We start from the raw sequence: 66097 nt of genomic DNA on the forward strand, positions 1-66097 counted from the left end.
CGCGCAGCTTTGAAACGATCGGGATCGATATGCATGCATCGGCGGACTTGGGTACGCGTTAGAAAATGTGCGCTGCACATTTCGTTGCAGAAGCTGACTCTTGGAATTTTGCAGAGTGCGCCACGCAAGTGATCGTTGCTACAACCACGCATCCATATTCCAACGGCTGGCCTACCCCGAGGCGCATAAATGTTCAACCGTGGACGTATCAATGATCGAAGAGAGGACAGATTTTCACAATATTGGGCGTGAAATCGATAGCTACCAGTGCTAGAGAAATTCTGCCTTGATCATGCGCAATTCAGTGTTTCAGGTGTGGTCAGTAGCTGTAAGTTTGAACAGTTCGCCTGTCAAGTCAGCTGCGCCAGCGATGGACCGGCGGAGCGATTTTCCACGCTACACCGCTGTCTTGCTAGAAAGCCTACCTAGGCGGCGTTTGACATTCAGCTGCTTTTTGTGGGCCCCGTAATTGAAAGCAACGCCTTCAGAAACGCGTTAAATGTTAAAAAATGTATTCTCTTCAACAGTTTCACTCCAGGCTGTCAAAGCAGGCGGACGTTGATAAAACAGTTGAGCACTCCAGTCTTTAGAAATCTGTAGAATCGTCTTCAGTTTGTAGAATTATTGGAATAGGTCACTTTCCGATCGCTGGGACATAGACCCTCATGACAGCGCTGTCACGTGAATAAGGACCACACCAGACCGAAAGCTTGTCTCATATAACATAGCTAATCAAGGTATACCTTACAGCATTGTATTGATTTTTATGGTGCATAAGCAACTAATGCTGCCATGCACCAAGAACAAGGTGTAATGTATTTATTTTGTGTGTAATGACTAAAATGTTCTTTAGGATGTAGCTTGTTTAGGAACATTTTAGGAAACCAAAAATGCAGGAAATTTTCACGTCTCTCCTAGAATCATGCTGGTATGGAAAAGGATCTGTTGCAAAATTGTACAAAATGTTTCCTCTTATTTTCTCGACTCTGGCGCACGTGTAAGATATGGTTTATTGTTAGTTCATCTTCACACTCCTTGCATATTGGTTTGTCCTCTTTCATAAGTATGAAGCTGTGTGTGTGAGTGTGGATATGCGTTTTGTGAAGATGACCTAAAATGGCCTCTATGTTGTGTTTTTGATTACTGCATGATTTCCATTCCTTAATGACAGGTTTGACAAGTATAGTTTGTAGTTTATTTCATTGTTTCAAAAATCCTGCCATTTCACTCTCACTTTTCTTTGTACAAGCTTCTTGGTATCTTCATGCAGCATAGTCACCCTCTGTAATTTAGCATTGCGTCAAGGTAACCTAGTTATTTCTTTTCATCACCTTTCAAGACAACTGTCCCGATTTCATAAAGTGTAGAGTTTCTGACGACAGGAACTCCTTGGAAGTCGTAGAAATAAATGAGATCCACAATCATGAGCTATCTAGGGTGTGCATATACATGTCCATCGCTCAGTGGAATGGTGTCAGTACGCTGCTAGAATAGGTCTTGTGGTAACAACAACCATTGTCTGAGGTGGTCCTTTAATGGGCATTGAAATGCTATGTAACTACAGGTACTGATAGAACTCTTGATCATGTTATGTGATGGTGCGATCCTTGCATGCATATTAGGTATACATTTCAGAATCTGCAGTGCACCACTTGACCATTTGCCACCAGTTTGTGTGAAAATGTATTTGTCATGCATGTTAACCAGTATTTAACAGATGACCCCTGTGCACAAGCCAAAAGTGCCACGAGCCAAATGTCACGAGGCCACACGACATGGCAGGAGCTGTAAAGTCAAGCTTACAAAGTTATATTTGAAATATGTTCTGCGACGTTTCAGCTCCAATTAAGAAAGGTTGAGGCTTACAGAGGTCTATGCCAGGTTGTCTATCACCTAACAGGGCAGCCTACGACCGTATGCTAATGAGTATATCTGAGATAACAGAGACATGAATTAAGGAATTAGTAATTATGTTTGTAGCAAAGGGCATGTAAATTAACGGGAATCCACAGTGGGATCTGCAGACAAGAACCATTAATGCTGGCACACCATACCTTTAAAGGTGGAGATTAGGAGTCTCCCTAATTTTTTTTCTGCTCAACGCTTGTCATTTCCTTCGTTCTTCCAGATGAGGAAGATGTGAAAATGATAGCATCGAAAATTCCAGAGACCATCGTTAACAAGGATGCTGATCCCAACAGCGTAAAAAAGGAATTTCAGAAAAGATGGGTAACTAGTAATGCTGGCAACAGTTGAAGCTAAGTGGAAAGGCATGAAATTGAAATGTAACATATGCAGAGATATGTTGCGAGACGACCAGTCTGTGGTGTGCGACATCTGTCTCCGTTAGTTTCATCAAGTGATTGGCCAAAGCAGATGGGGCTTGTGGTTTTGTGATAAGTGCAGTGTAGTAGCATAGATGCAACCTTGCCCATTAATAATTGGAGTGGAGTAAGTGCATTGTTTTGTTTTTGTAAGATGTTCATGGTTTCCATGCAAACATTATGAGAAATTTTTTCCTAGAGAATGTTTGCTGAAATGTGAATATAATGTGCAATAAAACTAATGTTTTATTGCTATTTACTTTTTCTTGTATACATTAGTTCTGTGAAGAAAACCACAGGCTAGAAGGAAATGTAATGGCATGCATTTTGATACTTGGCCCCCGTTGTGCTGGCTCAGTAGTTAGAGTGCTTGGCTGCTGAACCCAAAGATGCAGATTTGGTTCCAGCCACAGCAGAGGCATTTCAATAGAGGCGAAACAATAGGCTGTCATGCACCGTGCGGTGTCAGTGCATGTAAAAGAACCCCAGGTGGTCGAAATTATACCGGAGCCCTCAACTATTGTGTTCCTCATAGCCGTAGTTATTTTGGGATGCTAAACCAGATATATATCACATCATACTCTGAGTAAGATGCTATTCATGGTCAGTTAATCATACACTAAATGATCAATTTTTTTCTGCATGGTACAGCAGCTGTTGTACAATTTTACTTTAGCCTTCATGAAGAATATCACACTGGCTCCACATGGCTTTCTGTTGACCCTTGATATGCGTCACAATCACACACCCGAGTATGTATTTGTCTAAAGGCACCTATGCATGCAAGGAGGGGACCATTACTTTCCACTTGTCAGAACTGAAATGCATGATCCACATCATTTCTGTAATTCAACTGCTTGCTATTTGAACTGTCCAGCATTGATGCAAGTTTCAAAGAACTGCAATTAGAAAATTAATCTAAGCAGCAAACCATGCCAAGAACTGCTTCAGTTTCATCTTTAGCAACTGTTTGGGAACTAAAATTAGCCAAATGTTGCAAAACATAGATGAGAGGTTACAAAATCTAAAAAACAATGCAGCCTACCTGTGGCATGTAGGGTTTCACATCCTGAAGTGACATATGTAGCTATGAAGAATACCGTAGTGGAGAGCTCCAGACTAATTTGACTGCCCAGGCTTTGTACTTTGCATTGACATCTTGCAGAAAACAGAAGCATTTGCATTTCACCTGCACCAAAGTGCGACTGCCATCACTGGTATTAAACATCACGACCTTGGGGCAAGTAGCCGAACGTGCCACTAAGATGTCGCAGCGTGTACGTACATGCTATACATGTCAACCTTTCTAGCATTAAAGCTGTCACATGCATGGCAGATATTCATGTTCAGCTTTGGACTGACAAGTTTAAAAGTGTACTATTTGTGTTTTTCTAGCATGAAAAACAAAGGAAATTAAGGAAAAGCGAAAAAAAATGAACATAATATGTTGAAAAAACACTAGTCATTAACACATAAAGCATATTCGTTCCTTTATTAATGATAAAGTGGCCTTCAACAATAGTACAAAGCCTGAAAATTTCGAAAGGTGCTGTGCCAGGCAGCTATTTTACAGAAACCTGAACCATTTCACCTGTAGGAATGCGCATTCCGGCGGTGTGGGCTGGGCACTTATTTTTCGGTCCACTCCAACATGCGAAAACTGCATCATGTGCATTCCCATTTTCCGAGTTTTGAGCTCTGTAGTACAGGCTAACAAATTGTCGATGACTTATTTTCGTCTGAGTGTTGCAGAGCGCGTGTAAATAAATTACTACTGCACCTAATAAACACTGACATGCATGTGCAACATCGCCGATCATAAACGGACACACTGATGTCCGTCCGGGCATCGGCGCACTCATCACAGCACTCTTCGTAGTCTCACACAGCACTCTAGTAGGACGTAATCCGTAATCACAGCATCTCACGGTAAGCACAAACCACACCTCCAGTTGTACAACAAACACGAATGACGCGATGCTTGGGCTAGAGACACGCCGGCGGTGCCCAGCTTTTTCAGCGCCGCTTGTACTACGTAGAACTTGCAGCACCAAACCTCAATGCGAGCAGAAAGCGATGCGTTACGTGACGCATCTCATCACATATGGAAGTGAGGAAACTTTGAAGAATCAAAACTACATAATTACATAACGACCGTCGTAGACGTTAATACACATGATAACGAGGACCAAATGAGCGGGCGTGCGGGCCGCGGGCTGGCCGTCAACACCGCGATTACATGCGCTTGCGCTCTGGTCGTGCTTGCCACCCTGCCGCGGTCCAACTCACTTAAACCTATCATCATGCCATCACGTAGTATATCACCCATTCTAGGCACTATTCTTGCCACTGTACTATTCTTTGTAATTTCACATTTCACGCATGCAGTATGTATACATACTTCTTGCACCTCGTACGTATGTACACCATGCGTACACCTCATACCAACTTCGATTTGGCTACATATGGCTACCATGTTGTTGCTACAACCACATCTGGGGATCTCGGATCCGTCCGGCTTTCCCGACGGATCCCAAGGCCCATATCGGAGAAAAATGCGTTGGGTCCGTCGGAAGAACCCTACCGATCGGGTCCGTCCGCCGTACCTCTGAAAAATATTTCCCGGATCCGTCCGACGGATCCCGAAGAAAAACGCACCGGGTCCGTCGGACGTACCTTTAAGACCACTGATCGGGTCCGTCGGACGTACCTTTAGCCACAGCCTATTGGAAATCGTCATGCCGGAGCAGAGCAGTACCAAAGTCAGGAAACATACGTGGATCGATTGGTCTGCTTTCAGAGATAACAGAAATCAGGAAGCGGAAGAGACCGAAATCGACGACATCGACGCGTGGACCAACAAGATCCTCCAAGATGTTCGAAACTCAACCAAAGACATAGTAACAGACTTCGAAACGAACAGAATGGATAGCCGACTGGCCCACCTTATCGAGGCCAAGCAGTCCATTCTCAACAGATGGAAACAACAACGCCTTAATCGTAGGCTACGAAAGAAAGTCGCAGAACTCAACAGAGCAATCGAGGACCACTGTCGAACGCTATGTGCGCAACAGTGGAACGAGATATGCAACGCTGCCGACGGCCAGATGCACAACGGGAAAACATGGAACTTGCTGAAGCATCTGCTCGATGCAACCAAGACTCGCTGTCACACGGGCATTTCGAAGGCCCTCGAAGAGACTGCCTATCGACTCGAAGGCCTTCGAAAGTTGCCACACGGGCGTTTTCAATGACCATTGAGTCGATAGTCTATCGAGTCAGCGGAGCAGCCCAGAACTCTATCCAGGGGGGGAATTCTGTAACGCTCTCAATTTCGCTCTCAAGTTGTAGAGCGTGACGTCAAATTGACGCGGCTTTCACGTGACCTTAAGACGTCAATCGTGACGGTTTACGGAATCGACCAATTGCCAGCGACTCGTAGCATGACTCCGCCCATGAGGTCCCCGTTCCGCGGTCGTGGCTACTGCTACATATTTGTCGCAACGCTAGCCGAGGCCGACGAGGGACCGTCTCCTAAGTTTTTATGAAACGGCGCAGTTAATACGCAGTAAATAAAATTAATAAATATTTATTCTGCTGAGGAACTGTATTTACAACTAACTAACATGAAGCATAAGGAGATACGTTTTAGGCTTCGCAATTAAATTTGCTCTTCAGTAACTTTTTGTCTCCGCGAGGGCACGCTGACGGTGTCAAAGAGTGCACATGGCGGCTTGCTAGAAAACAGCTGATTCCTCGGCTAGTTGCTATTTTTCGTGCGTCGCCTGAAATCGAGGTCCTGTGCGGATGTCGTGAGCAGCTGGAAAAATCCGATTGAAAACAATGAAGGCTACGAACCTGCAGTGATCAGCGTGGTGAAAGCGTTGGGCATGAAAATCGACTAAGCCATCAGCTTACTGAAGAGTGTCAGCGTTGTCAAAGTGTTTACTATCGATGGCAAGAGCGACGAGTGGGAGGTATGTGGTCTGCTGTTCTGTTTGTTTAAAAGAAAATACAAGAAGATCATGAAGGCTACATTACTGTGTTTGCCGACAGAGGAACGTTTGCACTTGCAGTAAGGCAGGTGGCAGCTACTATGCAAGAGTTAGCAATTGCAGTGCGGGAAACGAGATCCGACACACGACCCTCCACCACGGACTCCTCATGCAAGCCACGGTGACAGTCACTCCTGTGCTTCGCAGCCAGTTGACTTCGGCCGCATCGGGCTCCGTTCCCGATATTCCGTTGATGTTTTGATGATTGTTTAGTCTCGGTACACAAACTGTGATGTTAATGCTTCCTTTGGTGTGTTCAGAGAAAGAAAATACTTTATTCAGAAATTTGCTATAGTGACCGAGGAGAGGACGAGCTTGTTCAGCCAGTTCTGGACAGGGATGTGTAGTATTCATGTTGAACGGTATGCCCCCCCCCCCCCCCCCCCGTCCTTTTTTTTTTTTTTTTGACGGGAAAGGCAAACACATGACGCAAGCTTGGTGCGCGATGCCGGAGGCGAGCTGGTGAATCTGCTTAATTTCCCTAGTCTTACTATAAACAAGGGGCCCACCAGTGAGGTGTGCAGATTACCTTGAAGGCGAAGAATGTGTGCTAGTTTTGAAGTGCCATCATGGAGTCTGTGTAGTGTTTCAAAAAGATGTTCATTTTACACACATTCCTCATTCTATTACCTTTCCATGTTGTGTGCATTATGTACAAACCATTTTAATTGAAAGGCCAGTTTGCACAAAAGATGCTTTTTCTGATTATTTGTTGAAAATGACTTGGAAAATAAATTCCAAGGTCAAAAGTAGGTGACAATTATGTAAAGGGGTGCTTATCACATGTTTATGGTGCATGAAAGAGCGCTGAACAAGGGTTGAGGGGAGCCTCAGTTTGCAAGCCGAGCCCACATTTAGATTTTGGCTAGCAAACCAAGGTTCCTCCTCAACCCTTGTTTAGTGCTGTTTTGTATTGAGTAGCCATCTTATTTCTCTCGTTCTACCATGTTTATGGTGTAAAATATTTTTGAATGCTCATGTTTTAGCTGCCTCTACTGTCTTCAAGCTGCTCAGCAGTCCCCTTGCAGTTTTACACGTTTTATTAGTGTACTTACATAACATCTGCTCACACATTGCCTTAACAATGTATGTGTGATGCTTATTTTATTTTCACTACAATTTTGTAATCATTCAGCAATCATTGTGGGCACTGCAGCCTAGTATTTGTACACCATTCTCCTAACAGCTGTTACAGCATTTAGCACTGCGAGCAAGATCTCTAGTAGTATACCATCCAGCTGGCATTTTTACCTCTGATATGTAAGCGTTTTGCACACTGCACCATGCATACAGTACCTATTTGTATAGGTAGCTTCAATATGTTGAAAGGGAGCGGCTTCTTTGAGCCCAATAATTATTCTGCAATATACATGTCAATGTTGTATGGTCATTGTACATCAAGGTACCTAAGTGTGTTGGTATATATGATGTCTCTTTCTCAATAAAAACACTCGAGTGAAATACAGCGGCCAAGAAATAAGTGCTTCTACTGGGATATATGTGGCAGTAAAACATCTTGGTGCCATTTTCTGATTCCAATAAGTGTCATGGTTATTTATTACCTTGCTGTAACGCTACGCTTTTCGGTTTAAGCATGTTTACCACACAGCTAGTGACCGCAGCCAACTGTGCCAGGCTGCAAGGTGATAGCAGAGAAGGGACAGCAAGTTGGGTCTGGGATGACTTGGCATTGGTGTAAGCAGCCATGACTCCAGTGGTTAGTCACTGTCTCCTGCATAACCAAACAATGACATCCACTTAAGTCCGCCTTTTGCATGTTCTAGTATACAATCAAAGATCCATACCAACTAGCCCATAGTGAGGTGGTAAACATTCACAGGAATGTTGGCAACATATCACAGGGCTGTCCAAGCAAGCATCATTGTAAGGATAGCCTTGTAGCTTGACAGTGATATAAACAAAAATGTGTTAAGATTACCTGCACAACACAAGCGCTACGGTTTCTTAGGCAGTAAAGAGATTTCAAACATTGAATATTTGGTTGCTGGTGTCATAACACTAAATTTGTACATTAACAAGCATTCGTATGCATAACTAGTCCGTCTTATGCATGCAGCTTCAGCGAATTCAGACAATCGATCACTCGCCGAAATACAAGTCAGCTTCTCTGTAAGGCTCGTAATCCAACCAAAAGGTCTCGTTATCACACAACACTCTTCTAGTTCTTGCTGAAACGAAAAGAAGCAGGCGCTTTTTGCAGCGTACTCACACTTTCGAGTAGCGAACGTGTCGTAGGGAGGGAGCGTAACGAATGGGGGCAAGGCACTACAATCCCTAGTCCCTTCGTCCTGTATTTTGAGGTATATACAGGTATTGAACTTTCGTCAGGTGTCGCTGGGTAATCTCGAAGACAACAGCTGGAAAGAAAAGAGATCTTTCCTCTGTTCGTTTTTTAACATTGCGAGGGGGAACGAGTCCTTTCGGTTAGAAAACAAGACTTGCAGAGAAGCCAACTTACAGCAAGGGGTCGATTGCACATATTAATGCATATAATCAATATCGTTCGATAACCGACGCGGGTTTTTTACAGCTTACCCAAGAAAAAGTCGCAGGCGTTTAGCAGGCCTTCGTTCACCTTTCGGCGTGCAGGAGTACCGCTAGACGAACGCGTTGTTTGGAGTCCTTGGTCCCACGGGGCAACGAGGGTGAAAAGTGCGTATGTTCGCGTCGCAGATCTGTAATAAAATAGGCACAATACAAGTTTACAATGATGTTTCGAACTCGTAGCCAAGCACACACAGTCAAAACCAAAATTTACTCGCTACTGTGATGTTCACAACGTAGAACCCCTTGCCTAGCGACTTCTTTCCATATCGCACCACGGCGCCTTGACGACAATCAGCGTTCCGCCCGATGGCTTCCGCTATCAGCGTATGCACCTGCTGGTCGATGCCTATGCGATGCAAACGATGTTACGTTCCCGACGCAAGCTGGTAGCCCCCGATAGCAAAAAAACGCGGTGCGCATGCAGCCGCAGTGGCTGCGCATCACTCTAAAAACAGAAGGAGTACTAGAACTCCATTTGGAGGAGTTTTCGCTTGTCCCATATACGACTCCTTTTTCCAGAGTAAAAGAACTCTCTCTAGCCATAGAGTAATCGGACTCCACTGATGGAGTACTGCGCTACTCCTGTGAATAGAGTAAAGGTACTCCTCCGAAAGGAGTAAAACTACACACTGTAGTAGCGTCCTACAACTCTTCCAGGAGGAGTTCAAGGACTCCACTGATAGGAGTGCCTGTACTCCTTCAAGGAGAGTTTTATTTTACTCCTCCTGATTGAATTTCATGGCCTGTTTTACATATCCTACCATTTTTTAAACCAGGGGGGGAATTCTATAACGCTCTCAATTTCGCTCTCAAGTTGTAGAGCGTGACGTCAAATTGACGCGGCTTTCACGTGACCTTAAGACGTCGATCGTGACGGATTACGGAATCGACCAATTGCCAGTGACTCGTAGCATGACTCCGCCCCTGAGATCTCCGTTCCGCGGTCGTGCCTACTGCTACACATTTGTCGCAACGCTAGCCGAGGCCGACGAGGGACCGTCTCCTAAGTTTTTATGAAACGGCGCAGTTAATACGCAGTAAATAAAATTAATAAATATTTATTCTGCTGAGGAACTGTATTTACAACTAAATAACATGAAGCATAAGGAGATACGTTTTATGCTTCGCAATTAAATTTGCTCTTTAGTAACTTTTTGTCTCCGCGAGGGCACGCTGACGGTGTCAAAGAGTGCACATGGCGGCTTGCCAGAAAACAGCTGATTCCTCGGCTAGTTGCTATTTTCCGTGCGTCGCCTGAAATCGAGGTCCTGTGCGGATGTCGTGAGCAGCTGGAAAAATCCGATTGAATACAATGAAGGCTACGAACCTGCAGTGATCAGCGTGGTGAAAGCGTTGGGCATGAAAATCGACTAAGTCATCAGCTTACTGAAGAGTGTCAGCGTTGTCAAACAGTGTTTACTATCGATGTCAAGAGCGACGAGTGGGAGGTATGTGGTCTGCTGTTCTGTTTGTTTAAAAGAAAATACAAGAAGATCATGAAGGCTACATTACTGTGTTTGCCGACAGAGGAACGTTTGCACTTGCAGTAAGGCAGGTGGCAGCTAGATCCGACACACGACCCTCCACCACGGACTCCTCATGCAAGCCACGGTGACAGTCACTCCTGTGCTTCGCAGCCAGTTGACTTCGGCCACATCGGGCTCCGTTCCCGATATTCCGTTGATGCTTTGATGTTGATTGTTTAGTCTCTATAAGGTACACAAACTGTGATGTTAATGCTTCCTATGGTGTGTTCAGAGAAAGAAAATACTTTATTCAGAAATTTGATATAGTGACCGAGGAGAGGACGAGCTTGTTCAGCCAGGTCTGGACAGGGATGTGCAGTATGTTGTATTTCGCGCAGCAGGCTGTGTTTGTTAGTGGCACATTGTTGAAACGTTGTCAGTGTCTGTTCATGTTGAACGGTATCCCCCCCCCTTTCGACGGGAAAGGCAAACACATCACGCAAACTTGGTGCGCGATGCCGGAGGCGAGCTGGTGAATCTGCTAAATTTCCCTAGCCTTATAAACAAGGGGCCCACCAGTGAGGTGTGCAGATTACCTCGAAGGCAAAGAATGTGTGCTAGTTTTGAAGTGTCATCATGGAGTCTGTGCAGTGTTTCAAAAAGATGTTCATTTTACACATATTCCTCATTCTATTACCTTTCCATGTTTGCATTATGTACAAACCATTTCAATTGAAAAGCCAGTTTGCACAAAAGATGCTTTTTTTGATTATTTGGTGAAAACAACTTTGAAAATAAATTCCAAGGTCAAAAGTAGGTGACAATTAAGTAAAGAGGTGCTTATCACATGGTTATGGTGTATGAAAGAGCGCTGAACACGGGTTGAGGGGAGCCTCAGTTTGAAAGCCGAGCCCACATTTCGATTTTGTTTGCTTGGTTGGTTGGTTTGTGGGGTTTAACGTCCCAAAGCAACTCAGGCTATGAGAGACGCCGTAGTGAGGACTCCGGAAATTTCGACCACCTGGGGTTCTTTAACGTGCACTGACATCGCACAGCACACGGGCGTCTTGCTTTTCGCCTCCATCGAAAATCTGCCGCCGAGGCATTTTGGCTAGCAAACCAAGGTTCCTCCTCAACCCTTGTTTAGTGCTGTTTTGTATTGAGTAGCCATCTTATTTCCCTCGTTCTACCATGTTTATGGTGTAAAATATTTTTGAACGCTCATGTCTTAGCTGCCTCTACTGTCTTAAAGCTGCTCAGCAGTCCCCTTGCAGTTTTACACGTTTTATTAGTGTACATAACATCTGCTCACACATTGCCTTAACGATGTATGTGTGATGCTTATTTTATTTTCACCAGAATTTTGTAATCATTCAGCAATCATTGTGGGCACTACAGCCTAGTATTTGTACACCATTCTCCTAACAGCTGTTACAGCATTTAGCACTGCGAGCAAGATCTCTAGTAGTATACCATCCAGCTGGCATTTTTACCTCTGATATGTAAGCGTTGTGCACACTGCACCATGCATACAGTACCTATTTGTATAGGTAGCTTCAATATGTTGAAAGGGAGCGGCTTCTTTGAGCCCGATAATTATTCTGCAATATACATGTCAATGTTGTATGGTCATTGTACATCAAGGTAAGTGTGCTGGTATGTATGATGTCTCTTTCTCAATAAAAACACTCGAGTGAAATACAGCGGCCAAGAAATAAGTGCTTCTACTGAGTATATGTGGCAGTAAAAAATCTTTGGTGCCATTTTCTGATTCCAATAAGCGTCATGGATATTTATTACCTTGCTGTAACGCTACGCTTTTCGGTTTAAGCATGTTTACCACACAGCTAGTGACCACAGCCAACTGTGCCAGGCTGCAAGGTGATAGCAGAGAAGGGACAGCAAGTTGGGTCTGGGATGACTTGGCATTGGTGTAAGCAGCCATGACTCCAGCGGGTAGTCACAGTCTCCTGCATAACCAAACAATGACATCCACTTAAGTCTGCCTTTTGCATGTTCTAGTATACAATCAAAGATCCATACCAACTAGCCCACAGTGAGGTGGTAAACATTCACAGGAATGTTGGCAACGTGTCACAGGGCTGTCCAAGCAAGCATCATTGTAAGGATAGCCTTGTAGCTTCACAGTGATATAAACAAAAATGTGTTAAGGTTACCTGCACAACACAAGCGCTACGATTTCTTAGGCAGTAAAGAGATTTCAAACATTGAATATTTGGTTCCTGGTGCCATAACACTAAATTTGTACATTAACAAGCATTCATATGCATAACTAGTCCGTCTTATGCATGCAGCTTCAGCGAATTCAGACAATCGATCACTCGCCGAAATACAAGTCAGCTTCTCTGTAAGGCTCGTAATCCAACCAAAAGGTCTCGTTATCACACAACACTCTTCTAGTTCTTGCTGAAACGAAAAGAAGCAGGCGCTTTTTGCAGCGTACTCACACTTTCGAGTAGCGAACGTGTCGTAGGGAGGGAGCGTAACGAATGGGGGCAAGGCACTACAATCCCTAGTCCCTTCGTCCTGTATTTTGAGGTATATACAGGTACTGAACTTTCGTCAGGTGTCGCTGGGTAATCTCGAAGACAACAGCTGGAAAGAAAAGAGATCTTTCCTCTGTTCGTTTTTTAACAATGCGAGGGGAAACGAGTCCTTTTGGTTAGAAAACAAGACTTGCAGAGAAGCCAACTTACAGCAAGTGGTCGATTGCACATATTAATGAATATAGTTCGATAACCGACGCGGGTTTTTTACAGCTTACCCAAGAAAAAGTCGCAGGCGTTTAGCAGGCCTTCGTTCACCTTTCGGCGTGCAGGAGTACCGCTAGACGAACGCGTTGTTTGGAGTCCTTGGTCCCACGGGGCAACGAGGGTCAAAAGTGCGTATGTTCGCGTCGCAGATCTGTAATAAAATAGGCACAATACAAGTTTACAATGACGCTTCGAAGTCGTAGCCAAACACACACAGTCAAAACCAACACTTACTCACTACTGTGATGTTCACAACGTAGAACCCCTTGCCTAGCGACTGCTTTCCATATCGCACCGCGGCGCCTTGACGACAATCAGCGTTCCGCCCGATGGCTTCCGCTATCAGTGCACGCACCTGCTGATCGATGCCTATGCGATGCAAACGATGTTACGTTCCCGACGCAAGCTGGTAGCCCCCGATAGCAAAAAAACGCGGTGCGCATGCAGCCGCAGTGGCTGCGCACTCGTCCGTGAGCTGCGTGAGCCCCCGTTCATCGATGTTCGTCGGCAATCGCCGCACAGTCACTCCACTTTCTGCTGGTTTCCGAGTTGAACAGAGTCGGAACAACTAGACCGGTACGTCAAACGCGTCTTCGTCCTCCCTTCTACGCCGTGGATCGCGCCGACACAACTGTCACACAGCCAGCGCAACGCTATAGCAACGCAAGGAACACAGCCGCCATTTTCGCTCTACTCAGTTGACTGGTTTTGGGGTTACCTCGTTTCGCTCACAATTTCAGTCAATATTCAGCTCATGGGCAACGTCACCACTTTAGTCTTGTTGATGACGTAAGCGCAGTCACCGGTGAGATCAGTGATGACGCAAAATTTCAGTATGGCCGCCGACCAATAGGAGCAGGGCAAGTTGAGCGGTTTGAGACTGGTTTTGTATTGAGAGCGTTACAGAATTCCCCCCCAGTTCCAGCCATATGTTTTGTAGGACTCACTTTGGCCATACCTTCCTCTGCAAAACGGTGCATAGTATTTCCACTACACACTGTTCAATGGTGAATGTACAAATTTTTTCCACACTTCTTGCACCATGCACACAACAGTCTGTGATGTGAAATCGGTGCTTCAATAAATAGGGATGCAAAAGCACGCTGATGACAGCTTTTATTTTCTCACAATTGCTGTGCATGCCAGCAATACATTTGGGATGTGCTCTGTGAGGTCTAGGCCCATCAGTGTTTTCGACACCACAGTCTAATTGGCATTAGATGCCCAGAACACTGCTACAAGCCAAGTGATCCTGTGAGCAAAGTTTTAACCAAGTGATCCTGCCGCTCGACCACATCGCAGCTTGCCGAGCCGAGTGAAGCCGCTCAAGATATCCTTGCATTTTCGAGGTGCCTGCATATAGAATAAAAACAATGCAAGGGAGGTTAAAGCAAACCATTATAAGCAACTAAACATACTCCTAATCTCAAGTTTTCATTTTAACCTACAGCTAATGCAACAAAACAAAACTTGGTGTGAACGCCTGGGGTCGCCACCTAGGTATGCCCTAGCAGTGGCACATCATGACCAAGTGTAGACTTTTCATTCCAAATCATTAAACAAAGCTAGTGATCTAGAAATCCACATACTTCGTTTATTCTGACTGCCAATTTGCTATACCTCAAGTGGGAATACCACTATGCTAGTCCCTCAGAGGCTAAACACAAGCCTGGCCGGCACTGGACTGTTTGTTGCTCGAGAATTGGCTTTGGATGTAGAACACATGCAGCTGTACTGGCGAACCTCCACTCCCTCTGGAGTTTACTGAGGCCGCTTCTGCAGAGTGGCATCCATCTACAACTAAAAACAGCGCTGCAGAATCTGAATTGGAGTAATGCAAAAGCACGGAATCTGCTGTTGGTTGCTTAATTCACTTATTGTTTACCCATTTTCTTTGGTACTTTCAAATTGTGCACCAATCCCTTCCTATGCCCTTCTTCAGCTAGACTTCCGGTTGGTAGTGCGACGTCACAGCCTCTAGCTCACATTATCCACTTCTTGTTTATTCATTTTAGTCTTTGGTACTTTCAAATTGCACAATCCCTTCCTATGCCCTTTTTCAGCTCTATTTCCAGTTGTGTGACGTCACACCTTTGACGCCACTCTAATTGACTGCCTTAACTACTTTAGTCTTTGGTACTTTGAAATTGCATGCTAATCCCTTCATATGTCCTTTTTTAGCTCGACTTCAGGTTGTGTAATGTCACATACTTGAAGTCACCTTAATTCACTGGTTTAATTATTTTAGTATTTGATACATTCAAATGTGGCACCAAGCCATTAGCTAATGAGACCATTTTTGCCTTTACTGTTTCATTTTTTGCCTCTTATTAATTACCTAATTACCTTAATGGCCTAATTCTTTGCACACATTACATCACCCTCTATCAATTAACACCACTCATTAACCTCTACGATTTCTCAATCACTCACAACTGCTACGGACATGATTTTGCATGTTTTGCCTCTAATTAATTACCTAATTACCTTATTGGCCTAATTATTATTTCGCACACAACACTACGTCACCCTCTATCAATTGGACTCATTAACCTCTACCACTTCTGAATTACTCACAACTGCTGCAGAGAACTTTTACATTTTTTGCCTGTAATTAATTACCTAACTAGCTTACTGGCCTATTTTTCGGCAGCAACGTTATGTCGGCCTCTGTCGATTGACACCACTCATTAACCTCTCACGTTTCTTAATTACTCGCAACTGCTGCGGACACGATTTTGCGGGTGCGGTCTACGGACAGAAATCTGTGAACATAGCGAAGTAACGCTTTCGTGTTAATAACTTGAATGAATCCTTGAGTTTAGTTATATTTAGAATCCAGGAGAAGAAGGCTTATGTGTCAAATATCAAGAAGGTCATAAAGGCACGTTCGGTGTGATGACTGCTCCTGAACCAGGCTAGCTTCAGCGATATAGTGAATAAAATCATGAAGCAGATATTGCAGTTTCTTGTTTTTCATGCCTTCCATGACCTATACTGATTTCTGACACAGCCATTGCTATGGCATTGAAATTGAAACAGATGATGGGAGAGATTGTATTATTTAGCAGCCATAAACAAATACTATGTGGTAATCCATGTATAGTCATGCACACTGTTACAAAGACAACACGCAAAAAAATCGGGGGTCCTTTAAACTCTACCTTAAGTGTATGATGGAGCACATTGGGGCTTCCGTGTGGATTCTCATTCATGTACAGACACTTCACTACAGGGTAACTGAGTAACCCCACAATTTATTCTATTATGTTGTGCATACTCATTAACGCAGTTGTAAGCCATCACATTATGTTAGACCGCATAAAGATATAGAGACCTGCTTTAACCAAGAGATCTGAACCTACCTGAGTCACCTGGGGATGCCTGGTTGACTGGATCCAAAGAACCTTGGATCCAGACAAAGACATGCTACCCCTAGGTCACTCGGGCACATTTAATGGCTTGGTTAAAGCCAGAATTCCTATCTGCCAACTTAAGGTCTATTCACACTTGCGACTACCAGTCGCGCGACCAGAGGAGAGGAGCTCGCCACTACCAATGTTCACACTTGCGACAGTCGCCTTCTCGTTCTGTTCTCGTTCCGAACGAGTTGGGAGTAGGAGAGCTGCTGGGCGATGACAGTGAACGTCGGTAGCTGCCGCCTGCCAGACACTTCAGCTTTTTCAGGCGAGCCGGTACGCATGCCGCGCTCTCGTGTTTCCAGGAAAACGCCGACGACGAATAGACAATGTCAATCACCGTGGTGTCAATATAAAATGTTGCACCTGCGTGAAAAATCCATTTCTTAAAAGTTCATGGTATTTACCAGATAGTCCAAATATCTTTCCAATCTCCTCCCAGGCCATATCCTATCTCCCTGCCTTTGAATTCCGGGTGCCGTTTGTTGAAAAGGTAGGGGTATTCTTTAATTGCATTGAGAAGGTGCTCGATCAAGTACTCCGGGACCTCGCTGATTGGTGAAATGGTTTGCGACTAGTAGTCGCGCGACTGAAAATTCGAGCAGTGCCCGATCGGCCCGCGGCAGTCGCTTTTCGACCGATGCGACCATTTGCGACTGTCGCTTTTCGACCAAAACGGTCACGCGACCGCTGCTAGTCGCAAGTGTGAACGGGCCTTTAGCCGTGTCATGTAGACTCGTGACATGCACAACCACTGAGCAGTGTCCAGCCATGTCACTAGCCAACCACCACATGCTAGAGATATGCCCATGATTTTTGCTCAAAATGCCTATATCAGACTATATCCAGAATAAAGCCATGAATGCTGTGGCATTATTATGGTGTCTATACAATTTTAAGTTAATACTGCCACTCAGGCAAGACCATGACAATGTAAATTTTGAAGTGACGCTGCTTTTGTAGTAATGAAATCTATCAAATGACAAATTACATAGGGAAGCTAGCAGCCAGCGAAACTAGAGAAAGCACAAGCAACGCTTTCAATTTTTATTCATATTTGTCTTGTTTGTACCTACTGGCAGCCAGACATGGCAGGATTATTTTATGCTCGCTGCAGCCCTCCAACTAGCAGACAATGGAGAGGTGATATAGAAGTGAGAAATTTATGCACTATTTTTAAACTGACTAGAAGGACAGGAGTATCATGCGACATTTCTTTTATCCGAGGGCATCATAGGTGCTCTTAGCTGATCCATGGTGCCCACCTATGGTATCTTTTTCTTTGTCAGCTGTCGCTGCTTATATACGTATAATATGCATGCGGCCCTCTTTCCCACCAGGCAACTGACAATTGCAGATTTCTATTTCATAATGAACTCACTGAACTCGGATTCTCTATATATCTTTCATCTGTCAAGTGCATAGCCTCAGCTTATTTTATGGTATCATTTAATGACCTTCTCGAGTGTGACATCAGATCATAGCCCTCAGTACATGCTCAGGCATGCGCATTCATGCAAGCATATCGCCAGTGTGTGAAACACAATCTGGGTGCATGGTATTTTATTTTTCAATGCAGTGGAAATGAGGACATGCTCTGGTAATAGCTCAGATATATTTGAGATGTACCACATGCATGCACTATCGTGTTTCACTTCAGCCATCAAAAAGCAATGTTTCTCAAATGGGAGTCACGATTTTAGGAGTCCAAAAACATATGATAAAAAAAAATTGAAAGGTCATGCAATAGCTTTGACCCAGCTAGACACAGCTTTAAATGGCTAAAAGGGCACAGGTTTAAAGCTAATTTTAGTTTCTCAAAACTCAACATAAAGGAGTGCGGAAACAGGGAGCATGAGAGAGAGAGCATCAATGGGATTTGTCGATGCCAGCATCGGTGACGCTCGAACTTTGGCTCCATTGCTGGATGGGAATGCAGTGCAGTCTTAGGAATCTATCAGGGGAAAAGAGGACACTATGTGGTAGAGCTGACACGACAGTGTGTCTGTTGCATGCCGTCATCCATGCATAACGTCGATAAGAATGTTTTTAATATGCAAGCGCCTCTACCATAAATAAAAATTAAGCTGCACACCGCAGGTTTGAATTCTTTATGCAATTGGGGCTGGTACAAAAGCAGCCAATGGTGTGTGCTGTGCCGTCACTGTGGAGAAACCGCTAGCATGACCAACGTGACACTCCTTGCATGTTGGTGTCCATGCATGATGCATGACGCGGAAGATTGGGAACGAATAAAGTGATAGATAGTGCATGCATTGGTCATTTCTCACATATTTGAGTGTTTTCCAAAACACGTCCTTTTTCCACTTCGCAGAAAAATGAAATGAAGATGTGAAAAATGAGTGCACTCATGATACTGATGTACAGGGTCCTTCAAAATATGTGCGAACACGGCGAAGCGTTCGCACATATTCGCATATTCGCACATATTCGAAGCGTTCGCATGCGCACATAGCGTGCGCATGCGCCACATTGTTTCGATGCGCGACCGCGCCGGATGCGCTGACGCTCACGGAGCGCGGGCACGCTTCGCCGTGTTCGCACATATTTTGAAGGTCCCTGTACATGTACGAATTAATGTGCCTTCCTGACTAAGCACAGGGAGCTGCAATCCGCGCTAATGCCCGAGAAAGCCCTCAAATAGCAAGCCATGTAAAGTAAACCGAGTATGGACTTGAGATGAAATGCATTTTACAGATCAATCGGCTTAATGCGCATAGTATGACGCAAACATCTGCACTTTTAAATGGTGAGAAGAGATATGTTGCCCCACATACACAAAATAAGTAAACAATGGCAATGGAAAGACACACATGATGTCCATCACGAGTGGCAGAAATAAGCACTATCCTTGAGATTGTACGATATGTCGTGTTCAATGAAGTACCGCACATGCTCACCACTTCCATATCACCTCTGTTGTCTGCTAGCTACCCAAGCGCAGCCCGCACTAAATCATCCTTGTGAAAGTCTGGCATCCAGCAGCATATCGTCGAGAAAAAATGAACGCATTCTGGAGCAACCAAAAGTAGCCCCCCTCCCCCCTACACACAGAAAAATGCAAGAGCTGGCTCCACGCTCGGGCGCCCCGTAGGCTAATGAGATAACTTAAGTGCACTCAAAAGGCAGCACGTATGCAGAAACTAAAATAAAAAAGAAGAGTAAGTGTGACAAATGTCTCAAACGTAATTTATATTCATTATTTTACCTGTTTTTGCTGTGCTTTTGGTCATTTATTTTTAATGTGACAGTATTGAAGGCCCCATTCTCCCCAAAATCTTGCATTATTGTTGACAATGTCTTGAGCAAATAGTCATAAGCAGGGTTCTAGCATTTGGTAATAAGCAGGTGACATTTTTGTGAGTCAGGCATTGAGTTTTGGTGTTAGTTTGTGTGGCATCATGAGGCCGCATGAGATGCCGAATTGCTAGGAGCTCCTTGTGATTGAAGAGTGAGATGGCAATCAAGCCCCTCCGAGTTGCACTTTTATACAATTGTTAAAGCAAGTATATATATGTCAGGTTGTCTTTCAGATAATGTGGTAGCTTATCACTGTATGTTAATAAATGTTTGAAATAAATGGATCAGTGACGAAGCAACTAGCAGCATACCCTTAAAGGCAGACTTTAGGTATCCCTGCAGGTTTTAAAGTTAGGTTTAATTTATTTTTCCGAGATTTTTAACACCTGCTTTCCTTCCGGACTTGGTTTCCATTTGTAGCACCGCGTCGATTTAAGGTGGTCTCTGTTCCTGCAAGGGTGGAAAAATGAGCTAGCTGGTAGTTCATCTCTGGGAAAAAAAAACAGCACTCTCTTGAGACAAGGACAAAGCGCTGTGTTGTCATCTCTTTCTTTTTCAATGTCTTAGGAGTGCGGTTTATTTTTTTCCCAAGCTCTCTATTCTTACTGAGTTTTTTCATTCCACCCCAGATGCATTACCTACAGCAATGAAGAAGATGAATTTGTTTACGCATTATCGCCTACTGTTGTTTTTATTTTTTTTAACCTAATTTAACAGCTGCCACATGTGTGTGTATTCGATATGTCAGACTAAAGAGAAAATCCTCGACAGCTTGGTACCAGTGAGTACTTATGGAACTTGTTGGTACTGGTTTCACTACTTTTTTCTAGCTCTGAAGTAGAGCCCACCTATATTGGCCTCAGCTATCACAAATGCTTATTGTGAACGAGGGTGGAGCTACTGTCAAAATAACAGGTTCCTTCCAAATAACAGGTTCCAAATTTACAAGGAGTGGCTCATACATAAATGTAGCCCTTAGTCGAGTGTAAAAGGCACTCTATATTTCCTTGGTATGGATGATCAGGTCGTTTAGGCTTTTTGAGAAAATGTATTGCATAAAAGGGTTGCCCTTTCTCAGTATTATTTACACTTGGCAAAGTGCTAGACTGCATTATGCAAAGATAGTCTGCAGTCTACCTCTCCCTTCTTGCCACCCTGCTGAAAGATATCTGTTGTATGTCTGTAGCAATGCATCCGTCTGTTGTTTCAGGCTACTAGGAAAAGTGACACTATGCACAGGCAACCGTAATAAGCATACTTATTGCGTCCCCACTAGCAACGTAAAGCAATTTGCCTTTACAGTGGTCTTGTTTATGCTCTTTCAGCTAATTGCTTGCCTTTTCATGATGCTATTTCCTTACACCTTCAGTTAAGATCACTGCAAAATTGCCATATATGTGCCCTGGGGGTGAAACCGCAGCCATCTGCTGGGAAATAAATCACATGACTGCATTAATTTTGTAAGAACTGAATCTGCAGTTTTTACCACACATTAACGGTGCATTAGAAAGACACCAGTATCAGTTCTGAATGAAAAATGTAACCCTTACTAAATTTTATGGACATAAACACGTGAAAAAGTGCTGGCCTTTACACATTCTTTAAACTGACCACTGAAAGTCAGCAACAGAGCTATCTATAGATACATACACCTTCACATTGTCTTTTTGTTTACTGTTAAATACAAATAAAGTCAGATATCCAAGCATTCAGGCACCTGATGCAGTCATTGGTTGTGGGTGTGCTGCTTTAGGAATGCAATAATAAAGCAGTTGAGGTGTTCACAACAGCTGGTGGTAGGTAGGCTGGCATTCTTGTCATCGATCCTGAATAGTCAAAGATACTGTGGCAATGCTACCAAGCACATGTGCATGCAGAACATACATTATACATGTAATATTTGTGTAATGCACTCCACCAGCCCAACAACCTTTAAGAAAGGTAATATCGGATCGCTGTTGCTTGGACCACAAAGCAACCTTTCCGCTCAATTACGTCTGCACAGACTAATAACACACTGCTACCTACACTCTGCAGTAGTGGAGAAGGCAGAGATCCAACTAAGAAGGTGATGCATTGCAATGTGACCAGTTGGACCAACACAGCATACTGCGTGACAAGTATTCAAACTAATTAAAACCCTGTCAGTGGTTCATTTCCTGGCAGTGTAGAGAAGCTGCTGCTACCCTAATTCTGCTAACACATCAGCCCTTACACACATACACACTGAGTGGCTGGCCTCGTAGCCTGTGGGCATGTGGTCAGGCGGCAGTTAACTTCACTAGCAATGCCTACCGCCTTAGTGTTTCTGCATACTAGTCACTTTCTTTGAGAGTGATAACGGAAGGTAGGATATGCTCCGATGTTCATGCATGTTTTGACAGCGGGATGACTTTATGGTGCATTGTTGTTCAATATAACAAAGCAGGGCAACCTCGGTCGTTCTTTTTATCTAAAACACAGGGCTATAGACATAAGAAAAAAAATATAATACTACAACATTAAGTGATAAGGCATAAACAAAGAGGCATGTCCTTCTTCATTACTGTAGGTCATGCATCTGAGGTGAAATGAAAAAGCTCAGTAAGAACAGAGAGCTTGAGAAAAAATAACAGCGCATTTTTGAGACATGAACAAAAAATGACAACACAGCACTTTGTCGAGTGTGCAATCATTTTTTCCTTTCCTAATATGAACCAGCAACTAGCCCGTTCTTCCACCCTTGCGAGAAATGAGACTACCTTAAATTCACACAATTATAAATGAAAACCAAATCCGGAAGGAAAACAGGTGCTAAAAACAGCCCTCGGATAAATAAATTAAAATTAAGACCTGGAGGGATACTTAAAGTTTGCCTTTAAGGGTATAATGTGGTAGTTTGACTGTCTTCAGTCTGCATTTCTACAAAGTGACCCACCTTTTCGTACTTGCATACTGCTATTCGCTTCGTCACTGATCCATTTATCTCAAACATTCATTAGCATACAGTGATAAGCTACCACATTATCTGAAAGACAACCTGACATAGATATATATATACCTGCTTTAGCAACATTGCACAAAAGTGCGACTCGGAAGGGCCCATCTCACCCTTCATTCGTAAGGAGCTCCAGGCAATTCGGCATCTCATGCGGCCTCATGATGCCACACAAACTAACACCAAAAATCAATGCCTGACTCACAAAAATGTCACCTGCTTATTACCAAATGCTAGAACCCTGCTCATGACTTTTTTGCTCACGACGTTGCCACCAACAATGCAAGATTTTGGGGAAACGGGGCCTCCAATACTGTCACATTAAAAATAAATGACCAAAAACACAGCAAACACAGGTAAAATAATGAACATAAATTACATTTAAGAGACATTTGTCATGCTTACTCTTTTTTATCGTTAGTTTCCGCATACGTGCCACCTTGTCACTGGGCTTAAGTTATTAGCCTAAGGGGCGCCCGAGCGTGGAGCCAGCTCTTACATTTTTCTGTGTGTATGGGGGGGGGGTCATTTTTTCTCTGATGATATGCCACTGAATGCCACACTCTCACAAGGATGATTTAGTGTGGGTTGCGCTTGGGCGGCTAGCAGACAACAGAGGTTATATGGAAGCGGTGAGCATGTGCGGTACTTTAGTGAACAAGACATTTCGTACAATCTCAAGGATAGCGCTTATTTCTGCCAGTCGTGGTGGACATCTTGTGTGTCTTTCCATTGCCATTGCTTACTTATTTTGTGTATGTGGGGCAACATATCTCTTCTCACCATTTACAAGTGCAGATGTTTGCATCATACTATGCTCATTAAATCGATTTATTTGCAAAATACGTTTCATCTCTCAAGTCCGTACTCAGCTTATTTTACTTGACTTGCTGTTTGAGGACCTTCTCGAGCATTGCCGTGGGTTGCAGCTCCCAGTACGTACTCGAGAAGGCACATTAATAAGTGCATGTACCGTCTTTGCCAAAAGTAACCAGGCTGCATGTTTTGCTTCTTGCTTGTATTCTGAAGCTAACATGGATCCCCTGAGGATCATAACTTTTTGGCAAGTGAAGACAGGAGCTCTCATTTATGTTGCACCAATTTACAGCATCAGAAGTTTTATGAATTCTCTGCTAACCGACTGAGAAGCGGAACACGCAGCCTGGTTACTTCTGGCAAAGACAGTACATCAGTATCATGAGTGCATTAATTTTTCACGTCTTCATTTCATTTTTCTGCACAGTGAAAAAAGAATGTGTTTTCGGAAGCACTCAGAAATATTTGAGAAATGCCAAATGCATGCACTATCTATCGCCTTATTTTTTCCCAATCTTCCCCGTGTGAGCCATCATGCATGAAAAACAACATGCAAGGCCGTACTGCCACGCTGGTCATGCTAGCAGTTGTTCCCCACAGTGAAGGCACAGCACACACCATTGGCTGCTTTTGTACCAGCCCCAATTGCATAATGAATTCAAATCAGAGGTGTGCTGCTAAAGTTTTATTAAAGTAGAGGCGCTTTCATATTAAAAACATTCTTATCACTGCGGACAGGAGACTATGCACGGTGGAGCGTCGTCTGAAATGCAGGCTGCAATATCAAAGGACACTTTTTTTTTCTTTGCAGGGAGGGGGGAGGGAGTTGATTGACTCAGTGGCCGACCCTCAGACGAAAGCGCTTGATGAAGATGCTACTGCACAAAAGCAATATAGAATAAGGCATGTTTCCTTCAGCATAAGGCACGGTCAGTCAGCTTATCAGCTTTAGCTTATCGACGCATGATTTTTCGCATTACACTGGCGACGACGCCAGCACGACCAGCACCTATCACCGTAGTGTGAGGTTTTCGGCCCCGCGACACCGACGGAACTGATCAATGGAAGGTCGTCAAGAGGTACTGCTTTGTTTAAAAGTTTTGTCTGCTCCTTTAATGTTGCAAGGTATGCTCTCGCCTCAAGGTAATGCTTGCTTACTCTTAGTTTTTGGACCGAAAGAGCAACGGCAATACCTCAGCAATCAGGAACATAATGCTAACCCCTCCCCACTTTCGTGGCGCGGGTACACGGCGGGAAGAAACGGACAAGTACCTTTTTATATGCGTGAGTGCTTGTTGCTAAAACAAGCTAAATCTCATAGTGTAAGAATAAGATGCTTCTGATTGTATGCTGAATTATACAGCATGAGCCCATCCATTTCAGCCTCCTCGGCAATCTCTAGACGAAGCCCAAAACAAGTCCGAGGATCACTAAAGTCGCATATTATAGTAAAGGCTTTTCAAGGAAAAGAGAATATGCGAATAAAATATTTTTGCTGAAAAAAAAAAATCTGTGACCACCATCCAAGCATGAATGCAAAAGTGCAGCCTACATAGACTACATCGCGAATAGCAGACGACATGGGAATGATATCTCATGACGTCAGCGGCCAATGGTTGCCAGACCAGAAAGCCAATTTCAATAATAACAAAAATTATTTTTAAAACTATCTGCTGCACCGAATGAGCTCAAATTTCGAGGATTTATAATTTAACGTGTGAGGAGTGAAATGCAATAACTAGTTTATGCTCAGTTGTTAGCTGTCGTGACCACCTTAATGAATCAAGTGAAACGTGATAGTGCATGCATGCGTTACATCTTAAAATATTTCTGAGCAATTACCAAAGTATGTCCTTTCCACTGCGCTACAAAAGTAAATACCGAACACTCGGACCGTGTATCGCATGCTGACGATATACTTGCATGAATGTGCATGCCTGAGTGCACAGGGAATTGAGGTCTGCTCTCACGCTCGAGAAGGTTCTCGAACAATGCTGTAAAATAAGTTGATGCTAGAACTTGACAGATGAAATATAATTTGCAAATCCGAACTCATTAAGCTCAATATGGAACGAACATCTGATCTTGTAAATTATGTGATGGTAGACAATGTCACACACATACAAAATATGTATGCGGCGACAGTTAAAGATGTAATAAATGAGCACTGCAGATCAGCTGAAATTAGCACCTGCCTGCACATTATTAAAGACACCCTAAAAACAAAAGATAATTTCACCCGAAGCTCTGCGGTCCTAGTCAATAAAAACAGCCGCAGACATTCCTCACCTCCCCATCACCTCTCCGTTGTTTGCTAGTTGGATGCGAGTAGCCAACATAAAATCATCCTGGCAAGTCTAGCAGCCAGCAGGTAGCCCGGAACTGTCCACCTGGAGAAAGACTAACGCCAGAGCAACCCTAGTAAACAAATGGCTGGGCTGTACTCAGGCGACCTGCGGACAGTGGATAATCTAAGAGGCCCACTGATATACACAATGATAGTCAAGGAAAGAATACATATCATCAAATATAAAGCAAAGTCAACTAGTGTATTACAAAAAAAAAACAGCATTGAAGAACTGTGATTGAGTCCCCTTGAGTACAATTACATGTTTGGGAACAGAACAGATACAGTGACTTATAAACAAGAATCACTGATTCTCATGTGCTGCCAAGCAGAAGCACACCTGCTGGAAGGGCACAAGATCAACCAGTTCACTAATTATTGCCATTACTTAACACAAGACAATGACAACAAAATTATTAAACCAAGCATTGGCTGAAGGAAGTGCTTGAGAACAATACACTCAATCAGTGTCACATGCTGCATGGCAGCAATAGCAATAAATCAGTTGTCAAAATAAGGTAGTGATCCATTTTATGCAATTACCTACACAGATCATTCTCTTAAGATTAAATAAGGAGTGCAACAATTAACACACACATAGCATGGAAGGTAATAGTAGGCCTGTAGTAACTGCACTTAGCCACAAAGTGATTGGTCAAGAGGTTGTACATGGGTTGAATAGCATGCCCACATCTGCTATACTGTTCTTTAAGGATGTTACTCCACATTAGCACACTTCAGATGAACAGGCAGCATGAGCAGACAAACGGCCTTGCTCATATTTATTGTTCTGAAGACTGTCCTATACAGCAAACAATTGAAGAAATGCAATTTAAACACTGGCCAAACACACCCATTTATGGATCGTTCATTTCTCACTTTCTGATGTGAACGCTTTTTCAATCTGTAAAATGGACAGTTATCAACATGCATTGCTTAGAGCTTCAGCATGGCTACGGACCTATAAGGCTGCCGCGATACCTCAAGCGAAAAGATTCTGAATTAGAGGGACATCACTGGACAGCGCACTACAGAAAAGCAACTGGAGTGGCTGAGGGTTCAGAGGGCATAATCATACATACTTACCGGGATGAAGACCAAATCAAAGATGCTTCCCACTATCTCACCAAAAAGCAACCAAAAAGAATTTACAAATTGTTGCCTCTGTTAGCGACAGCCTGTTCATAACAGGGGGTGAGATAAGGGCTGCCCTGAGCCTTAATGTGTCAGATAAATTTATTAAGCAAAGGCGTGACAAAGCAGGATTCAGATAGGATGGCTACACAAAAGCTCTAACTTTAAGGCAGCACTGGGTGGGCCTGTACTGGGTGGGCCTAGAAACAAAAAGAGTGCTGCCTAGTTGCTAAAAAGTAAATGATTATACTTTTGTCTTTTGACCTGTGGCTTGCTTTCTTATATACCATGTTTGTTTTGCTGCCAAGGCTGTAACTTTCATTAAATACTGCTATTTTAAGGTATGATCCCCTTTATGTCAATGGCGTCAGGCCAAGCACTCAAAAATCCTTAAACATGTGAAGGGGGGGGGGGAGGTTGCCACAAAGACAGCCTCTCACCTCTTCCCTGCATTGATGGTCAGCTGAGCTCCCAAGCTTATTTTGTAATCATTGCCACCAGCTCCTTTCTCACCTGCTAAAAGGACCTTGCAAGGATAGAAAAAGTTGTCTGGCTAATGGTGTTGATTCATGGTTGACAGTGCTTAATTAACCACACGGACAGAGTAAACACATAAAAGACGAACACAGGCTCTGAACTTTAACCTTATTCTGGAACTACTGATACTCTGCTTATATACCCATAAAGGCACCGACTAGTGGTGATTTTCGACACTTGTGACAAATAAAAACAAAAAGAAGTACCGTAAGAGCAAACCCGAACAAGAGGAGAACAAAATAGGCAAATCATTTTTTAAGCCGCCAACACGTGGAACAACGGACTAATAACAGAAAAAAAAAATGCAATGGTAACAGAAAATGGGTAACAGACGTAAGCTAACAATTACACAGCAAAACGCACGAGATGAAGTACACTAAAACTGAAAGAAAAAGTGCATGACAAGAAAGATGAAGCCAACAATTGACCGCTAAATGCAGAAGATGAGCACTAAATAGCTAAAACAAAGCAAATGAAGGAAATGCTCATGAGCAACAAGGGTGAAGTCTACAATTACATTGCGAAAGGATGAAGATGAGGTGCATAAAACGAAACAATAAAGATAAAATGTCAAGAAATGAATTCAACAAATGTTATAAAGCTAAAACCAGGCTAGATTAGAGAAGTCCATAAAGAAAGGCAGTCTTTTTTTCCAAGAGTGAAATGGAGGGGGTACTAACACAATCATCCTTGAGCCTGAAAATCTTGGCAGCTTTAACTATTTCATGTGTCAGCTTTATAACGATGAGTTTTTAACACAGTTTTTTTTCGAAGATTGGGTGGCATGGCTTCTTTAAGTCGGTTCCTGCAGTGGACGGGCAGATTCCTGGGGGATATACCTGATAAGTCATTTTAATGCTCCATTAGCCTTCATCGGCCAGTTTGGTCCATGTATAGCTTACGGCAAGTGAAAGGATTAGAGTGAGCGCCTTCCGCATGTGCTGCTAAGGGTTTTCTGTGCTTCTTAGTGCGGCCTCTTTTTTATTTATTTTTTTTTTTGCTTTTCTTCTTCATTAACGATTCATCAAAGCTGCAATAGTTGCTCGAGGGCAGAAAACAACGTCAACTCCTGCTTTCTTTTCACTCGTCGTAAAGTTGTGGGAAATTTGGTGCATGTAAGGAATCCCTGGAACAATATCGTGTTGCCTATGTGCTTCAGCACTTTTTCTGAGACAGTGGAAAGGACTTGTAACGGGTACCCTGATTGCGTGAGCCTGCATACCTTTTTCAAGAAGCTTTGTTGTAATTTGTGCTCGCATGACTTGTTCAGGGCATTGACAAGGGCAGACTGGATGATATTTCTTCTAACCAGCTTTGAACGAGCGGAGTCATATTATAGGAAGGGCTAGTTGCCCCTTGGTTCAAATGCCCAGCTCACGTGACTGGGTGTGAAGATGCTTAGTTCCAAGAAGCACATGGAATCATTGTCTGGCATTTCTTGCTTTAATTCAAGGGGAGCCAGGATACTCTTAAAGACACTCAAAACTTCAGGTACTTCATGAAAAAAGGTTTCTACGTCACGGTCTAAATTAACTAAGAAGTCGTCCCCAAAGTAGAAAATTTTTTGAATTCGTGAGTTTTCAAAGTGATTCCTGAGACTACTGTCATGCATAACTAAGAACAGATCACTGAGCAAGGGAGTAAGTAATACATGATATGATGCAGATCCCGTGCTTTTGGATAAGGTGTGAATCATTCCTTTCTGCAAATGTTTATTTTAGATACACAGAAAACAATTCTAAGAGACCATCTACAGAGACACCACACTCACTCTGGGAGGATATGGTTCCATGTTGGTCAATAGCTTTGCGAACGCATTTCATGAGGTCCATCTTGAGGTATAGAATAAAACAAGCCTTTTGCATTTATAGAAAAGGCATGATAGGCTTTGTTTCTTTTCCCGTTCAAAAACCTAATGACTACATCTGCATTCTTTACCAGAAAGGGATCATCGATAAAAAGTAATTTCAGGTTGCCATGCAAATACATAGTGACGTCTTTCTGCCAGATATACCTCTCGTGCCCTCTGTGCGTTATTGTTTCGGAGGATACCTGGCAGAAAGACGTCTCTATGTATTTGCAAGGCAACCAGAAATTGCTTTCTATCGACGATACCTTTCTGGTAAAGAATGCAGATGAAATCATTAGGTCTTTGAACTGGAATAGAAAGAAAGCCTACCGTGTTTTTCTACAGATGTTAAAATTATTTTATTCTATACCTCAAGATGGGGGACCTCATGAAATGCGTTCGTGAAGCTATCGACAAACCTGGAGCAGTATCCTTCCAGAATGAGTGTGGTGTCTCTGTAGATGGTTTCTTGGTTATGCTTTCTGTGTACCTAAAATCAACATTTCTAGAATGGAATGGTTTACACTTTATCCAAAGTCACAGGATCTGCATTGGATCATGTATTGCCCCGTTATCAGTGATCTGTTCTTAGCTATGCATGACAAAAGTCTCAGGAACCATTTCAAACACTAACAAGTTCAAAATATTTTCTGCTTTGTGGATGATTTCTTGGTTCCTTTCGACTGTGACAAGGAAGCCTTTTTTTTCATGAAGTACCTGAAATTTTTAGTGTCCTTAAGAGTGCCCTGGCTCCCCTTAAATTTATGCACGAAATGCCGGACAATGATTCCATGCACATCCTGGAACTAAGAACCTTCTTTACACCCAGTTATGTGTGCCGGGCAATCCGCCTTTTGCGCGAGGATGTGGCACCATCATGCGGGAGCGGGCGGGAAACACATTGAGCGGCAGTGTAGCAGACGACGCGAGAGCGCACCATACGAAATGGCCACGCCAACGCTGGTAGAAAGCGAAAGCTTCCCCCCTTTTTTGGCCTCGGAGTGGGAAGTAGTGACAGTGATTGCAGCATATCATGTTCACGCAGTATGGGGGAAGGTAGAGCGTTTTCACAATCCACTCATAACGCACGTACGCATATACTATCTTCGTATTGTAAGAGCGTGTAGCACGGGCCGTGTTCGACGCGTGCAGGTTTTCGGCAGACAGGAGAGCGTGGGGGCAGAGAGAGAGAGGGATCTCAAAGGGCAAAGCAGCCAGGGGTTTGTTGATGCTGCAGAGCTAGGTGGAATCGTATCCTGTGACTTTGAGCTGCGCATATGCGCGGGGTGTCTTGAGTTACCGAGCACAATGCGGTCACCGCGGCGCCGGCATGGTGCAATGGGCGTCACTTCCTCCTCGCGTCATCTACAACCGTGCAGCTATAGGATTTCATACACGAAGATCGGCAGAGAGTCACATATACACACCCCGTGAAAAGGGCATTGTCCCGGCCGAAATGCACACCTGCAGGAAATGCACTGCATTTTTCTGGCAATGGATGATTCAGAGCTGTAGCCGGTTTCTGGCCTCAGGAGTCGGAACGGATGTGGTCGCAGTGGTGAAAAGGTTCTCGGTGCGCAGAGAATGGTCATTCTGTTGTGAAAGGATCTCCAACGTTCATTTCTGCCTCCGCCGCGATTTCTGCGGAATCAACAACTTGGTGACACATATGTGAATCTCCTACATATCGGATGCGCATCTCGGTCAGGAACCAACCCTGTTTTACGTCCAGAGCGATCCACTCTGCAAGTGAACGAGCATGAACCCTCCAGGAGACTCATTTATTGTGCCGGGCGGTTTCCTTGCCGTTGCGAACGGTTGGACGAAGACGACGATTATCAAGCTCCCTAACGAAGAGCATCTGATTGCGTACATTAAAGGAACAAAGTCCGGATGCTTTGGCGTGCACGAAGGCGAGCCTTTAATTAAAAAAAAAAAAAAAAAAATACTGTGCGTCGTGCAAGTGCGTCATATGCTCCGAGCGGCAAAAACACAGATACTACAGGTATGTATGCATCTAAGCGAAATAGGCATGATGAAAAGTACCTACTGGTTTTCACCCAGGCTGTAGCGCACCAGTGATAGCTGCAATGAGGATTTCTTCGGTGCGTGATTGCTTCAGTTGCACCGGGGCCTGAAGGCGATGTATTTTGTCCCTTCTTATCTTTATGTGCGAAAGGGCTAGGTAGCTTAGATATCACAGGCGGCTGTGTGCGCTAGGCCGTAATATTTAGCATGTTTTATCGTGACTGCCACCTCACTAACAAGAAAAAAAAAATACGGCGTTTTAATGCACTGCCGTTCGCGAGCCTCATGACCAGCTCAACCACTCGGCTCGCTGACGGCGGTGCATCACAACACCTTTTTTTTTTTTCTTCTTTTTAGTCAGGCGGCAGTCGCAATAAAACATGCTAAATATTACGGTCTAGCGCACACAACCACCTTTGATATCTGCGCTACCCGGCCCCTTCGCAACAAACGACAAAATACATCGCCATCAGACGCGCCGAACAAATGCTCATTGCGGCTATCACTGGTGGGTTACCGGCTTGGTGCAAACTCCGGTAGATACTTTTCATCATGCACATTTCCTTTAGATGCATACATACCTGTAACGAAGTGTTTTTCGCACAGTCGAGAGCACGCAGTCGGCTGCCAAGGTCGCCCATTCACGTCTTGACGCTTGGTTGCCCTAATCCAAGCTTCACGCCGTTGCAGGTCGCGGCTTGCCGAAGGAAACCTAACAAAACGCGTCTTGCATCCCGGCACGCCTCGAGAGTGGCAGACGTAAGCGGCACAGGTGGTTGGCATCGTTTTACCGAGGCTGTGAACGTACCGCGCCTCCAGCCCCCGTGCGTTGGCTATGAGTGCGGCGACGAGAAGCGCCGTCGACGCCTCTCAGTGTGTTTTCATCAGTCGCCGCTGGGGCTTCGCGCATGCGCAGAAAACTCGCGCAAAAGGCGGATTGGACCAAGGGGAAACAATCCCTTCCTAACATGCAGCTCCGCTCGTTCCAAAGCTGGTCAAAAGAAATATCATCCAGTCTGCCCTTGTCAACGCCTTGAACAAGTCATGCGAGCACAAATTGCAAGAAAGCTTCTTGAAAAAGGTATGCAGGCTCACGCAATCAGGGTACCCATTACAAGTCCTCTCCACTGTCGCAGAAAAAGTGCTGAAAAACACCAAGTGCAAAAACACAACCACTGGCTGAAGTGCACAGGCCACGCAAAAAGGTTGCAGTGATTCGTTCCATGCACCAAATTTCCCACAACCTTACGATGAGTGAAAAGAAAGCAGGAGTTGACGTTCTTTTCTGCCCTTGAGCAACTATTGCAGCTTTCGTGGATCGTTAATGAATAAGAAAAGATGCCGCACCAAGAAGCACAGAAAACCCTTAGGAGCAGTGTACAGAAGGCTCTCACTCTAAGCCTTTCACTTGCCGTAAGGTATACATGGACAAACAAGCCTTTTTGATGCATCAATGAAAGGCTAATGGAGCATTAAAATGACTTCTTAGGTAATCCCCCAGGAATCTGCCCGTCCACTGCAGGAACCGACTCAAAGAAGCCATGCCACCCAATCTTTGAAAAAAAAAAAAAAAAACAGTGTTAAAAACACATTGGTAAAGCTGACACATGAAATAGTCGAAGCTGCCAAGATTTTGAGGCTCAAGGATGATTGTGTTAGCACCCCCTCCATTTCACTTTTGGAAAAAGAGATTGCCTTTCTTTATGGAATTCTGTAATCTAGCCTGGTTTTAGCTTTGTTACATTTGTTGAATTCATTTCTTGACATTTTATCTTTCTTGTTTGGTTTTATGCACCTCATCTTCATCCTTTCGCTATGTTAATGACTTCACCCTTGTTGATCATGCGCGTTTCGTTCATTTGCTTTGGTTTAGCTATTTAGTACTGCTTGTGTTCTGCATTTGGCAATGTCAATTGTTGGCTTCATTGTCGCTGTTCATGACGCTTTTTTTTTCAGTTTTAGTGCACTTCATCTCATGCATTTTGCTGTGCTAATTGTTACCTTTACCTCTGCTACCCATTTTCTGCTCTCCTTCCACATTTGTAATTTTTTTGTACTTATTAGTCCACTTTCCATGTGTTGGCGGCTTAAAAGATAACTTGCCTATCTCGTTCTCTCCTCGTTCGGGTTTGCCCTTTCGGTACTTTTTTTGGTTTTTATTTGTCACATTAGTTTTTGTTGCCACAAGTGTCAAAGATCGCCACTTGTCTGTGCCTTTATGGGTATATAAGCAGAATATTAGTGGTTACAGAATAAAATTGAAGTTCAGCACATGTGTTCGTCATTTATGTGCTCTTTACTCTGGCCGTGTGGTTAAGAGCTGTCAATCATGGCTTACAAGAATGGGCATTTTCTGCCGCAGCATTCTTTCCCTATCCTCACGGCGCACATTGTGAAAGTGCACCTTGAAAAGCTTTGTAGCCCATTACACTAGCTTGGCTTCCTAAGGTCGCTGATATGAAAGTCACTGAAAACATTTCAGGCATTAAAAGCCATTCTGCAAAAAAGGGTCCTGCACACTGCAAATTCTGATGAGTTATGGAAGGCCATCAAAAGTGCGTGGAAAGAGCTGAAGCCGATGCAACACTGTCGTGCCAGTGCTCTATTACTCCTTGCCATGCCAAGTCTGCTGTCATAGAGCTCGGTGATGACTTCCTCCGCTACTCAACTTCCTGTGTGCACTCAACATTGGTCCCCACCCTCATTTTCTTTTTTTTGTGTGTGTGTGTTTCAGCAAGCACGCAGCAGGTCACTGAAATGTTTCCAGATTTTTTTTTTAGATGTAGGACATTTTGCATTATTTTGCACAGCAACAAAGAATATTCTTTATGACTCGACAATTAATTCGTGAGCCATTCTTAGCAGCTTCTCTTTCTTATGAGCATGACCTAAATAGCAACTTTACTTCTTTGAGGTTTCAAAGTGGCTTTATAACAGCATGTCCATGCTGCAGCTATAAAAAAAGTATGCATACTGTTTATAAGTGACTTTTCTACAGAAGAAAAAAAGTATGCCAGGAAGTGAAAAATGAACAATTCATTTTCTTCGGATTAACTCACGATTACTTCCTTGATTGGCTGCTACACACGACACTAATCTTCAGAACATAAAGTGCAAGCAAACACATTCGCATACTCAAACTGCTTGCCCATCTGAAGTGCCCTAATATGCAATGACGTCCTCAGACAGAACAGCCTAGGAGACCATGGCAACAGCTGACCGCACTTTGTGGGCATGTGCTTAGCCTAAGGCCGCGGTTCCTCCACTTGTACAGCATAGGTAGGCAAATAAAGCATTTATCACCATTAATCATGGTAGTGCCTTTTGAGAATCATGTGACGGAAGAACACACTTACGAGCTTAATGCTGTTCACGGGACGCCTTTAGCAACCAAGCAAGCATCCACCCTGAGCAAGCAGCTGTCTTCCAGGAGAACATTTTCAAAACCGGTGTACACCTGGAAGTGCAAGGAACAAAATTGTAATGCCTCACTCAACCGGACGTAAACGTGACTGCCGATGCATATTTGTGATGATAAAAAATGGAAGTTATTAAAGTATGTATGCACAAGAACACATACTTCTGTGTCTACGGAAGAAAATTAGCGGTTACAGCACTGCCAAAACAAATAGCGCCTACGCGCCTCCCATGTTCGAACAAGCGACAATGCCACTGCTCCCAGTACAAGAAAATAGCGCTTGGTAAAACTGAGGCTTCAAAATATGTGCTAATGAACAGAAGTCTACACGCTTTTGCGCGTTTTAAACTTGCAGTTGCGGAAAAAAAAAATAGAAGCGAACCTTACCTGAATGACTCCATTATTATCCGGAGACCGTTGATGCCGTTGGCGAGCGAGCATTGAAAGCAAGTTGCAGGTCATATCCTGTGTGCGCGCTGCAAATGGTGAACACTGCGAAGGCTTGAGGCTTGCGATGCATTTCATAGTGATATAACAGGGTAGTTTAAGAGGTCAAGCAAGGATTTCTAAGCGAAATACGATGTAACTGACAGGCCGCAAGAACAAACAACGCACAGCTAACGCAGCGCTTGAACTGAACAAGGAGAGCAACAGTTGCGCAACGCAAAAAAAAAAAAAAAAAAGAAAGAAGAGGGAGCATGAGTTTGATAACTATCAAGTATTTGTGAATGCATAAATTATTTTCAAATAATAAAGTTCATTTGTGAAGTTAGATGGACGTAGGCTATTCATTTCTTTAGGTAAATTTGGTTTGAGTAGTTGACAGTTTCGTAGTTGAAAACAGTAGCAGACGACACGCCTGGAAGCCTTTACCCTTGATAGCTGATTACTACTATTTAATGCGGTATCACGCAGACAGGAGGAAAAAATGAAAAAGAAGCCTGCTTCAATGTCCAATACGGACACTTGTGCTGCCCGAGCAACAATCGAAACATGTGTGGTACGGAAAGTTATAATTTCTTTATCGCAGGAGTAAAACAACCTTTAACGCTACCTAAATCTGCAGGAGTAGAATGTTCACTTTACTCATTTTTTCTTGGAAGATTGAAAGGCCATTTCACTCTTCCTCGCATATGGCAGGAGTAAAGTGAGATCTGCAGGAGTAATTAGGCTGTTTGACTCTTGAAATAAGAGTTCCAGTTCTTAGAGTGCACTCGTCCGTGAGCTGCGTGAGCCCCCGTTCATCGATGTTCGTCGGCAATCGCCGCACAGTCACTCCACTTTCTGCTGGTTTCCGAGTTGAACACAGTCGGAACAACTAGACCGGTACGTCAAACGCGTCTTCGTCCTCCCTTCTACGCCGTGGATCGCACCGACACAACTGTCACACAGCCAGCGCAACGCTATAGCAACGCAAGGAACACAGCCGCCATTTTCGCTCTACTCAGTTGACTGGTTTTGGGGTTACCTCGTTTCGCTCACAATTTCAGTCAATATTCAGCTCATGGGCAACGTCACCACTTTAGTCTTGTTGATGACGTACCCACAGTCACCGGTGAGATCAGTGATGACGCAAAATTTCAATATGGCCGCCGACCAATAGGAGCAGGGCAAGTTGAGCGGTTTGAGACTGGTTTTGTATTGAGAGCGTTACAGAATTCCCCCCCAGATCTCGAAGGCCCTCGAACGTGCGCAAGGTTGCTAGCGCTGACCCGAGGAGCGTCACGCACACACGTGGACAGCGCGTGTACAATACAAAAACGTGAACAAGCGTTATTTTATATCTTTAATTTGCGCGGTAAAATATTAATATCCATACTAATAAAAAAAAACATCGCCCTTTTTAAAGCAAATAATTTATGCACTCTCTACCCCTGTAACATGCGCCGCCGAGAAATGCAAACGCAATGAAAAGCACAGCCGTATAAACGCCAGCGAGTTAAAAAAAAAACAAAAACAAAACAAAGTTGTCTTTGAATAACAACTAAACACCTGCAGTTACTAAAAAAAAGGTAACAGTTACAATTTATTTTGCATTTATAGAGAGATTTTAGTTCTTTAAGCAAAACCGAAAGCAACGATAATGGCGCCACAAAAGTTTGGCGTCAAACACCATAACTATTTCAATAGCCTTCGAGTTTTGCCGTGTAGCAGCGGCACAACTCCTTCGAGTTCGATCGTGATTGAAAATCTCGAAGGCTATCGACTCAATCGCCTTTGAAAATGACCGTGTGACTGTCACACCAAAGGGACCGACTGGCGAAACTCATCCATCGAGAAGTCACTAAACACGGCGCCGATAAGGTGACGAAACGCATCAGCGACAGATACCTGCCGACTACGCCCACGGAGTGCCATGGGCCGTACGGGGGGCTGCCCAACGCCCGTCTCGACAGAGATATAGACGTAGAAGAAGTTCGCACGGCACTGCAGGACCTCAACAGCAGGTCGGCGGTCGGGCTGGACCGCATCACCAACAAGGCGCTTAGGAACCTCGATGACAAATCCATAGAAAGCCTCACGAGTTATTACAACAAATGCTGGAAAACGGGAACGCTGCCGACGCAGTGGAAGAAGGCCAAGATCATCCTAATCCCCAAGCCGGGCAAGCCATCCGACACGGATAACCTCCGACCCATATCGCTCACATCTTGCGTGGGCAAGGTGTTGGAGCACGTCCTGCTCAACAGGTGGCAAGAATACCTCGAGAAAGAAGATCTCTACCCGGAAACGATCATTGGCTTCAGGCAGCATCTAAGTACCCAAGACGCCATGATACAGCTCAAGCACAGATCATCGACGGCAAAACTGGCGACAGCAAAGCAGTACTGGGACTCGACCTACAGAGCGCCTTCGACAAGGTGAAGCACTCAGCGATCCTATCCCAAGTCTCGAAACTCAACATGGGAGAGAGATCGTACAATTACATCAAAGACTTCCTCACGGACAGAACGGCCGAGCTCAGAGCGGGGGACCTCCAAGCACAGGAGAAGAAGCTGGGAAGCACAGGCACACCTCAGGGATCGGTCATCTCGCCGGTGCTTTTCAATCTCGTGATGATAGGAGTGGCCGAAAGGCTCAGGAACATCAAGGAAGTCCGACATACGATATACGCGGACGACATAACGCTGTGGGTGGAAGGGGGCAGCGATGCCCACATCGAATCCACCCTACAGGCGGCCGTTGATGCGATCGAAGACCAACTCGACGGAACGGGGCTCAGATGCTCGCCGAGCAAGTCGGAGCTCCTCGTCTACCCGCCCGTCAAGCACCGCAAACCTAAGAGCAGCCCGAGAGAGTACGAGGCAATCAAAGTCAAGACCAGAGAGGGAAACGCGACCCAAGAGTCAACAAGATCAGAGTGTTGGGGATGACGATCGAGACGCACGGCAGAAACAGCGAGACCGTCACCCGGCTCATTGCGAAAGCGGCGAACGCCACGAGACTACTCAAACGAGTCACGAACAAGAAAAGTGGAATGAAGGAAGAGAGCCTCATCAGATTGATCCACTCGTTCGTCATATGTCACGTAGCGTACGTGGCGGCCTACCACAAGTGGAACACGAGCGAGAGAAATAAGATAGATATACTCATCCGCAGAGCCTACAAGACGGCACTGGGACTGTTCGAAACAACGAGCACCAAACGCCTCCTGCAGCTAGGGGTGCACAACACGCTGGAGGAGATAGCGGAGGCCCAACGTGCCGCACAGCTCGAAAGACTGTCTACGACCAAGGCCGGCCGGAAAATCCTGGACAACCTGGGAATTGGATATCAAGGCAGGGAGCAGACGCAGCTCTCCGTCCCCGATGAGATCAGGCGCAACATCAGAGTGGACTCGGTACCGAAGAACATGCACCCAGAGTATAACAAAGGGAGGAGAGCAGCGAGAGCCAAGGCGCTGATAGACCAGCACGCGGCCGACACACACGCACGCTACGTTGACGCGGCTGAGTATGCCAAGATACACGGGTTCACGACGGTCGTCGTCGACGCGACCGGCACCATTCGCACGACCGCCAGCACAAGATGCACCAAGGCAGAGCAAGCGGAGGAGGTGGCCATCGCCCTGGCCATCGCCGACCGCGACTGCCACACAGTGCTATGCGACTCGAGGCAGGCGGTGAGAAATTACGCCAAAGGCAGAATAGCGAAAGAAGCTGTGCGCATACTGCAGGCAACCAAAAACGACGATGGCAGCAGACAAGTGAGAATCAAGTGGTTCCCCGGCGCACGCGGGCGAGGCTTCAGACCGCAACGCCAACCACAACGAGACGGCACACGCCGAGGCACGCGCGCTAACGGACCGCGCTTCGGTCGACTGGCCGCTGTGGTTCAGCACCAAAGACCGAATGACGGACTACAACGAAATAACCAAGGTGTTCCGCCTAGCTCGCAGAACTCTTCCACCCCCTTGCTCGGGGCTCATTCGAGAGCAAGCCGTTTTATTCAGACAGCTACAGACGGGCTCACTCCCCAGTCCGTTGCTGATGCATAGAATGTATCCCGAGACGCACCCGACTGACAAATGCAGAGTCTGCCGAACGGAGACTGCCGAACGGAGACTGCCGGCTTCGCACACATGCTGTGGAATTGTACCCAGTACCAGGAAGAAGCTAAGTCTGGGAGGATCCCGCCGCGACGAAGCAGCCGCAGGGAGCGACAATCAAGCGGAGCAACTCTGGGCCGTCCAGCAGGTCATCAAGGCGCTGGCCCGGCAGGGAACCAGCGAGCCGGCCACGGCGAGCGGGGACCCAGGTCGCGCAGCCGGTGCCCAGAGGACGACGTAGGCCCCGTCCGAAGCGCGCGCGCGTGAGCGCACGTTCTACTGCAGGCCCCGAATAAACGTTTTACCAATCCAATTGCGGCGTCGCCGGACGATTTCGCCAAAGAAGCGGCTCGAAAATTTTCCCAAGATACGATATACTGCCTCCTTCAGCTGCAAATCTTAATTTGGCAGGTATCCCTGCAGACGCATGGAAACTACCATCTGCTGCCGACGCAGATGGAATTGCGAGCCCCTTTTCGATGTGTGAGCTGCTGGCTGCAATTGACGATGCGAAACGGAAAGCAGCGTCCGGCCTGGACAAAATTCAGTATGAGGTTTACAAGAACCTCAATACTGCTGCACTTCCTCAACTAGACACCATAAACAAAGTGTGGCTTGATGGTGTTGCACCCGATAGCTGGAAAATCGCTGTCGTGATCCCTATTCCCAAACCTGGGAAGCCTCCAACAGACCTCGCCAACTTACGACCAATCTCCTTCAACATCAATGCTTTGCAAGCTCGCAGAGAAAATGCTAGCCACACGACTTTCTTGGTGGCTTGAACAGCACGGTTTTTATCACCCTGCTCAAATTGGATATCGTCCATACATAGGTACAGAGGACAGGTTGGCTGTCTTGGCATCAGCAGTTCTATCATCTACCCGCAGCAGCAATGTACGTACCATATATTAGCAATGGACGTTGAAAAGGCATATGACAACATCAGTCATGCTGCAATCCTGAATGCTATTGACATGCTTCATCTCCCTCCGAGAGTACGCACTTTTGTCGCATCATTTTTGGACGAAAAAAAAATTTGCAATACGCCTCAGCGGTGACACTGTTGGTTCGTTCGTTTCACTACGTGGCGTGCCCCAGGGATCAGTATTGTCTCCATGTTGTTCAATATTACTTTAATCCCATTGGCGTGGCGCTTACATGATATCCCTGAAATCAAGTTTTTGCAATACGCACATGATATCACGGTATGGAGCACTCACCATGATCTTCTCCCTCAAGAGGCCGCCCTTCAGTCAGCATTAGACGTAATCTCTGATTACGCATCCTCCATTGGCCTTCAGCTTTTTGTGTGTAAAACTTCATACACGTCAGTCGCCAACCGCTGGGACGCCATAAACTTACCTCAAATCCAATCCGCCTCTCTCTATCAGGCACCCCAATACAAGAAAGTTCGAGCCTGAAAATTCTGGGCTTAACAATTCACCAATCAGGATCAGCGACTGCTTGGCTTTCTCAGGCAAAAAAGCAAGCACTTCAAACTATGAGTTTAATAAGACGAATCGCACCTAAAACGGGTGGCGCTGGCTCGTCTGTTGCACGCCAGTTAGTGAGGGCGGTTCTGCAGCCACGTATTGTTTATCAGGCCCAGTTCCAGCATCTTATAAGAGCACAATGGGATCGCCTTGAAGCCGTAAATCGAGAAGCTATGAGGACCATAACATGCCTTCCATGACTCACACCGGTCGTAGCGTTACAGGAGAATGCGCAGCTCAACACCATCGATGAACTGGTGCAGCAGCGCCGTGATGCTCGCAGACTCAAGGCCACTTTGTCAATTCCACGCAAGCACTGAGGGCGTATGCAACGTCACAGATTATTATTCAGCCACCTGCGCCAGTTTTCCCTCCCTGGAAATTTATACAGTTAGGAGACAACAAGCCAACTGACATCCGCAGACCAACGTCTGCCAACTCGGCATCGTTGCTTCGCCAGAAATATGAAGAGCAAAGCACTCACCTGCCTCAAGATTCCATAGTAGTGTACGTAGATGGAAGCCTGCAAGGCTATGAAGCCAAAACGGCAATCTACTGTCCACAGAGACCTAGCCTGAATCGGACAACTACGTTTCAGCTTTCGGAACCTTACATCTTTCTGCGCTGAGCTCGTGGCAATTCAGGAGGCACTCTGCTCCGTGGCTTCCATAACCATGCTCCCTACAGTACACGTTGCCATCCGCACTGACGCACTTCAAGCAGTACGTCTGCTCCGACGTGTCAGCCGCTGCCCTAAAATTTCCCATGACATCCACCAGCTTGCGGCGCGCATCCCACAATCAATACGCATTGAGTGGGTCCCACGGGATCTGCTGCCTTCCCAAAGTCAAGCTGATTTAGGAACTCGCCAAGTGAACCAAGACGCATCAATCCCACGGCTCCTCGAAGTGGACGACGCTACCCTCCTTTTGTCAAGAAAGGAGCACCACCTCCGGCGCCGCACACGTGCACTTATCCCTCCATGTGCGATATCCCTTCCCCGCGGTCTCACCCGTGCAGAGGAGGTTGCGCTTAGGAGGATCCGGGTCGGTGTTGCCCTTACACCAGCTTTGTCACACTTCCAACACTTATATCCTCGCCCAGGATGCCCGATCTGTAAAAACGAAGATGTCGAGGCCGACATCCACCACTTGCTGTGGGACTGCCCAGCACTCAAACCAACACGAATCCGGCACCTGAGCATAGCTGACCTTTCAGCAACCAATCCTGCCTCATACGTCACTTGGACGCAGGGGCCTCATCATCGCTCACTTCTGGACTTCATAAAGTCAGCCAACCTTTTTCCATTCATTTAATCATTCATTCATCCTTCATCTCATATCCTATTGCCCTGAGGCAATAAACATCGACTAAAAAAATAAAAAAACGGTAGCGGGTACAATGACGGCCTACAACAGATAAAAATATGATGGCAGGTTAACCCCCGCCGCAAGCGGCAGTGACCCACCAGTTTCAGCCCTGAAGGGCCAGGACCAACCAACCCATTGCACCGCCTGCTGCACATGCCCACCCCCCACCTTCTCCGACGGGTTGAGCTCATGTGGGTGCCTGCGCACTCGGAAAATTCCGGCAACGAGGCCGCCGACTTCTTAGCTCGAGAATCTAGAAACCGCGCACAGGCGGACCTCGTAGGGGATTCCTCGAAGGAGCGCATGCACTCGTTTGCTGAGTTTTCTGCGAATTCCCGCGCTGAGCGCCTCATCTATCCGTCACCCCACCCATCCCTCACTACCAGAGAACAGTCAGTCTGGCGTCGCTTGCAGACACGATTGTCTGTACTTCAGCGACCAACACACCTACCACCTTTGCCTCTAGCGGTGGTGGCGCGGCGACTCATAGTGCCTCGCGTGCATCCCTCTGTGTTTTCCTCTAACCATAAAAAGCTCGGACTCTGACTGAAAACACGAGAGTCCTGCCTCTCCAGCTAGCTCCTCCACAATATCAATTGTAGCATGTCCGAGTTGTCCGTCGCTGCCTCTGGTGACCCACAGAGTAACATCGTCCGCGTAAAATTCAAACCCGATATTCTTTCCAGCCTCGGCAGTATCTTGATCAAGGGTAGATTAAAGAGGAACGTCGATAAAACTGACCACTGCGGTGTCCTCTTGCCTCCCAAGCTGGAAGGGATCCGGTCTCGCTGTTACGATCGTAATCTCCGCAGTCCTGCCCTCCAAAAATGATCTGATGGTCCTACACCCCGGCCCTATATCTGATGAATGTTCCTCAATATTGCCTCATGGGCAACGCTGTCAAAAGCTTTAGTTAAGTGGAGCCCCCGTAATCTTGGTGCCGATGGGAATCTCAAGCAGACATCGGACCAACCACATGCCCGAAGTGTTCCACACCAGTTGCAGAAGTGGATGTTCGCCACCTGCTATGAACTTGTGCAGGGACAAGGGCATCAAGGACACAGATTCTGCGCGAAGTGGGACTAACCACAAGGGAAGAGGACTTTTCTAAATGGCTCACCGACAACGCTAAGAGCGGGAGCCTACTCCGGTTCTTCACGGAAAACCATTTACATGAGTTTCTATAATATGCCTTATGGCAAGCTTGCGTACAAAAAAAAGTGTCGTAACCACGATCAAACGCGTCCTTTTTTATCATGTGTCTGCGTTTACAAATTGGCCCTGAAACCAATCATCGTTGCAGGTATCAACTCCTAGTCCTCTGCATAATCCTGGAGCCTGTTGAGCACCTATATGTTGTTGCGACTGTAGCGATGAGGAAAAGAAAATGCCTGCCTACTGACTCTATCGGTCTCGTGCGGACAGAGGAGCACAGAGGTGAGAAAAAATAATAAAGACGCACGTCGCAGCAGCCTTCGTCCGCCACCAAGAGAGGCAATGACGGCACGCACAAAATACACACCGGCGGCAAGGAGCCTCCGGTATTGCCAGCTCCGAAGCACCAGTAGCAGCCCCTCACCCTCTCCGCTATAATAAGTGCCCTGCATGCCACTGTACTGCATATATTAAGTGTGGTGCAGGGGCATGGCTCGGCGGCTAGCTGCGCATTGCCTATGTACACCTCAGCCTTACCTTTTGGGGAATGGGCTAACCGCTTTTAATATAAAGCAATATTATCAACACGAACTCCGCTTAAACCGCACTCATGCCCATTTTTCTTCTTTCTTTGTCTGAACAGAGCACTTTGTTTCTTAGCACGCGCGTTCGCACCCCTCCGCGCCCATTTGTGTTCACAGCTTCGGTCTGTCTTTTCTTCTCTTCCCTCCGCTTGCCTTTCTTATAATGCGGCGCACGTCCTTGTTTGCTTCTTGATTAGGGTTACCGGGTGCTCAAATGTGCAAGTTCCGAGGGTGGTGTTGATCCGGCGGCCGGGTCCCTGCGGAAGTCATCTGAGGTCCCGACAAAGGACGAGACGTCGTCTGTCGGCAACAGCGCTTCCAATATTGCATCACATAAGAGCGTCAAGTCAAGCATGAGAGACAAACATCGCGTTTATAAAGAAAGGTGGGGCCTAGGTCGGCAGCGATGTGTCGAGTGTAAGCAAAATTACAGCTGCACCTACGTGGTCCGCGTTCACTCAGACGGCAACTACCCCTTTAATCCTATGTCCAAGAGATTAACAGTTAGAAACGATTATCGGACGGAAACCGCGGTGGCGTTCCTCCGAATGAATCCAGACAAAATTGCAGATTTTTCACTTTGAAGATTTTTTTTTTCTTTTTTTTTTATGTTGCTCGGACCTTGTAGCCTTTTTTAGACTACTCGAGCGACGCAGTTCGATGATAATTCCAGCGTATAGGCATACATTTCAGTAACGTAAACATCACGGGTCGCAAAGCATGCAAAATAAAAGCAAATAGAATAAAAAGTCTCAACGGGGATAATACGTTCAACACCACACAGGAGTAAATAAATATGCCACAGCCGAAGACCACCAACTATCTCTGATAAACCGCGCGAGTGGGAGTACAAAAAGTAACATTAGCGCGACCGTTGAGTCCTAAGGATGCGTGAAGAGGCGCCGCGATATATATATATATATATATATATATATATATATATATATATATTTACATGGCTACAAAAATGAAGCATTCCTCTCGGCCCTGTTGTGAGCAAGCAGAAAGTGGCTTGAAACAGCACACGGATGCTTCCGCGATCACTGCGATAGCTTAATTCCAGCCGCAAAGAAACAGCTGCACTGAATGGATGTTCGCAGCCTTGGTGTAGCACCTACACACGTACACGAGGACATGTGTAATTGAACTTCGGAGGCGGCACCACAAACAAGTTACAATCGTCCGCTTAAAAGAGGGAAATATATGCAGTCTTAACAGGAATGCCGCTGATGTTGAAAAGAACGAGCATCGAGAAAAATATATTCAGGTGAGAGGAGAAAAGTCTCAGGGGAAAAAGATCCCGGATTTTGTGAGCGTGTGCAGGAGTGTGAGATGGGTAATGGTTTTGATCAATGTTGAAGAAATAAACCCTGGGTATCGGAGATTTCCGGATCTTGAAATAAAGTTTAAATTAGAGAATAACTTTCTGCCCAATTTTGGAATATACGATCGATGCCTTCCTCTGTATGGTGTATCACGGTGTGGTGTCCGCAGAAACCACCCAGTTCCCGACCCAGATGGCTGGTGACCTTAATGCGGGCCGAAGAACGAGCATTTCTTCTCGGGATTCATGGCTGTACTGCGGGCGCAGTGGAAGGCGTCGGCGAAGGGCGCGAAGTTGCGCACCGCCTTGTTGCAGTCGACGCCCCGCTCGCGCGAACACGTCATGTAGCAGAGGGTCATGAAGAAGGCCTGGTCTCCCGACTGTCCTGCTGACAGCTGCTGAGAGCTGTCGTCTTTCTGCTGGATGGAGGCGCGGTACGCGGCGTAGGCGACCTCGAGAGCAGGAATCTCTGGAAACACACTACGAGTCGTTGTTCCGGCGGCAGCGCCTTTGTCACCCTGCTGCCCTCCTCCGCCCGCCAACGAGTCTTCCAAGCAGCTCTCCCTGTCCGCAAACGCTGCAGTCGACCTCCTGCAATACATGGGGACATTAAATGAATGCTCAGTCGAGGCGCTCAGCCCAAGGTTTAAGATGCGCAAGGCTGCTGCAATGTTTGCACGATAGCGGACAAAACAGCGGGCTGAACAAAAACGACGGTGCCGCAGGCTGCGTAGGCAGAGCACTGCTTAACTGGAAGAGTACCTATACGTGTCTCCGGAACAAGTAGATGGGTTAATCTTATTCTGTTCATTTGCACTGTCCTGGCTACGCTCCACCCTAATTCGCTTGCATCCGCAAAGAGCAAAACTGTATACGTCATCTTCATCAATTCCACTCTACGGCATTGAAAAAGGTTGGTTGGTTGGTTTGTGGGGTTTAACGTCCCAAAGCAACTCAGGCTATGAGAGACGCCGTAGTGGAGGACTCCGGAAAATTCGACCACCTGGGGTTCTTTAACGTGCACTGACATGGGAAGGACAGTGATATAAAAGCCATTATACAAAGTACGGCTAAATATATTGCGGAGAAAATAATACAGTGCTAGTACCGCACATTCCCATGCAAGAAAACATAATGAGATCCGAACCAATCTAGCACAGTGTCAAATGCGATTATACAATGCTGGTCAGTGCAGTCACAGAAATGCTCTAGGAGTGAAGGAAAAAAACAAAAGGAGGGAGTTACTACGCTCTAAACATGAAATACTCTAAAGGGGAGTAGAAGATTACAGGCCTGCGCTTAAGTCTGCTTGCGTAAATGGCAAAAACCATTTTACAGGACTGTTTTCACTATAGACGATGATGATGATGCTGTGGCATCCCTTTGCATCGGGTGGGCGCAAATATGTATAGTCATCCTTACAATCATGATCACTATTCTTACATCGTCATTATCAACTAAATTCACCGTCATTGTCATCTCTACTATCATCATTAGCATTGTCACTGACTACAACGTCGTTGTCATCGTTACTATTATCCTGATTTGCGCGCTTGGCTGGAGATTGAAGGGTTGTGGTTCGATTGCAGGTTCCTTTTAATTGTCAGTTCATAAGGACATTTCATGTGAAGATCTCCGTAGCCATAAGCCTAGAAAGGCTGTCGCCTTAATATGGAGAAACAGGTCCTCTAGCGCGCTCTCTACATATGAGCATCGAATTCATTAAGTCCCGTGTGTAAATTTTCGCATGCCAAATGTAGGAATGCTATGCTGCTACAAAAGACTTCAAAAACGTGCGATGCAATATTCGTGTGGGAGCTATAAATAATTTGCCGCAGACTTTTTGAAAGTTGCAAAATAAGTAATGGAAGAGGCATAGTCATGCTATCTTTCGACGGTGGTCTAGTGGCTGCAAATTAAGCGAAGATTTATCCTTACGCTTCTATGGTTTGTATAGTTTAAGGTGATGAAACAGGCTGCACGATTCTAAACTTCAATACGGTCGCTTTTTTTTTTTTTTTTGCATTGGAAGCAAGTGACAGCAACAGGGGCGAAGAAACGCCGCAGAGAAGGAGTGGTCACTGTGCTGTGTATGCAGAACGTAGCCTATCATACCTCCTCCAGAAGATTGGATGTTGTAGTAACATGAAAGTCGTCTTACCCAATCTGAACGTCACCTTTTAAAAGACCAGTCGTCGGAAGTAATAATGCGGTATTGAGGGATATATCCCTGGCAGCACGAACCATCGCCCCAGTATTGGTGTGCATTGGTGGTTCTACGTAGCGCCGGACATTACCAACACGGTACCAATATTGGGCCGTTGGTTTGTGCGGCCTGCTACTGGCAAGATAGTTAATACATATAAGTAAAAGGAGCGGACGAAGATCCCATCCTTGAGGTACAGTAGTTCTCCAATATAGTAACAAAAGAATGGCTGGTTTCTGAGAATTTAACTTTCCAAAGAAACTCTGGCTATGAAGGACACCACAGTGAAGAGCTCCGAAAATATCGACCCCTTCGCGTGGAAGGATGGTTGCCTATTAAATGCAGGGTATCGATGGTAAATTAAGGGGGTAATAAGCAGTCCGGGGAGTTTAGAGATGAGACGCTGATAATTTGAGACGAAAAAGTCGATGTACAAGCTACAAGTTACGTCACTTTATAGTGGGGAACTTAGATTTAGATGAGGGTGAGTACCCAGTTCAAAACCCCCAGTTTCGTTAAAACGAACGATACTGAATTCATGCTGCTTAGCAATACAGTTTTGATTGACGCGCAAAGTGATTCGCGAATATCTTACGTACTGCAACATATTTCATGCAAAAAATGGGGCGATATCTGAATGGGTGGGATCGGGGGCCACCCTTTAGTGATGCCACAACATCTGCTGTCTTTTGGTATAGTGACGCAGTCGATACCGACCGTTTAAAAATTACTGGAAGGAACTGAATAGAAAGGTGATTAATGCTCTTTGGCAAGTTATAAGATATATTCAGTCAGGCACACATGACTTCGATGCTTTAAATTTATCAACGATTTTCGTAATACATTCCGTTCCATTTTTAGTGAGAAACATCTGCGAAAAAAAAAAAAGATATTCGACAGATGGTGACCTGCTTCAGTGAGGCTCATGGAGCAAGAATGACGGGAAAAAAAAGTGATTCTGAGTGGTGTTCAGTGGGAGCAGATGGGCATCCTGATAGATTTGATAGACCTTTAGAAGCGCTCAGTACTTGAGTACGGTCAAAACTTTCTTGTGGTTACAATAAACAATAATCAGTAGGCCGGCCCTAAAGAAGTTTTATATTGCGCAGAAATAATCCTGCGTATTCGTGAACACATGGCCATACCTTCAATGCAGTAGCACTCCTAAGTGCTTCAGAATATCCCGGTGTTCCACAGATAACATGGACATACAAATCAACGAGAGATATTTGGCGCATATACAGCAGCCATTTTCGATCCATTTTTCGATTAGGTGGAAATAGCAATACAAGTGTTATATCGTTAGATAGCCTATGTTGAGTATAATTCCCCATGAATAATGTAGATTATTATTTACTAAACATTGGACAATTCTATTAAATTTGCCCTTTAAGCTACAGTATCAAGTCTTAATTGCCATAATTTAAATAATTGCGATTGAAAGTAAACCTTAACGCTGCATTGTCGTCCTATAGTTCAAATGGTATTGAGTATAATCGAAAAGAAAATATTAAACCACGCAGAAACGTGCAAAACTGAGCTATCGCTCGTCCATGGTTAAACCGCAAATTTCTGCTTGCCAATTTTCTTGCAAATACGGGCGTGCTTCTTGATAGTTGGTATATTTCTTATAATCATTCAGGGAGTCAATACATGGTAATGTTGCATGAATTCTGTATCTAAAATGGTCGAGAATAAGGCCAAGGATATTAGCGCATCGAGTTGCCGTTTTAACTGTTCAGTGAGGTTGAGGGAGCCGTGTCAAAAATTTGTAACCGCATATTTGTTAATACGTTTCATTGGCTAAAACAATGTCTCTAAATGCATCATCTTATTTTTTTTTTTAGGCGCAGGTAAGACATATTGTATTCGCGTGTTTTTATGCCTTCCTGCACGTTATAGAAAACATCCGCGTTGACGAGCATGAACAAAGACGAACCCTGCCGTTACCTCACCAGTCCACATTGCTCCTTCTGACCGAGCCAGACTGGACATTATTCCGCAAGCTACTGTGTCCCTGTAAGTGTAAACGCATTCAAACATGCTACAAAAAGCATTGAGACATGTTAACAGATTTTTTAAAACCTTATCTTGAATTTAGTTTATGAAGTTTGATCCGGAAACAAAAAAGTATAAGTGGGATTGTTCTTTGATTACCTGGACAAAAAGGAGTCGCCGAACGATCCGTTCGGGTGCCACTTGAGCCCCTGACTGTCCAAGGACTTCACCAAGCTCAGCGCCATCAGAAATCCGAGGCCTCCGTAGAACATGGCGTTTGTCCCGTCAGTGTAGTACAAAGGTTCGGTGACAGCGCCCACCGCCACTTCCACAGCTGCTAGCGCGCCGTCATAGTTGTGGTACGGCAGAGCGTAGTTGACAGGGTACGCGAAAGCGTCCGCGTCCGCCAGCGAGTGGTACTGCGCGGCGGTGCTGCGGCTCGCCGCTACCCAGTACTCGGCAAACGACTGGCCACCGTTGGGAAAAGTCTTGTAGAGTTCTTCGAGTGTGCCGTTCTCGAGGAACTTGTCGGGCGGCCACAAACGCAGTCGCGTCAAGGCCAGCTTCTGGGCGGCAAGCAGCCGGCTCTCTTGGTCCATCCATGGTGTTGTGCTGGCCATGGCCGCCGCTGCGGAAACGAGGCTGTCGAAGCCAGCTTCAACGAAGGCACGCTGCTGCTCCGACACTCGCGTCACGGAGAGGAGTGCGACCACCAGAAGGCTGTACGAGGACTCGACGAAGCGCTCGCAGAAGTAGGGCCGGTACTTATTCGTGGCGGTGTCGGTGCCGTAGCGAGTCACGAGGAGGCGATAGTCGGCAGCCGGTGCGCACAGCTGCACGAACGACCAGGCAATGAGCTCCAGCAGTTGGGTGTTGTTGTACTTGGCGAAGAGCTGCCCTAAGGTCCTAAAGAAGCCTCCGTCGCTGAGCAGAAGCAAATCCTTGGGAGTCACCTCTGGGTCTGACTCGATGCGCTTCAAAGCATGGAGCCACTGCTCTGACCTCAAGGGCGGAGTGTGCTTGCCCATGCTCCCTACCGGTACCATTAGAGGTTGTAGGACCGGAGGCATCCTGGCAGCGTAGAGGCTGCTAAGCACATCGGCCTCCATGGAGTAAATTGCTTCAATGGCCGCTTGGTTGAAAGCAGGCTTGTCGTGTCCTCGGGAAAGATGGTTGTAGAAGGACTTCCAGTAACGTACATACTCGTCCATCCCTAAACCGAGGTGGTGCTGCCTCATGAGTGGTATAAACGGACCTGGATCCATGACAAAGCGCCAGAGCGCCGACGCAGGTCGAGGCTCTCTGATGCGCAGCCAGATCGGCACCTGCCATTTAAATGCTAACGTCATCAGGACATCCAGTGCATCGGCGCGTCGCGCTTCCGGCGCCTCTGGCCAAGGAACCCTGAGAGAGTACTGGAACTCGCGAAATTTGTTCACATCAGAACCATACTGCGACGGTTCACCTATGCAAGTTGAGTACATGCGAAAAGGCTTAAGTCCCGCATGAAGTGTTCTCGAACCGGCGCGAAGGATATTGTGGAAGGCTGGGAACCATGATTTGCGGACGTCATCCATGGCCGACATGGAATAGTGGATGTATACGGCGCTCTGGCGTCTAAACCAGGAGGAGCAGACGTAGGCGCTAAAGTTCTGGCACGGGTCGATGCTTAGGTCCAGGTCTGCGGTAAGGAGCTGGGCATGACGGATGCATCCTTCGGTTTGGCAGAAACGATTCGAGGGCTTCGGCACCATGCGAAAAAACATCACTACGCTGGCTAGTACGAATACCATGACTACGATGGAGCAGGCAGCGCAAGCGATGCGGGGCATATCAACTGGCAGTCGGGTCGAGGAAGGCGCAGAAATAGGCTTCGACTGAAAAAAAAAAGAAAAAAAAAACTCATGTAGGGAGCTTAACGCCAAACGTCTGATGCGAATATTTTACGCTCGGTAAAAGCAATGTTCTTAAGGGTCATGACCATGCGTGCTTCCGAGAGTTAGATGGACCTTTCATTTATTTTGTTCTTCTGACCTGATGAGAGGAGATTCAAGGTGAGGAAATGAGGGAGTGCCAGGTGAATAAAAGATGTCCAGTTAAGGCTAAATAAATGCTATCCGGTCTACCACCGTAACACTTACCGGATGAGATATGTAAATACACGCTTGAGTTCGTATCAGGCCAACTTCTGCCAACCGCAGTTATCAGATAACACTTTTTAGTACATGGGATCTGAAAGTATTCGAGAGAGCACTTATTTTCTTGCGTTGAACGCAGGGATTCCGGAACTTTCTTTTGAGTGGGGGGGGGGGGGGGGGGGGAGAGATTTTGTCAGGTCATAATTGTTATTTTTCAGGTAATTTTGATATTATATTTTATTTTAATTTTGTTTTATTGTTATTTTATCATTTTATCTTAATTTTTTATTTAAATTTATCCCCAAACTTACACTTTGTAAATTTAGTTTTACGCAAATTGAAAGCATGTTTTACCCCTAAAAAAGAACAAGGCCATGAATTGTTCGCAAATACAGCCTTCTAAAACACTATCGCACTTTATACTTTCAAAATACTCGTTACTATACTCACTCAAAATTACCAACATGATTCAAGTGGTAAGCAATCGAAAACTGGTTTAAGAGAATACATAACTTTAGGGAGCCAACAAAAGGTTGTTTAAGGGTCCCAACAACTTGACTTAAGATTATTTGCGAGAAGAAATGTGGTTGTTGGCTCAATTGGTGCCCTATTCTTGCAATCTGTCAATTTTCACGCCAGCGAACGAAACTTGGGCAAAGAAATGAAAAAGGACCTTAATTTGGTATGAAACATGCAAAAAAAAAAAAAAAAAAAACCTTATTTCAAAGAAGTATACGCGCGAACAATATACACTTGAGTTAAGGAAGTTCGCGCACGGCCTGTTTCAATCCCCTGGTTCTTGCTCATAGTCTGTGGTCAGTCATTCTAAACTTTTTTTTTTCGAGAGTATTAATTTAGTTCACGCAAAGAAAAAGTTTTCAAAATGGTGGCAGTCCATGCTAGCTCATTTACAACTGTCTACATTTTAGCGTCCTAGAATTTGAGCGCTCATAAAAGTTATTTTAGTGTGAGCAGTGGGAAGGGGGGGGGGGGCGCCCCCTCGGATAAAAGTTTGGGGGGAGGGGTGCAACCCCCCCCCCCCCCCCCCCCCCCCCCCCCCCCCGGTTCCGGAGTCTCTGGTTGAACGCGTTAAGCCTGGTCCGCATGAATCATTTTTCTTTTGTCCGCAAATTAGCTTCGAATGTGAAATGGAACTCAAACTCTCAGAAGGGTTTATCGCATCCGCATATTACAGCCACGATGCTGCAAATTTGGAGGCACGGCCACGTACAGTTCATACACAGTTAGAATTCAATAAAAAATAAACTTCATTCGGGCAAGGTTTTATACGTATAGGAGGGGGATTGGTCCACCACAAAAATGCTCTGATTAAATTGAGGCATTCGGCCGTAGATAGCCTCCGTTTCGCAAAATTTACTGGAAGATCGTCTTTTCTAAATACCGGTTTATTTGGACACGCTACCGGCTGCAGAATGAAGCCTGCCTGCTATATAATACGTTGTAGGTACTTTTTTTCAGCACGGAGAGGGATACAGCTACAGATAAGCTGCCAGTCATGAACAGCGAGTACTTACTTGCCAATTGCGCTCCATCACAATCTGTTTATCCTAGTTATTCTGCAGCTACTACTATTCCCTTACTTCTTCTAGGACCTCGCTTCCTATTATAAAGTGCAGTTGCTTTCTGAGGCTGTTGAATGTGCCTTTTGGGTATAATCTTTAGGCCTACCTGCCCCGCCGTAGTGGTGCAGTGGTTATGGAGCTCGACTACTGTGCAAGGATATGCGGGATCGAACCCAGACCGTGGCGGCTTTTTTTCTATGGAGTCGAAAAGCGAGGCGCCTGTGTTATTAACGTTGTCAATGCTCGTTAAAGAGCTTCAAGTGGTCCAAATTCCCAGAGCCCTCCACTACAGCTTCTCTCATAGCCTGGCTCGCTTTGGGACGTAAATATCACCACAAACCAAACCAAACTTTAGGCCTACCGTTGTGTTTTGCCTGTCTAGATAATTTAGAGAGAGCGATATGTACTCCTTATACGAAGGTCAGCTCGAATGGCAGTGTTGAGCACATCCCACCACGATGGTGGTCGACTACTGAGAGGACTCAGTCCTAGCCACATCTGCGTTTCAATGGACCGAAAGGGGGGTACTGCTCGATGCCGTTAAATAACCCCAGGCGGTCGAAATTATCCGGACGCCTGCGCCCCTCCTGAGGCACATGAGGACGTTAAACCCCATACATTTAACCAGAACTGGACGCCGCGACGACAGCCTATTCATTGAGTACCCTAAGGACTCGATTTTCTCTTCTCAAGAGAATGGAAACAGAAGGCTAAGGAGCCGCGGACATGCGTGAAGGACCGCTGTATACAAGTCAGTGTAATATACAATGAACCGCCTGTGTTTCGTGTATTTTTGGTTCCTGTATGCTATGGTGGCCTGCCGTGTGCCATAATAATCTCTTCCCCACTCCTGTAACCAGGGAGTATTCTGATTTAAATGGAATGAAATTAAACGCATAAGATGAAGACGTTGCTGAGAAAAAGGCGCCAATCGGCGCAAGAGATGGGGCAGCACTGATATAGAGGCATTCCAATCCAACTGAACACAACTTTGAAGATGAAGCTGACAGACAGCATGTAGAGAACAAGTTCACGTATAGAGATAGTGCGGTTACAGAAGGAACCGTTTTAGGACGCAAACGCTGTCTGATGGTGTCAGTAGTCGCAGTCATGCATAGCGCCACTCTTGTTACAGTGTCCAGGAGCGCAACCGCTGCTTCGGGATGCTCGTAGCAGCATTCTAATCTGATGGTTGTATCTCTATCCTAACCAGCAGTGGCGTAGAGGTGCAGCATCCACCTCACGTACAAGGGGGGATGGGCAGAGCAATTATCAACCGGATAATAATGATCATAATGCCGACGAAATTGCATACTCAGGCCTGGGGTGCGGCCTGACCTCAATGACCCACCGCCGGCAACGCACTCCCTCACCTGACCATCATTTGGCCACCCTGATGTAATTATTGACCACCACCTCTTATTTCAATATACCAAATAATCTCCGTTTCTTGGTCCCTAGCGGCTGCGAAACAATTGACCTCGGCTGTGGTCTGACCTATGATTCAGGGGAGGAGAATCTCTGCTGCATTGGAAACAGCCTGACAACGTTTAAAGCTAGTCTCATCTAATGCGACCAAAAATTATTGGGGAGTCGGGACACATAAGCCCCGCCTTTAAGGATATGACGCAATAGCGTAGGCTACCAGGCTACATATAAAGTCCCGCTTTAACCAAGCCATATGAACGTATCGCCTTAATATAATAGTGTTGTTACGGAAACAAGCGGTAGTTAAATGGGATATAATATGGATGGTTTGGTTTGGTTTGTAGGGTTCAACGTCCAAAAGCGGCTAAGGCTATGAGAGACGCCGTAGTGGAGGACTCCGGAAATTTCAACCACCTGGGGTTATTTAACGTGCACTGACATCGCACAGCACACGGACGCCACTCCGTTTCACCTCCATCGAAGCGCAGCCGCCGAGGCCCCGCGTCCTTGGACACAGTATTCGAGCGCCTTAACCGCTGCGTCACCCCGGCGGGGCTAGAGAGGTGATGGCAACAGGTATAATAATGGCGGGACGTACTGTTTTATAGAGGTTAAGCAGGCAGACGTGAAGTATGGATACAGCATTAACGAGATGTTGGCAGGTATGGTAATCAAGGTTAATAGGAAATATAGGTTAAATATGGTACAGGCCTACGCGCCTGCATCAAGTAATGGCGACCACGTGATGGAAAGCTTCTACGAAGACTTGCAGTAGCCACTGAGAAAACCACAGTATACAGTACTGATCATTCAGCGACCTCAATCCTGGGATCAGGTGCGCGACTACGGCACAGTCTCTAGAAAAACTTGAGTTCGCTACAATTAAATAATTTTCAAATAATGAATACCTTTTAAGGCGAAAGCATTTAATGCCTCATCGTTGTCGACAAAAGGTTGTCAGCAGAGGAGTCACGCTTTCGAGAGCGAGAATTAAAAATAAACTAATAAACCTTGTTTCTACGCGAATCGAAACTCCATTCCTTGGATCCCCAGCCGAGCGCTTTAGCACTGCGCCGCGCCCCGGATAGTGAAACGCACTTCATTATTCCGCTTGTTGTTGTTACGACTGAAGGAAGGAGGAAAAGAAAATGCACGGGCCTGCTACTTGCTCTGTAGCTGAGCCACCTCCGCTGACTCGTGCGGAGAGGAGAAAATGAGAAGAAAGAAAAAATTGGTGGTGGCTTAGCTTGGTTAAGCCTGGATATCAGAAGCGAAAAGCGTCGTCAGTGTCACTCTGCTGGATGCTTAAACTAGTGGTACGCACTGCAGATAGCCGCTTTTGAGACTGTTGTTGTTGGGGGTGGCTGTAGGGAGAAGGAAAAGAAAATGCACGGGCCTGCTACTGGCTCTGTGGCGGAGCCACCTCTGTTCCCTCGTGAAGATAGAAGATAGAAAGTAGAGAAAAAAAAAGAGGGAGAGAAAGACACGCGCCGCAACAGCCGTCGTCCACCACCTAAGCGGTGGCGGGTGCAATGACGGCCTACAACAGATAAATATTGGTGGCTGGTTAGCCCCCGCCGCAAGCGGCGTTGACCTATCGTCCCAGCCCCGCAGGGCCAAGCACAGCCACCCTTCACCCTCCCGCTTTTGAGACTCGCCGTCGCCGTTTTGCTATGCGCTCCTCTCTTTCCTCAGGGGTCTCCGTCGCTCGTTTCTCCCGGAGCCTTTCATTCCGCTCTTCCTTTCTGCGCAACGTCTGTTCTGCGTCCTCGCGAAGTTCGGCCTCCCTCTGTCGCCGTTTAGCAAAACGAACCTCCCGCTCTTCCGGCGTTTCAGCAGCTCTTTGAGCCCTGCGTTTCGCGTTCTTCGCCAATTTCAAAGCTGCCACTTCAGCATCGTCTTCCATGTCGACTGCCCGCGTTTCCTCTCAAAGCGCTCCTATATACGCGCATTAGCGGAGAGAGCGGCAGCGGCGGCCTCGACAGCCCGCGCCTTTCCCGTGACGTCACTCGGTTCGACGCATGCGCGGAGCGCACGGCTCCGGCGAAGGTCAACCGGCGCGCGCACAGCTGTGGGTATTTTGAGACCACGGCATACGCGAGACTCGGAGTTCTTTCTGATTGAATGATTTATAGGAAGGGAAAGGCGTGGTAACTGTCTCACTTGTTTTCTGTAGACACCTCAACCACGCCGTAAGGAAAGGGAGGAAGGTGGGAGTGAAAGTGGAAAGGGAGAAAGAGGAGCCATAGTGGAGGGCTACGGAGTAATTTCGACCACCTGGGGATCTTTAACGTGCTCTGACATCGCACAGCACACAGACGCCTCTTCGTTTTGCCTTCATTGAAACGCAGCCGCCGAGGTCGGGTTCGAACCCGGGTACTTCGGCACAGTAGTCGGGGTCGGGCGTCTTACCACTGCACAATCCCGGCGAGGCTCGGAGTTCTTTCTGTGGCAATAGAGCCAAAGCTACGGGGGTGGGGCTTTCCTAACTGTGTTACTACGCCATGTAGTTCCGAGTATCTGACCTCGGCTGCGGTATCGACACCGCCCATGACGTACGCTGCTGGGCGGATGTAGTGAAGGGTGGCAGTTCCTGCCCAGTCGAAAAGAACTACAGAAATGTGTCAGAAATACGACAAAATATCCTGCAGTTCTGACGTAACCATCAGATTTTTGTGTAGTTCTGTAGTACTTTTGTGTAGTTCTGTAGTTTTTCTGTAGTATATTTCTGTTGTGTGTAGTTCTGTAGCACTTTTCTGATGTAACTACAGAAATGTCTGATGTTACTATAAAATATCCTTTTGTCACAACAGGTTTCCCGTCAAAAACCGCACAGAAATTCTGTCGTAACATCAGACAATTTTCTGTAGTTTTTTCCGGTTGGGTGGCCCTGCGGGGCTGGGACGATAGGTCAATGCCGCTTGTGGCGGGGGCTAGCCAGCCACCGAATTTTTATCTGTTGTAGGCCGTCATTGCACCCGCCACCGCTTAGGTGGTGGACGACGGCTGTTTCGGGGGCGCGTATTTCTCTCCCTCTTCTTTTTCTTTACTTTCTTCTGTCCGCACGAGGCAGCGGAGGTGGCTCAGCTACAGAGCCAGTAGCAGGCCCGTGCATTTTCTTTTCCTTCTTCCTACAGCCACAACAACAACAAAAGAGAAGATAGAGAAGAAAGGAAAAAAAAATACCCACGATCACATTACTTCCTAATGCGAAATTTGAGCGCAGCTCATCAGCTGTTTCACGTTTTCGATAGATTGAGGCAAATATTTCGAGCAAGACAGGTATGTACAATTACAGACAACGTTTTTTAAATTTTTCACAAGTATTCCTTCAAGAAACACTCCACTAACAGTTCTTGGCTGTCATGAAAGAAGCTTTGTGGTCGGAGAAATGAAGATAGCAATTGAGGTATCGGGAGGTTGCGGGAAGCAGCGCGTGGGAACATTGCGCGACGAACAGATAGCAGCGACTGACTGATGCTGCTGAAGCCGCTAGCGAGTGAAGCAAGTGCGAACGGGATGCACGCACCGTGATCCGCTTATAGCGAGCCGGCGTATCGGCAGCCTGAGAGCACCCTCGCCGCCACGCAGGAAGAGGGGAGGGACCCCTCCTCTTTCTGCATGGCGATGACGGTGTTCTACGCAGTCACGTCGTTTTGACTCGCTAGCGGCGGCAGCGGCATCTGTCAGTCGCTGCTAGCGCTGCCTCCGGAACGCCCCCCCCCCCCTTCCTTTCCTCGTGTTCTCCGGTTATGCGTGCGCTTGTGCCCCCATCGTTCGCCGCTGAGTGTACCCCCCCCCCCCTCTTCCTGCGAAGCTCCGGTTGCCGAAGCGCCGGCTCGAACGGGGGATGAAAGGGGGGCGGAGCTGGTTACGAGGCCGACGCGGCCGACGCCGACGCGAAATCCAGGAACGGGCGCCAAAGAGCTGCGCTCTAAAAGAAGAGGGAGAGAAAGACGCGCGCCGGCAACAACAGCCGTCGTCCACAACACTTTAACGGCACAGCCAGAAAGCTACCCCAAGACCGATCCATCCGGCGGCACCGTTACAGCAACAGCGGGAACAGCGTCGCCACCAGGCAAAGTGAAGAATAATGCGGCCGTATCTGGGGCCGCATTATGGGGTAGCTTTCTGGCTGTGCCGTTAAAGTGTTGTGGACGACGGCTGTTGTTGCCGGCGCGCGTCTTTCTCTCCCTCTTCTTTTAGAGCGCAGCTCTTTGGCGCCCGTTCCTGGATTTCGCGTCGGCGTCGGCCGCGTCGGCTTACAACAGATAAAATTCGGTGGCTGGCTAGCCCCCGCCGCAAGCGGCGTTGACCTACCATCCCAGCCCCGTAGGGCCAGGAACTGCCACCCTTCACCATCTCCCACCCTCGCAGAATCCCGCTACATCCTCACGGTAGACAAGGGGAATTATGAAGAGCGTTTCACGATCCGGGGAGTGGCGCAGTTGGAAAAGCGTTGGGCTGGGGATCCAAGGGATGGAGGTTAGATTCCCGATGGATCGAGACAAGGTTTATCAATTTATTTTTAACTCGCTCTCGAAAGCGTGACACATATCTGCTGACAACCTTCTGTCGACAACGTTCTGTCTAAAATAGTTTGTCATTGCTCCGCCTGAACCTCTGATTACTCAAAGTGCAACCAAGAAGAAAGCAGCGGCCGAAAGGAATGGAGAAAGAACTCACTATGCTTTCGAGGTCGCGCGCTTTGGGCTTCTCGTAGCCATTGCGACTGCGTTTCAAATCCGAAAGGCGAAGCAACTGCTGCGACTTCTTATGTTCATCCGCTACCAGTGAAGGGTCGGATGCGCCACTGAGTGGAGCTGTTGACCGATCCGTTTGGAAAGGCGACGCCGGTTCGGCCTGGGCGGAAGTGGGCGATACGACCGCAGATAAGGCCGCATTGTTCGACTCCGGATCGGCCTGGGCGGAGGTGGGCGATACGGCCCCAGACACGGCCGCATTATTCTTCACTTTGCCTGGTGGCGACGCTGTTCCCGCTGTTGCTGTAACGGTGCCGCCGGATGGATCGGTCTTGGGGTAGCGTTCTGGCTGTGCCGTTAAAGTGTTGGGAGAGCTGTACCGACTTTCAGCAACACTTTCTCGTTGGCCCTGGTTCAGTTGTCTGCGAAGCACTTCCTCAGCGGACGGGACCGCCGCAGCTGTTTTAGAAGCTGCTTGTTCCGACTTCACGGCACCTTCTCGGTCAAGAGCGCCCGGCTCTTTCTCGGACGACCCATCGGACTTGGTGGAGGACGGAGAAGAGCGGGTTTTGCTCACGATTTGCGGGGACTTCAGCTTCTGACGATCGCCTTTTCTCTTCCTTTTGTTGTCCTCGACACCCCCAGTGGCTTTTGACATTGCTGTTTGCTACACGGTGAGGAACAGAAACGACCATCCGCCTTGTATTTTCGTCTTCGTCTTCTTTATGCTCGTGGCAGGCGGCACTCGCCGTTGCACGCGCGGCGCTTGATGCATCATCCGGGGATAGAAGTTAGTGATTGTTGGTGTCATTGGTCGATGTATTGGTCAATAAATCGGTCGATAAATGAGTGAATCAAGTGCGTGAGCGGCAATCTTGTCTATCCTGGCTGTGTTTCAGTGGAGGAGAAACGCAAGGCGCTAGTGTTGTGTGCGGTGTCAATGATATCCAGGTGGTTGGATGTGAGCGGCAGTGTTCATTTCCGCCGCGTAGCGACGTCAAGCACTATGTTCCGTTCTGTACCACATCACACGATACCACATCATTCTATACCATGCCGTATGTCATGTCATATGTCATACCCTATACCATACCATACCATAAACACACCGCGGCCGCTCAGTGGAAGAGAATTATGAGTGGTCCGTCGCGTCGGCTGAAACACGTCATGGTGGTGCCACTGCTCCACAGCGGCTGAAACACACCGCTGTAGTGCCACTGCTCCGTGACAGCTACAGGCGGAGAGTTGCGCTTTCATCGAGGCGCCGGTACGGTCGGTGTTAGATGATTTCAGCATTTAAGACATGCGCTTCGTAAAATATGAATGATGATGCCATGTGAGGTTCGAGATGGATCCCAACATGTTACCGTTGCTGCGCTGCTTCGACAGACAAATTCTCTTATCTTTACGTCAATAAAAAAAAAGTAGTGGCTTAGCTCAGCTATGCCAGGATATACGTAGCAAGAGGTACCGACAAAAGTGAATGGAACATGCTATTTCTTTCCAAAAATTTTACCGTGTTGCATAATTAAATCTAGAAGTTTTGGTATGTGCAAGCTGGTAGTAGACGCCAGTGCGCATTCACATGCACAAGTAATGTTTTGTTGTCTCCAATACAGAAGGCGTGATTGTAATTTGAACGGAAAAGCGTGCTCCGTTTACTTATAGCCGCACCTGTACGTTTCCCTGGCTGAACTTGTTGTGGTCATGTATATTTAGCAATGAGAGTCAGATTCTCTTGTTGGTTCCCGTTGACTGAACTCTTCCATAGGACCCATCTCGGCGGCCATGCTCGGCACTCACTTTCGGCACTCTGGCATCACCGTTTGGCAAGCCGTTCCTCTCTCTGTTCGGGCGTCTCCGCTGCTCTCTTCGCATTCTCTCATTCTCTCTCTGTTGCTATTATGCGCCGATTTTTATGCTCTGCCGGCGGCTGCGTTTCGATATGTTGTTGTTGTGGCTGTAGGAAGAAGGAAAAGAAAATGCACAGGCCTGCTACTGGCTCTGTAGCTGAGCCACCTCCGCTGCCTCGTGAGGACAGAAGAAAGAAAGTAGAGAAGAAAGAAAAAGAAGAGGGAGAGAAAGACACGCGCCGCAGCGTAATTCCGTCTTCTCAACGGTAGGGTCCCGCAACTTCTTTCTCGTCACTGGTTGCCTCTGAGCGGGTTAAACGGCGATTGGTACTGAGAGATGTGTCTGAACGCAACCTAAAGGCAACATACACTCACTAAGGGCAGGAAATGATTACGTTGAAAACTATAAAATAGTGCAAGCGTTGTCATTCTGTTGTCTCGCGGCTGTGTTCACGGCAGGTTTTGTAGCTATTAAGAATTTAAAAACATCACATGATGCAACCTAAAGGGGAACACCCTCCAGAAAGATATTAGTAGCTTATTTTACGTGCGCCGCAACAGCCGTCGTCCACCACCTAAGCGGTGGCGGGTGCAATGACGGCCTACAACAAATAAAAATTCGGTGGCTGGCTAGCCCCCGCCGCAAGAGGCGTTGACCTACCGTCCCAGCCCCGTAGGGCCAGGAACAGCCACCCTTCACTGTGGCTGTTCAAGAAAATTGCTAACCCTTCAAGAAAATTGCTAACCGTGTGTTGACTTACCACTATTTTCGTATTACCTGTATAAATTAGGACTTATGTTCCTTTTATTGTTGTGAATTGCCCTCTATGTGTGTAATGTACCCTATAGTTTGAGGGTAAAATAAATATATTATCACGTGCTTTGGGGTGCCATGAAAAGGCGGAAGAAAGTGAACGGCGATAGAGGAAACAGAAGCTAGTGGGCCTTGGCTACTCTCAGTCCCCGTACTATAAATTAACACCCCCGTTACGTACCGAGTACGTAACAATGTAAATAAACTCTAAGTAGCGCTAGCCACGGAAAGCAGGAATGTGGCATTCAACTTGTAATGATGGAGATCATCCTTAGTCGGTCGAATACGTTTGGCGAGTGAATACAGTTTCAGCTAACTCCTCAAGAAGAGAGTGCTTTGAATTTCGCTCTTCCTTTTGCACACACACGATATGATATTCACCGTCGTGAGGGTGTGATAGCCATGATAGCTGAGTGTATTTTAGTCTCACTCGCAAAGTGCAAAAGCTGTAGTTTTATGAGCATATAGTAATTGTGTGTGTGCGCGCACGCGCGTACATGTCTTCCGGTAAATGCGCTTCTTTGCGCGCACCGAATAAAATGTCTCCATCCTCCACCACCCACTTCTCTTCTACTCGAGTGTCCACCTACCACTAGCTCACGTAACACCGGAAACAAAAAGCAACGGCGAAATCTATAGGCGCCGTAGAGAGGCGGTTAGTTTAAAAGCAAAAATTAGTTCAGGCGTTTCACACTAGGGAAGCCAAGTATAAGGCCAGGACTAAGCTTGTGTCCACTCGAAAACGGATGGGCCTCCGGCGTCACTCGGAAGCTTACACCGTTCCACCCATTAGTTCTGAAACTGCGCCTCCAAAAGCGGCCGCTCTTTACGCCTAGGCACTGAGTTGGTGCTGCGGTCGAAGTTTGCTCCACGCCGATACGGCAGCGCGGCCGATGCTGCGGTACCATGCTTGCACTAACTTAGTGTTGTTTTTGTAATACAAATATTGTTACGTTTCTCTGTACTAGTGTCTGCGTATCCTCAGCTGTACTGCACATGTTACCCTGCAGTTCAATGTGGGCGCCGGCATTGGCCATGAATTATTAATCAATTTACAAGTACCACGCGCTGCCGGACGTTTATCGAGCGCAAAATTTTGAAAATAATCATTCAGTGGGTAGGTGTGACTTTCAGTTATCTTTCTCAGAATGTGTCAGGACTTAGGAAACATATTGTCACGACTCTAGTCACAGGTAGCCGTGAAGGTACACGTAGCCGAGGACCCGAGAATAAGGTCGGCTTGTAGTTCCGACATAGAGGTTCCGATCACAGAGTCCAGCACCAGCGCGCCGCTCGTGCCAACAACCGCTTCGTCGTCGTCGGCACCAAGCACGGCTGTCACGCGGCGCTAGGCACGTGGCATTATCCCCCCCCCCCACCTCCCCCCCTTCGTGAAAGAAAACATCGTCCCGATGACAAGATGAGAGGAGAAAAAAGTTAGGTGTGAGGTGAACTGTACAATAACACAAGGTTTCACTTGCAGGAAGCGCTCAGTCTCGCGAAAAGTACGGCTTTAAGCGCACCACATGCACAATTTCAGGCCGCTGGCGCCGAACACTGACGGTCACAGTTCCATCTGGAATGACTTCGTAATTAAAGCTGTTTAAGCGGCGCAGGACTTTATAGGGTCCGAAATAGCGGTGGAGCAGTTTCTCGCTCAAGCCTTCGTGGCGCACGGGGGTCCACACCCACACTTGGTCCCCTGGTTCGTAGTGAACTTCCCTGTGCCGAAGGTTATAGTATCGAGCGTCGGTGGCATGCTGCTCCTTGATGTGCAAGCGGGCCAGCTGACGGGCTTGCTCGGCCTGTTCTGCGAAATGGGCGGCATCGGGTTCGACCGCTCCATCCCCGCACGGGAGCATCGCGTCCAACATCGTGCGGGCCTCGAACGGCGTAAACTTCGTGGTTTCCTGCGGCGCCGTATTGTAGGCGAAGGTGACATACGGCAGGATCTCGCCCCACATTTTATGTTCAACGTCGATGTACATTGAGATCATGTCCGCCAAAGTTTTGTTCAGTCGTTCCGTTAGGCCATTTGTTTGTGAGTGAGGCTGTTGTCGTGCGATGATCGGTATGGCTGAGAGTTAAGGTGTCCTGCAGTAGCCGAGCTGTAAACGCATTTCCTCGGTCAGTAATGATGGTCGACGGTGCACCGTGTCTGAGCACAATGTCGTTCATAAAGAATCGAGCAACTTCGCCGGCAGTACCTCGGGCAAGGGCCTTCGTTTCAGCGTAGCGTGTTAAGTAGTCTGTGGCGACTACGATCCACTTGTGTCCGTTCGATGATAAAGGAAATGGGCCTAAAAGGTACATGCCCACTTGCTCGAAGGGTGTGAGGGGTGGTTCAATAGATTGTAACATACCGGATGGCTTGAGCGTGGGTTTTTTTTTTCGCCGCTGGCATTGTCGACAAGTCTGTACGTAACGTCTAACGCTCGGAGAAAGATGTGGCCAGTAATAGTTCTTCCGGACTCGGTTTAGGGTGCGTGTAAAGCCAAGATGCCCTGAAGTTGGTTCGTCGTGGCAGGCCAGGAGGATTTCGTGCCTTAGATCAGCCGGTATGACTAGCACCCAGACGGCCACTGACGTCCGACGGACAACCAAACTCGGCTGCAACTCGGCGGCCGATTTCGGACGTCCGCCGGAATTCCGGCGTACGTACGAAAGCGGATGGTCGAATCCGTTCGCCCAGCGGACAGCCGCCGTACGTCCGCCACTGGATTTGCTTTTACACAGCTATGATATAGTTTGTAGTCGTCGTGCTCGTCTGAACTGCGTATAAATCAGTAATGCCGTCAAGTCTGCATTATATGATGCCAGAGCGAATCGATGCGATAGAAAGCGTTTCCATTAAACAGTTTTTTTTATTTTCCGCATGTTTCATCATTGAATTCTTCCATCAAAAATTTTTAAATAAAAGGTAAATGACCATTAAACATTTTTCTATCATGATGCTTCGGTGAAATTTTAATCAGTGGCTGAATAGACGCAGCAAGTAGCAAGCTCAAAAAGAACGAAACCGAACCTATCCTCTAAAAAATTTGAAATGAGCCAATCCAATCCACCTGACAAGTTGAAGTTTAGTCATGGAAGATGGCTTCACGTTTCCGTGTTCTGCATTTTCTGCGCAGTTACAAATACCTACGGCTGTAATGCACTGCTAGCATTGTTTTTGCTGTGGCTTGGTGCGGCTGGCACACTTTGTTCACCCGCCGATTCCAAAGTAAGTATTTCACCGAACTTTTGTTTCTTTAGTGGAACTTTTCGATGCACCGATAGTGGTGAGCTTTTGGGTAAGGAAACAGCTCTGTACAGCAGCCGAACGGTCGAGTGTTTTAGGCGAGACTGACAGGATGGCTCCGCGCCGACTAACTAAAGGGCAGCCTCAAGTCTGAGGGCCATCTTTCTCGGCATTACTGGACGCTGCGCCAGTAAGCCGCGCAACTTCTCTGTCTCTGATAAAGGAGTGCCTGCCCGAGCTTTAAAGGAGTTATACCTCTGTCACACGGACACGGCTGAACTCCTTTCAACTCCCTTCAACCAAGGTAGCCATTACCTCGAGGGAGATACGTGCCGTGTCACACGGCAGTCCATTATGGAAGGAAGTTAAATGGAGTTTTGAAGCAAAGGAGATCGACGATCTCCATTGATGGGCGAAGGGAGTACTCTCGTTTCCAATGTGCTTTGCTTCCGAGTCATTAAATAACATATTTCTTCAATAATGTAATTTTTACTCCTAAATATATTAGTTTTTATTGCATAAAATTGTATTCTAACTCGGTTAGTTGCGTTTAATTGTCGCGACTGCACCACGTATTGCACAACGACGCGCATGGTGTCCAGCAGAGCGGAAAAAATGGCTATGT

At 46.4% G+C, this 66097-nt stretch overlaps 1 protein-coding gene and 4 long non-coding RNA genes across 8 annotated transcripts in view; 1 reads left to right on the forward strand and 4 right to left on the reverse strand.

The window, feature by feature from the left end:
- Window positions 1-7904: 7904 nt before the first annotated feature.
- On the reverse strand, window positions 7905-9380 carry LOC146178116 (uncharacterized). The gene is made up of 3 exons (XR_014700557.1): window positions 9159-9380; window positions 8936-9075; window positions 7905-8111 (listed from the first exon to the last, which is right to left on the reverse strand). It is a non-coding gene; the product is annotated as an uncharacterized LOC146178116 (long non-coding RNA).
- Window positions 9381-12176: 2796 nt separating this feature from the next.
- On the reverse strand, window positions 12177-14080 carry LOC146178117 (uncharacterized). Its single transcript, XR_014700558.1, has 3 exons — window positions 13422-14080; window positions 13199-13338; window positions 12177-12383 (listed from the first exon to the last, which is right to left on the reverse strand). It is a non-coding gene; the product is annotated as an uncharacterized LOC146178117 (long non-coding RNA).
- A 206-nt stretch (window positions 14081-14286) lies between these two features.
- LOC146178118 (uncharacterized) lies at window positions 14287-35553 on the reverse strand. Of its 4 annotated transcripts, XR_014700561.1 has the most exons (5): window positions 35421-35553; window positions 34972-35072; window positions 26010-26121; window positions 16744-16972; window positions 14287-14540 (listed from the first exon to the last, which is right to left on the reverse strand). It is a non-coding gene; the product is annotated as an uncharacterized LOC146178118 (long non-coding RNA). The 4 variants fall into 4 exon arrangements; XR_014700562.1 differs by lacking the exon at window positions 16744-16972; XR_014700559.1 differs by lacking the exon at window positions 14287-14540 and having other exon boundaries at window positions 15869-16972.
- Window positions 35554-45212: 9659 nt separating this feature from the next.
- On the reverse strand, window positions 45213-51577 carry LOC146178119 (endothelin-converting enzyme 2-like). Its single transcript, XM_084579707.1, has 2 exons — window positions 49872-51577; window positions 45213-46099 (listed from the first exon to the last, which is right to left on the reverse strand). The coding sequence occupies exons 1-2, from the start codon at window positions 51542-51544 to the stop codon at window positions 45715-45717; spliced, it is 2058 nt and encodes a 685-aa protein (XP_084435833.1). The 5' UTR covers window positions 51545-51577; the 3' UTR covers window positions 45213-45714.
- Window positions 51578-65303: 13726 nt separating this feature from the next.
- LOC146178120 (uncharacterized) overlaps window positions 65304-66097 on the forward strand; it is a 7079-nt gene continuing 6285 nt past the window's right edge. Inside the window, exon 1 of the long non-coding RNA XR_014700563.1 lies at window positions 65304-65454. This is a non-coding gene — a long non-coding RNA (uncharacterized LOC146178120). The remainder of the gene's footprint in view (window positions 65455-66097) is intronic.

This window comes from Amblyomma maculatum, chromosome 9 (assembly GCF_055883805.1).
Source record: "Amblyomma maculatum isolate TAMU_Amacu chromosome 9, ASM5588380v1, whole genome shotgun sequence".
NCBI classification, from domain to species: domain Eukaryota; kingdom Metazoa; phylum Arthropoda; class Arachnida; order Ixodida; family Ixodidae; genus Amblyomma; species Amblyomma maculatum.

Bases quoted from the DNA above. Each gene is read 5' to 3' on its own strand.
- LOC146178119 (XM_084579707.1), bottom strand. From the start codon at position 51,544: ATGCCCCGCATCGCTTGCGCTGCCTGCTCCATCGTAGTCATGGTATTC. The intron at 46,100-49,871 runs GTAATCAAAGAA...CATGTATTGCAG, and splicing joins GGCGACTCCTTTTTGTCCAG to GAGGTCGACTGCAGCGTTTG.